This window comes from Macrobrachium rosenbergii, chromosome 52 (genome assembly GCF_040412425.1).
Source record: "Macrobrachium rosenbergii isolate ZJJX-2024 chromosome 52, ASM4041242v1, whole genome shotgun sequence".
Classification (NCBI taxonomy): Eukaryota; Metazoa; Arthropoda; class Malacostraca; order Decapoda; family Palaemonidae; genus Macrobrachium; species Macrobrachium rosenbergii.
Window position 1 is genome coordinate 11,401,544 of NC_089792.1, and position 72,089 is coordinate 11,473,632.

The 72,089-nt window shown below is 37.8% G+C and overlaps 2 protein-coding genes and 1 long non-coding RNA gene across 3 annotated transcripts in view; 2 read left to right on the top strand and 1 right to left on the bottom strand.

Moving 5' to 3' along the window:
* The first annotated feature begins 5,620 nt into the window (after positions 1-5,620).
* On the top strand, positions 5,621-41,234 carry LOC136833685 (long-chain specific acyl-CoA dehydrogenase, mitochondrial-like). Its single transcript, XM_067095875.1, is given in 10 exon segments — positions 5,621-5,836; positions 16,200-16,379; positions 22,954-23,091; positions 26,916-27,080; positions 34,737-34,762; positions 34,765-34,967; positions 35,352-35,453; positions 37,763-37,876; positions 38,822-38,949; positions 40,611-41,234. Coding segments are annotated over 10 exon segments (1,341 nt in total). The 5' UTR covers positions 5,621-5,738; the 3' UTR covers positions 40,798-41,234.
* An 11,281-nt stretch (positions 41,235-52,515) lies between these two features.
* On the bottom strand, positions 52,516-57,649 carry LOC136833887 (uncharacterized). The gene is made up of 3 exons (XR_010851614.1): positions 57,547-57,649; positions 56,404-56,797; positions 52,516-52,689 (listed from the first exon to the last, which is right to left on the bottom strand). It is a non-coding gene; the product is annotated as an uncharacterized lncRNA (long non-coding RNA).
* Positions 57,650-70,761: 13,112 nt separating this feature from the next.
* Positions 70,762-72,089, top strand: part of LOC136833686 (KAT8 regulatory NSL complex subunit 1-like) — a 281,243-nt gene continuing 279,915 nt past the window's right edge. Inside the window, 1 exon segment of the mRNA XM_067095876.1 lies at positions 70,762-70,898. The gene's annotated coding sequence lies outside the window, so the exon portion shown is untranslated.

Below are 72,089 nucleotides of genomic sequence, written 5' to 3' on the forward strand. Positions count from 1 at the left end.
AGAATTATCAATATCAATACGGATGCAATCGGATATCTAATGTCATCAGGCGTAACACGTACTAAAAATACTTCTATAACTGTCCATGGTACAGCACACACTAACATTTCGTCTTTATAAACAAGAGTATTACTGTGGATCCTTCTATTGTCACACTAACGTGTTTGGCAATTCTGACTGAAGGTGTGTCACGAAATTCGGAGTAAAGGTTTCTGTTCTTGCTCTTTTAAAACCTCTGACATGCTTCCGACTGGTACCACTCAGCATTTTTGTTAAGCTTCTATAGCATCTGGATGTGCAGTCGTGGCCAAGTCCCTTAGAAACTCACCATAAAATTTACGTGTCCATACTTCTTCTTCTTTTAACGTGCTTGATCCATTATCGGATTGTAACTCATTTACATGTTCTGGCATTTCCGCACCCGGAACGACTCAAGCTTTATCATTTTTTGTGGGTATCTTTTTATCGATCAAGTAGATTAAACACTCTACAGATGGCACTTCATCACTACAATTAGCTCTTCGTGCCTTGATAACACTTTTTTAACCTTCCTGCCGCTTAAAAATGTCATTCACAGTACAAAATACACCTGCTGCTAGATATCTGGATTACTTCCTATTCTGTAGGAAAGTTTTCTTCTTTTTTTTTTTTAGGATGGCAAAGATCAATATGCATGCTCGTAGTCCAATATTCCTGAGATTTTGTACCAACTGAGTTGTTGAATACGTGTCTATATCCATTCTTAGAACGAAATCCACTGTTTGAAAGCGCCGCAAACCGCAGGGTAAGGTAACTGATGTTCTGTAATCTTTATTAAAGGATTTAAAGTTAACTTGTAATCACCATGTAATGTATATTTCCAACAATTTTCATTGCTTGTATAAAATGGGCAGCCCACTCTGAATGCGTAACCTTTCCCAGGCATTGTCGTCAGCCACTCCTATTTCCTGCTCAACCTTTGGTCTAAGACCAAAAGTATCCCCGTAGGAGGGTAGTGCCGTCATTGCACCTCACTCGGTGCATTATAGGCTAGGCATTACTTAAGGCTCTTTGCAGCGTCCCTTTGCCCCCTAGCTACAACCCCTTTCATTTCCTCTCACTGTACCTCCGTTCACATCCTTCTAACTTACTTTCCACCCTCTCCTAACGATTATCTCATCGTGCAAACGCGAGGTTTTCCTCCTGTATGCGTTTCAAATCTTTCTGCTGTCAGTTTCCGCTTCAGCTCTGAATGACCTTATTAGGTCCCAGCGCTTAACCTGTAGCCTAAATTTTACATTCCGTTCAGAGAGCAAATGTGTTATGGACCCTTGCGCTCATAACGGTACCTCATCTTTCACTTCTTCAAAATCTAACAGGACATCGTTGGCAAGGTTTTTCACAGTTTCACCTTGTGTAGCCATGGAAATATTTTTTCCTATTTAAAGTTAAAATATTGCGACCATTCGAGGTCAAGCAATGCTCGTGTTATTTCTGACCCCAAAAATCTGTCGCTGCACCTAATTTCATTTTGTATGGGTTTTCCATTAACTGTAAGAGATATATGGTAGTCTCATCACTCGTATTCTAAGAAATGACTCGAGACAAATCGTTTTGAGTAGTGGCTTTGCGCATCTGGCTTCTCTGAATTGCGAGCTACAGTTATCATCCTGTCTAACGTGGCATAATCTTCCCTCTTTAATTGCCTTGGCTTACTTGCCTCACGTGAATTTTATCTTATCTACCGCGATATCTATACTATCAGGGAAGTTACATGTGAACGCCAAGTTTTTTATTTGGATGTGTACTGATTTTTGTGTCGCCTGAATCTTAACAAATCTTCCGCATTTTACATTCACCCTTGGTTGAAGATGTTCTTACAAGGTATCTGCTTGCCCTCGGAATCTGATTGGATGGAGGCGGTGGGGAGGGCGGTTTGCAAGACCTTTAAACTTACTGCACCTCTTTAACTGGGCATAACAACAATTCTTTTTCCTTTCGACGTTATTACATCTAACTGTTGGGATATAAATGTTAAACTTCTTATTCTACTCTTTTTACCACGGCTATCACACTTTCCTGCGTACAGTACAACTCAATGATAATACCTGTAAATAAATATGTTGATATCAGACCATTTCTCCTCTGGATCCTGAGGCTAACCCCTTAGCCTAATTTAACATAAAATTATATTTTATAACAACTTAATTTTCTGAGTGTCAACTTTACTCAGTCTAATGTACTGTTTAACAAGTGATCAAACTCCTTTTTCCGTTTAATGTTATTAAATGGTGCAATGCCTTTTAACAACCAGCACTTCCATGTGCACTGGAAACATTATTATTCTCAACCTTCATTGCTCTTTAATATTCTCTCTATTGTTTGTTAGGAGACTTTAGGGTCCGTAATGTTATATTATGAGCCTTTACTGTTATAATTTTCATGTATTAGAATTGATGTTTAGTGCTGTTTTCAAAAGTTCTGCAGAGAATGTAGACGTCATCCTTGTATCTTCCCTGAAATTAGCCTTCAGGTCTACCCTGCTGAGTCTAGCTTTCATCATACAGCTTACACCCTTAATGACTAATAATGATTTTTTATAAAGATCACAACTTCACGTCTCTCTTATCTTCTCTCATGAGCTTTACATTCTCCTCATTCATTTGTTTCTTTACTGCCTTTTTCAATATATATATATATATATATATATATATATATATATATATGTGTGAATGTCTTTTCCTGTAATACTACAGTGTAATACTTATATTCATATATATATATATATATATATATATATATATATATATATATATATATATATATATATATATATATATATATTACAGATAGTCTCAACCCTTCCATTTCCATACTGTATTTAGAGCATACTGTTACTATGTTTTTGGCTTAAAATTGTCCATAGGGAATTATTATTTTATATTCTACTGGTTTGAATTAATTAAGCTTATGCCAACACAGGCCCTTGATCTAAGACAAGTTAAGTGAGGTGTGCTACGTACTAAGCGGCCTTTTTTAGAACCTTGGACTCTCCCAACCAACAGAATCCAATCCCTCACTGTTTCCTTTGATTAGTTTGTTTTACTCCGAAACTATTATATTAAGGAACAAAATTTCCTTGTAATCTATCCTGTGGGTCACAGGTCATACTCGAGGGTTCCTCTCTAAGTCCCAAATAAGGTGAGCTCATTAGTTGTATGTGCCCTTTTCAGCGACGTTGGCAAAGCTACATTTCCATACTTTCTGGTTTCTCTATGATTTTTTTTTTAAAGGTCCACTTTCCATGCACACATCTCTTACGTAGGCTACTTGTGTTCGTTTACGGTACTCACTGAACCGTTTCTCATTTGAGTTCGTATATGTCTCCCTTTGCCCTTTTCTCTTTCGTCAGTTATCAGAACAGCTGACTCATTATACCCTGCGTTAAAAGCAAAGCTCCAGAGTTGTCCTAGGCTGCAGCCATCACTAATTCCAGTTCTTACTCCTATTCTGCTGATGGGGAACATTACCTCATCCACAAATATCAGGGACTCTAATTCTAATACTCTTATGTGTTTTATTTTTTTTATATGTATTCCATTCGCTTTATCTTCTTGCTAAACGAAGTAGTTTTGAACCACTTATTCGTCCACCAGAACGCATTAGGATTAATCCACTCCCTTTTCCCACACTTGAATCTGTTTATTCTTTTCTATTCAATTTTTCCTTTGTTGTTTCAATTCCCTCTTTTTGGAATAAATTATCTATATAGCTCCTTATATTCACTCTTATTTTTGCAAACTGCTTATCAGTACTCATGGTTATGGACATTGCTCTCCGGTCTTCAACCTCTAACTTATTGCCTTCTTATGCAGGGGCAGGATGTCCATTTCCTCCCATTCTCCCAGGTTGCATAAATCGTGCCACAGCAACAGCCGTCTTTATGAGCTTTAATCATTTGATTATTTATTCCTTGTCTGGAGTGTGTTTATTCTTCGGGTGTTTTTTCGCCTTCTCCTCCTGAATGCTCAATCGAAGGCTATCTCCCCTCTCCATCCGTTCACTATCGAAACAAAAAAGGTACTTTCCTCTGCTCCTTTTTTGCTTCATCTGTGGGACCGTTCAGAATGAATAATTCATTATAGAAATAGTTCGTATTTTCTAATTTTCGGTGTTTCCAGTTTTCTGTTACTTTATCATCCATCCCCTTAACTGGAACCACATTACTGGTTTTTTTGCCGTCTTTTTCCTCCTTTTTTAAAATCCCAGAGGGATTGTGCTTTTCACGCCCTTTTCGTATTATACAGTATTTTCATCTTTTCTCCATCTGCAAGATCTTTTTTCGTATGTACCTGCAATAATCTCTCTTTCTCTCTCCTCGTGTTAGTAGCCTATACATTTTAACTTCACATTAATTTTTCTTCGAACCCTCATGATTAACCTAACTTCTTTTGCTTCTTTGCTCGTCTTGTATTTTTTCTCTCCATTCACAAGGATTTTGCCTAATCTTGACTGCCATCCATTTTATTAAGTCCTTTTTATTTTTTTTTTTTTTTCTAAGTAATGCAAATAACTTTATACTGCTGTAATAAGTTCACGTATCTACTGTAGAAAGATGCACGGAAGAAGTTTATATCTCATGTTCCCATGGCAATAAAGCAGCTTACATTCCTGATTTTAACCTTTGACCACCAATTTATGTACGTCACTAATTACAGAAAACGTACCGTAAGTAACGCGTAGTATGTGCGGTAGACTATCATAGGTTTCTTTACATAACTGGTTATATGTACTGTAGTGAAACTTGTCACACACAAGGGGATTCAATTTAAAACCTGTTAAATTTCCGTTATACTACGATAAACAAGATACTTTTCCACCATAATTACCTTTTCCCTACCCTTCCAGACCAGTAAAACTACTCTGCTCCTTGAATAACAAATAGCCGCACCAGAAAATGCGAAAGCTTGTTAAAACCAAGGTCTAGAGATCTATACTCTCTAGACCTTGGTTAAAACTATCTTAAAACCCAGTACACGGTGCATCTCCTGGAAATATATTTTATATATATTTTTATATGAATAATGCTTGTGGAGTTAGCGCTTAGCGGCTGATTAACCACTGTTCCTTCTACTAAAATCTACCCAGTTTTTCAGTCAATTTATTAGTCTATTCAATTTTCAGCTGTTCAGGTAATTTGCTTGTGCAATTTGCCAGGGCTTCTTGTGTTCTGCCCTGTTTGGTATAAGCAAGCGCTTAATACTTCAGGTCTGTGAATAACCTTACGTACGTAACTATATTCATTATTCCTTGTTTACGCAAGGTTTATGCAATGTCATCTGTCTCGGCTTGGCTACAATTTCATTATCAATGACGTTAGTACGGGACTGCATGTGTTAAGTACGCAATACTTTTGGAGGACACCTCACCCTCTGCCCTTAAAAATAATTCATGATAGTGTTTCATAAAATTTCTAATAATTATATTTAATATACAATATATCAAAATATAAAGAATTGAACAGTAAATCAATATAGAGTATTATAAGTCTTTAATTAATTTTATGTACTTTTTTTATTTGTTGTAATGTGAATAAAGGGAAGTTTGAGCGAGATACTACTGAAATAAGGTTACTTAATCATCAGCTGTACCCTGCCCATTATTCCACCGCCGAGACTCAGAAGGTCACATATCCCAGTCGAAGCAATAGCTGCAGTACTAGTCGAGGAAGGGAAGAGAAAAGTACTGTCACGGTCAAAATGAACTCCCTTGTGAAGAATATTTCTCGTCTGAGCAATGTAGGCCGGCTCTACGCACAAAGGGCAGTTGGCGCTAGATCCGTTGGAACAACAGGAAGGTAATTTGTTCTGAGTTTTACGCAATTTCTTTTGCTTACGGGTTTGTGACCAGACCAGTAGCTGTTAGAACGAACTCTCGGGGTTTGTTAATTTGTTTGGCCTTATTCTGCCGGCTTTAGGGTTTTGATCTCTTGCCAGAATATTCTGGGTCATTTAGGTTGATGTTAACTAAACCCATTTCAGCATAGGTTAAACTAGGCTATCCCTTTGAAGGAGAGCTTCGTTTTACTGAATGACCTAGATGAAGGGATCATCGACAGGTAGTCGTTATCTTATATATCGCTCATATTGGTCTTCTTTTTTATGGTCTGAGGTATTATTGCCAATGAAAACAAGTCATCTACATTATATAATATGCATTCCCTCTATAATATTAGGAAAAGGTAAAACCACAGGCCACTACGAGGCCCACGCCCCTCTAGTTCGGTAATTACCAATTTACGTGCAAAAAGGGCACCGTATTTATTACCAGCCCCTTGGGGATGAGTGTATAAACATAAGAAGAGACGGTAAATATCAAAAACAAAAATAAAAGAGAAATAAACAAAAGGCTATAGATATTTTGGTCAGCTACAGGCTAGGATCAGGCCGCTTTAGTAGTCTGTACTTTGACCTGTGAGAGTGACCACAGTTTCTGATAATTCTGCAGAAAAGCTCCACAGAACGCTGTATTTAGTACCAGCCCCTCGGAGATGAACGTGAAAACAAACGAAAGAAGGTAAATTTTTCAAATCTCACCAGTACTGCATTAGCCTATACATGCCCTTTGCTATATTCAGTCAGAAAGTTCCAGCAAATGTAGAGCAGAGAGTCAGAGGTACTGTAGGCCAGGTACCTAGTAGGAATTTTTGTAGTAGGCATTTCAGAGGGAATATTACCTAACCAGACATACGCCTACCTTACCTGACCTTGGATGCCGTGTCCCAATGTAGCTGAGGACTTCCCCTGGACCCCCCAAGTAATATCTCTGTGCAGAGCTCTTCTGTAGAATTAACATTAGGAAATCTATCATCATCGTAATTCTCATTGTGAGTTAAAATTTATTTACATGATTTATTTGCATAATAAACAAGATGCATATTTTTATATTCTAAAACTCAGCCTGCAAGTCATCTAGGACACATTTCCTATTGACTGTAATAAGGCTGTGTCATTCATATTTTATATTATTAGAAAAAATTGATACCTCAATAAGCTATAAATGGCTCTTCCAAGAGAGTAGCTGAACATTTTGATGTTACATTATTATGATTGCCCACACATCCTCCTCTCTGATTATGAAGGAAATATGTTTGTGCTTAGGTCATGGAACATGTTATGTGATTTTACAATATTGTATATTTTTATTATCTGATTAGTCATTAATTATGCCGCAGAGCAGGTGACAAAACCAAACAAGAACAAAAGCACAGTCCTCAATCCCACAGACGGTATGACTATGTCTTAGCCAGGTGGTTGTTGATACTGCTGTAATTTTGCAGTGTCAGTGAATCATTGTTGACGAAGGACTTGTACAGGAGTTGAAATGTGAATTTGCTTTTAGGCAACGATATTGGAACACATCTTCGAGATCAGCGTTAGAGAACAAACAAAATCTAGTAAAAATCATGAGAAGGAAGTGTAAACATAGGAAAGTAAAGATAATTAGCTAAGAACTGTGTAAATAAAAAAAGGGGTAAAATTTTACAAGAACCTCTATTCTTAAATTGAGGTCAGCAGGAAACTTTTTTTACTATATATTTTTAATGCTGTTTTAATGAATTGATGTCTTTGAAAGAAATGAAGAGATTAGTCGACCCATAACACACCCCACAGTATTTCACATTAATGAAGCCTCTCAGAGCAGATATGAAATTCAGGGATGCTCCATAATCTAATGTAGGGTGGATTGTCCTTACGAGTTCTATGCAAATATTTTGGGAAATGAAAGAAAAAGTAATTTTTGACCAGAAATGTCATATAAACATATGCTTTTTAAGACTTCGATTGTCAGTGAGGGAAATTTTAAAGTAAATGTTATCACTAGCACTGTTTTCATGCAAGTGGAGGTTTGTGCAAATAAAAACACAGGAAAGCCATAATTGTGTAATTTCATAATTATTTTGTTTTGGATAACATCAAAGGCTATGGTGATGGTAATTACATTGTTGCTCCTTACTTTTGTAATGCACATGCCTTTTGGACAGGGTATGATAAATATGATAGAGAAGTAAAAAGTTTAGAAGGTCATTCATATCAGTTTTGATAATGATACAACTGCTTATCTGTAATATATAAAAAAACAGGAGCTTGGTATTGAACTACTATTTTCTTTCCTTCAAGCTTGGTTACATAGTTTTTAGTTTTGCATTTACTGTTGAAGTAATTCAGCTCAAAAGCAATGTCTTAATTGAAACTAAGTCTAAATTCATATCCTCAGAACTGTCAAGCATACATTACATTAAAACTTAAGTCTAAAGTCATATCATTAAAACTGTCACTGCTTGGTGGATGTTTCCCATTGTATTAAAGCTTTGGGAATAGTCATGGGTGCTGTTTACTCATTTTATTGGGCTGCCATTAATCAAAGTTTGTTTCTAGGGCACTGGAGGTCCCAATTACATACAGTAAACCCCCTGTATTCGTGGTCTCATGATTTGCGGACTCACCTATTTGCAGATTTCTCTGTGGAACATATATACACGTTATTCACTGAAAATTCACCCATTCACTGTATTTATCACCAAGAAATATTCACTAATTACTGTATATTGCAATACACTCCCTGAACACCTGAATTAGCCCTGGTTACCTACCAGCCCGAACTATATCCCCAACTCATTACCCACTAAGTGGGTAATTAACTGTCAGCGTTACCAATGCTTACAGGAAAATCTTGTCAAATGAGTTACCTAGTGTACCGTTGGCAACACTGCTGCAAGTCCCGGCTGTGTATGGCCGAGATCCTCAATTGCTTTTTGTTCGCCGTGCTGCTAGGACTTGTCCTACATCAGGCGAATTTTTGGTTCTAAGCCCGACCCCCATATTTTCGTTTATTGGATTGGATAACGACTTGGACTGGTTTTGATCGCCCCCTTCTCTCCTGGATTATTCTTTTCTCTGGATTTTTGGACCTTCTCTCCCGTTTTGACTTGGCCTGGCTTTGGATTTTGAAATGGATAAAATGGATAAGACACCACCCTTGGACAACACCTCAGCTTCCACATCTGCTTCTGCCGTGATGACGGAGATCGCTACCGCTGGAGAAACTGTAGCCCCATCGTTTGTGCACTGCCTGCAAGAAAAGGATGAGTACTCTTAAAAACGACAGACATTCGTTGTGTATAAATTGCAGGAAGGTACAATGTAACGTCATATTGCGATGTGACAAATGTAGGTCATGGTCGATAGCACAGATGGAAGATTATCTCAAGTATAGGGAAATCATTAGCTTCAAGAGTAAATGTAAGGATTCAGCGGTAGAGACTCAGGGTTTTGACAAGGAGGCTTTAGAGTCAGAATTATTTAGGAAATTGGAAGACAAATTGTCAGCCAGCATGTCTAGTTTGTTTTCAAGTTTCATGTCAAAACTAACAGAAATCAAAGATCAGGAAAAAGGTAATAGGGACACAGAACCTAATCGCTAATTTTCAGCTCCCCTGCCTGTTCCAGAACCAGCCCTAACGGTGCCGGGGTCATGGAGAACCGCAAACCTCAAAGGTAGGATCTACCCCCGGCGCAGAGCAGGCAGTGTCAGCAGCAGATTTCCCCTTTCACCCTGGTAATGTAAGTCCCAAGGTAAAATCAAATTTAGGAATGATGCAGACAGTTAGAGATAGGACGGTAGTAGAGAATCAGGAAGATAGGTTGAAGGTGCAGTCAGAGTCAGGTGCCATTAAGGTTGCGGCTCCCTTGTTGGATCCAACAGCGGTTCTTTTTCCCGCAGTAGGCTCTCTGCAACAAAAGGTTGCAAAATTGGTAGAGGATGACTCAGTTTTGGTTCCTAGCTCTTCTTGTTTGGATAGGTTGGAAAGTATCCCTTCCTCTTCTTCGAAGTTTCTGTTTCCCCCTGGGGACAAACCTTCGTCCCTTTCAGAGTCTAATTCGGTAGATCAATTGCTGAACATTGCAGAGTATAATGCTGATCTGTTGGGACTCTCTAAAGGCTACAGATCTTTGGTTAGAAATTGTTTTAATATTGGTTTTTCCAAGATTTTTGAGCATGTTTTGAAAAATCTCCCAGAATTCACTAATGATGCTTTACAAGATTATCAGGGGGGAACAGAATCGGTCTATTTTCTTTCCTTAAAATCTATGGCCTCTTCTGTATCTACAGACATCTCTTCCCCTATGGTTTCAAAATCTTCTATGGCTTTTTCGCAACCTTCCGTTTCGGGTCACTCTTTGGGGAGACTTTTGGTGTCTTCTCTCGCTCATCCGAGCTCTCTACCATTAACGGACTTGCCTTCGGGACAATCTTCCACAAATCATATGACTTCTCATCCTCCGGAGCTAGTTGCGGCGGCATCTGGCAGTGCGACTGTTCCCGTGTTCAATGTTTCGGCTTCGGTAGTCTCAACAATCACTCCGGTAGCTAGGTTTACTGGTAACCTATCATCCACAATTGCTTCGGGTTCGGTACCCCGCAGTTTCCTATGCGAAACTCCTGTGAGCTCCAGCCTGTCTGGTAAGTTCTCCACCTGTATGACGTCATCGTCAGGGACTCCGGTGGTCACCCCGAGTGTGGCTTCTCTCTTCCCTCCTTCTGTACCTTCCTTCTCTACCTCTCCAACAGGTTTCTCTGTTCCTCCGGTTAGGACGGTTTTTGTAGGTTCGGGTTCGGTTGCGGGTCAGCAGGGGATGTGCCCCCCTTGTTCTTCTTCCGCAAATAGTGGAGTGTCTGCTGCTGCGGTTCCTCATCCGCATGCGACTGTTATTCAGCCTAGTTCGGGGTTGGCGAGTGTTGTGGCTTCTCCGTTTTCTGAGGTGGGCGTGGTTCGCCCAGGTGTGTCTGGTTCTAGCATAGCTCCACCGTTGTTGGAGAGTGCGGGTTTTGCGCAACCCTTCTCGGCTGCCCACAACATGATTACGACTGATCCCTCAGGTGTTCGTCTCGCGCACTCAGGTATTTCGTGTTCCGGGTTAACTGATCCAGCGTTTTCTAGGGGTCAGCCTGTCTCTGTTCCTGTCTCGGCTCGGTCGGATCTTTCCGATAAGGATTTTTCTTGCGAGGAAGAGGATCCGGTACCGGAAGCCTGTTCTCCTTCAGCGAACGAGAACGAGTACAAGCGGATGGTGGACTTCATTCATGCGCTCTATCCACAGTCCAAGGCTCCGGAAGAACCCTTTCAACCTAATCAGGCGATGTTTGAGTCACTGTTCACGACAAAACCAGTGGTGGTGCATGCACCAAAGAATCTAGTTTGGTTTGGCCGTGTCGAGCAGGCATTGAGGGAGGCGGACGGTAGGTTAGCGGCGTTAATTGGGTCGGGTAGGCAGGATTACACCTTGCTTCCTTCTCGTAAGGGTTTTTATAAGGTTGCGGGTAACCCTTCTGCAGGTGTTAGGGTCCCTCTTAATGAATCAGTGGAAGCTCTTCTGTCTAGGGTCCCTTCTTCGAATCATTTGGTTTCTGTCACGGCGAGAGAGGCGGGTATTTTCGAAGACACTTTTCGTACTCAGTCGGAGGCACTATCCCATTCGATGTGGATGTTATCTGGTTTAATGGGGTTCCTTAAACAGGACAGTTATTCTCCCTCGGACCCAGCTTTGTTCGACAACCTCATCACTTCGGTGTCAATGGGACTGGCCTATCAGGCAAACATTTCGGCCGGATGCACAACCTTCTTCGATAAGAAAAGGAGGGATTTCTTTCTGAACCATCTACCTCTGCATTATCCGGACATTCACAAAAGGGCTCTGTTGAGAGCACCATTGGCGCTCAGCAACAGTCTTTTCAGGGAGGAAGATGTAGCGTCCATGGTAAATTTTGTTTCCTCTTCTTCAGCTGTCGAGTCACAGCAAGCAATGATTCAGGTGGCAGCACAGACTGCCAGATCACCGAGAGGTTCCAGGATGACATCACCAGCTAAGCGGACGCATTCCAAATCACCAACTAGGTCCCCTAAGACAGTCCGCTTCTCATCCAAGTCTTCAGCTTCTGCTTCAGTTCCGAAACCTTCTGTCCTTAAGAAGGGTTTTCGGAAGTAGGATACACTTCCCTCGTCTGCACCGGTAGGAGGTTGCCTAGCTCCATTCTGGGAAATCTGGAAGGAGTGTGGCACGGAGAGTCGGGTAGTGGAGGTGTTAAGGAAGGGGTACAGAGTCCCTTTTCGTTCTCTTCCTCCTCTATCCAGCTCACCGGTTCATCTTCCCAGTTATTCCCCGTCCTCCATCAGGGGAATAGCTTTAGCAGCAGATATCCGAGCCCTCTTGGAGAAGGGAGCATTAGAAACCCGCTCCTTCTTCCCCAGGCTTTTACAGTCGGATTTTTGTGGCTTCAAAGTCGGGAGGATTTTGGAGACCCATCATAGATCTCTCGAGTCTCAACCGGTTCATCATCTCCCTGAAGTTCCATATGGAAACTTCTCAGTCGGTGCTGCGGTCAGTCCGGAGAGGCGACTGGATGATTTCAGTGGACCTCAGGGGCGCTTATCTCCAGGTTCGGTCCATCCGGGAATCTCGGAAGTTCCTTCTCGATTCTGGAACATTTCGGGTCCAACTGGGGACCACAGCACCTTTTAGGATGAGGCGCTGCCTTTCGGACGATTGGTTAGTTCAGGCTTCGTCAGTAGGGAAGTTTTGCAGACGAGGACTTCTTACTAAACTTGTGTCAAAAGTTGGGAATACACATCAACTTGGGAAAGAGTTCTTTGATTCCAGCTCAGACAAAAATGTATTTAGGAATAACGATTCAGACGTGTCTTTTGAGGTTTCCCGATGGAGGACGAGTTTTGGCAATTCTGAGCCAACTAGAGACATTCAGATCGAACAGATCTCAACCGGTAAGCCTATGGAAGAGCTTGCTGGGCAGGATGGCCTCCTCTCACTCCTAATTCCAGGGTCATGTCTCCGGATCGTTCTCTTCAGGCATGTCTCAGGAATCGCTGGGACTTTTGGAAGAGAACGCGCGTTCATAGTCTGGGACGATTCTTGCCTGAAGGATCTTGGTGGTGGTCAGAAGAATATCATCTGACCATCGGCGTAAGATTGGACTCCCCCATTCCAGATTTCCATCTGTACACAGATGCCTCGGATCAGGGTTGGGGAGCAACCCTGGAGGAATGTCGGGCCAGGGGCCTTTGGACGGATCTGGATCGGAGGGAGTCCATCAACCACAGGGAACTAAGAGCAATAGAAGAGGCTCTTGGTTGCTTCACAGATCAGATAAGCAACAGGACGGTAGGGCTCTTTTGCGACAACGTAACTGCAGTGTCATACCTCAAGAAGGAGGGGGGGACAAAGTCGCAAGTTTTGAATCAAGACGCCCAGAGAATTCTCCGCTGGTGCGAGTGCCACAGGACTACAGTACTCTCGTTCCTCAATTCGTATCGGGAAAACTCAATGTTTTGGCAGACGCCCTAAGCCGATCACAAGAGGTTCTAGTGGGGGGAATGGACACTAGTGCAGGAGGAAGTTCAACTTCTATTGAAGAAATGGCCAGCATCCATAGACCTGTTTGCTACAAGACTAAACTTTTGCCTCCCAGTATACTTCTCCCCAGTAGAAGATCCCATGTCGTTCGGGACGGACGCCATGTTGCACTCTTGGAACGACATGCAAACATATGCATTCCTCCATTCGGAATGATTCAACAAGTGTTGAAGAAACTCAGGAGCTCCAACAACACCAAAATGACGTTGATTTGCCCTTTCTGGCCTCAAAGACCTTGGTTCCTGGACCTTCTCGATTTACTGACAGATGTTCCGGTTTTCCTTCCAGAGAGGAAAGATCTTCTCAGACAGCCGCACTTCCATCACTTCCACCGGAACCTCCGCGTGCTGAAGCTAGCTGTGTGGAGACTGTCCAGCGAGCAGCACGTCATGCCGGACTCTCTAAGGCAGTGGCTCGCCAACTGTCTTGCTGTCTGAGAAGATCAACCAGAAACCTATATCAGGCCAAGTGGGCGGTTTACCGCAGTTGGTGCCGGAATCAAGGTCATCGTATATCACTTCCAACGGTAGCAAAAGTAGCGGACTTTCTACTTTTTCTTAGGAAAGAAAAGAAATTATCGTACTCTACGATCGCCGGTTACAGATCAATGCTTAGTAGTACATTCCGTTTCCATCTTCCGGAATTGGCGACCAGTAGAATACTTCACGATCTCTTAAGGTCTTTTAAGATAGAACGTCCAGTTCTTCCTCTTCGGGCACCATCGTGGGATTTAGCGGCAGTATTAACTCTCCTTAGGTCGTCAGAATACAAGCCATTAGAAGCACTGTCATTAAGACAGTTAACAAAGGTTTTATTTCTAGTTGCACTGGCCACAGCTAGAAGAGTAGGAGAGATTCGGGCTGTTTCAAGAACTGTATCTTTCTCAGGGAAAGATATTTTTCTGTCATATTTGCCAGAATTCGTAGCAAAATCGGAATCGGAATCGAATCCTTTACCCAGAGCGTTTAGAGTAACGTCTTTAGAAGATTTCGTAGGAGGTGACGCTTCAGAAATGCTATTATGTCCGGTCAGGGCGCTGAAGGCTTATTTATTACGCACAGAAAAGATGTTGCCTCGCCCGAGAACGCTATTCGTTTCTCCCAGATGTCCTTCGCGCTCGATCTCGAAGAATGCTATTAGTTTTTTCTTAAGAGAGGTGATACAACAAGCGTCGGCAAATTCTTCAACTTTTTCGGAACCATCGAACTCCTCTGAGCGCCCAAGAGCTCATAGTATTAGAGGGGTGGCGACATCGTCGGCATTTCTCAAGAATTTTTCGGTGTCTGCAATTTTAGAAGCAGCAACTTGGAAATCAGTATCAGTTTTCACTTCTTTCTACCTTAAGGACATTCAATTTTCGTCAGAAAAGGGTTACTCGCTGGGTCCTTTTGTGGCGGCCAATTCAATTCTTTAGTAAAGGGTAAACTAAGAGTAAGGGCAAGGTTAGACAGCATAAGATAGGTGAGTAGAACTGTCAGTGAATCGGAATTCATTTACGGAACACAAGATTTTACAATTAAATGAGGTTAGGTATATCCAGGTGGTTCTCAGCTCGATTTATTCACCCATTCGGCACAGCATCGACGGTGACAGACGGCAATGATTTGGAAGCTCCGACTGCACACTCAACTTATCCTCCGTACATGAGAGGCTACAATAGCCACATGGGAGGCTCGTCGTTCCCCTCCATAATACATGAGAGGCTACCAATAGCCACATGGGAGGTTCGCCAGGCTCCGCTACATGCAAGGCTTTGATTAGCCACATGGGAGTTAGTTTCCCTTCTTCCGTGGGAGGTTTTCTTTGAATACCACATGGGAAGTAGCTCGACCCAGACAGTACCGTGACTCGAGACTGACGTTAAGGGTACTCTCTCCTTTCAGGCATCCCCACCTGCCGAGTAGACAACCAGGTGAGGTTTGCTTTTATATGCATAGTAGACGATAATGAGTTACCTGCTTTAATTGTTGGTAGGTCGGTCTGACTTAATTGAACCCTCCTCCACTAAATTTTGTTAATTGGGCTAATTCAGGTGTTCAGGGAGTGTATTGCAATATGAAGTTTTCGTAATAAAACTAATATTGTAACACTTACCTGAACACCTGAATGATTCCCACCCTCCTCCCCACTTCAATCTGATTAATGAATAACGCAATTGGGGATCTCAGCCATACACAGCTGGGACTTGCAGCAGCGTTGCCAACGGTATGCTAGGTAACTCATTTGACAAGATTTTCCTGTAAGCGTTGGTAACGCTGACAGTTAATTACCCACTTAGTGGGTAATGAGTTAGGGATATAGTTCGGGCTGGTAGGTAACCAGGGCTAATTCAGGTGTTCAGGTAAGTATTACAATATTAGTTTTATTATGAAAACTTCATTTTCACATAATTTTTATGACTAAATGCACTTTTTGTGTTAAAACTATTAAAATACTCAGGTATAAGCATTTTTAGAAATTTTTTTTGTATTTGAACTATCAAAATAGGCAGCCCTAAGTTTACTCTAAGGAATGTTCTGTTTCTTTTACTATGAAGTGTTGCCAGTATTGTGAGGAAATTTTTGCCTGGTTTTCTGTTACTAAAAAAAGAGAAAGGAATCTCACAAGGGTGACCAAATTTCCTTGCTGCTTCTTCAGTGATTTAAAATTGTCAGGGATTTAATGTAAACTTATGGAAAGTAGTTTGTTGTAAATAAATTGTTGAATTTTTTATTGGACTGTTTGTTTCAGATGCGATGGAGAACCCTCAGCTGATACAGAAGATACCATGGTCTCTTATCGACCAACAACAGCTCAGGCACCGACCATGATGGATATTGGCACTCGAGCAATTTTTAATGAAGACCACGATATACTCCGAACCTCCGTCCGAAAGTTCTTCAATGAAGAAGTTTTGTCGTACCATTCCCAGTAAGTACTGTTTACCCACGTTCTCATTCAGGATACTGTAGTTACTACAGTATTATCAAATTTTTTGATACCATTAAATCACATTTGAGACTCAAATGGTTTTTTCTTGGTTTTGATCTTGAATGAGAAGGAAAACTGTGGCTAGATAAAATGATGAAACCGAACAGTCAATTAAAGAAAATCAAAAGGGAAGAAATGACAGGAAAGACAGGAATGTGTTCACAGAGCCATAGGGGTACTGCAAAGAACCTTTAGTATGCTCTGTAATGTGTCACAAAAGGCACACTGTAAGATTGTTTGTTATCAAGTAATTAAGATTGTTATCAAGTAATTAAATGTAATTGCACAAAAAAGTGAAGGTTTTATATGCAAAGATGATTTCATGTCCAATTTAGCACAGATTAATAATAGTGTTCAATACCATAATTTAAAGGGATTTTCCTGTAAGTTTTACATTAACTCTTTCATGTAGCACTTGAAACTTTCATTTATATAGTAAAAATGGAGGTACTTACTTAACCCCTTCTCCCACTCCTTACCATGGATTCCTTCTTGTGCATACCAAGAAAAATAACTCAGTGGTTAAAGATGCAAGAAAATGTCCCTCTAAATCCTTTTCACAAGTTGAAAGTTCATGGTAGGTAGAGATGGACATATTGGATGTTACCAGTTTTATCATATTCTTAAAGACCTTTGGTTTAACAATATTGATTCCTAAAGACCTTAGGCTGAAGAATATTGTCCTTTTATGTTAACAAACAAGAAAGTTACTAAATTATAAGACATTTACATAAATTTAGTCTTATTTCCTGATTGGATTTTTTTTTCTAGAGAGCTCTTCAAGCACGCTGTAAACTAAGAACGTAAAATTTGTTCCAATATGACTGCTCCCTACACCATCATATATGTAGGAGATTCCCTGTGTGCTTCATGTGACTCGGCTGCCTGTAGACTCATTCTACTGAAAACCACTAGCTTCCTGTGCCCACATTTGCCCTAGTCTGAACTTACCCGTAAGTCCTCAATTGTTTCCCAGCCGACTATGTGATTAGACGCATTTTTTGTCCCTCTGTATCTTATAGACTCTCGTTTAACTCTGTGCGATTTTAGTGGATTATTCCTTGCCCTTTACTCTACTTACTTCCTCCCGGAACCCCTGAACCAAGCGGTTGTGGACAGAAGAGAAGAAGCTAGGGATACACTCTCCTCTCCACCTGTAAAGTCAGCCCCTAGAAGGCATCCCTACAGTACCTACTGTCAAAATAGACAAGTGAGGGCGAACAGACAGCCCTTACAACAGAAATTTCACCAGAGTTTGCTGTCCTTCAGAGGAAGAACAAAAGAAGGAGGCAGACAACCTTACCGTTCCTCCTTTCCCTTCCGGTCAGGCAGACGTTCTGAAGCAGGAAAATGAGGAGGTAGATGAGGCAGAGAGGCTTCCCCTTCCACAACGTCAGACCAAGGTTGGGGGCTGTGTAGGGAACAATTGGGTAGAGTGGCAGAATGAAGGAGCAGGGGATTGGACAGTTCAGTTCAAACTCTCAGGAAAGGATATATCCTCCCTTTTGGTCAAAAACCTCTCTTGACATCTATCCCACTCAAGTTCCTCTCCTACAAGAAAGACTCTGCCAAACGGAGAGCCCTTCAACAAGAGATGAAAAACATGGTAGACAAGGGGACTGTGGAAATAGTCAAAGACAACTTTTCAGGTTTCTATGGTTGTCTTTTCTTGGTACAGAAAGCATCGGGAGGTTGGAGACCGGTCATAGATCTTTCAGCCTTAAACACCTACCTGAACCTGACTCCATTCAAGATGGAAACTCCCCAATCTATCCTGGTGGCTATCAGAGGAGACTTCATGGTCTCACTAGACCTTGAAGATGCTTATCTCCACATCCTGATACATCCCTCCAGGAAATTCCTCATATTTGTCTCAGAAAACATCACTTACCAGTTCAGGGCTCTCTTTTCGGCCTAGTAACAGCTCCCCAAGTCTTTACTAGTCTTTTCAACTAATATTAGAAATGGGCCCACTAAAGAGGGATTCATCTACGAAGATACATAGACGATTAACTCATTCTAGCTCGAACAGCAAACGAAGCCGTCATGGACAGAGACTTAATTTTAAAGTTATGCAAAACTGGGAATTTTAGCCAGCCTCAAAAAATCAGATCTAATTCTGACACAGTGGTTACAATATCTGGGAATTACAGGCAAAACGGTTCCGAGACTTTACGTTCGAGGTTACGGCGCTTTTCAAATATATTCATCAGAAATTATTTCCCGGCTTCGACAGAGACGCGTCGTGCATCGCCGATCCGACGGAAGAAATATGGGCCCCAAAACGGCAGAATAATCATAATTTGAAGGTTTTTATAAAAACTCAATAAAAATGCAGTTTACATCGTTTTCAATGCACCCAGAGCATTAAAAGTAAGGTTTTCTTATGATTTTTGACGATTTTCGATGATTTTCCGGCTTACGATTTTCGTTACGACGGCGGCAAGAACGGAACCCCGTCTGGGGACCGCCTGTATAATCAATACAAAGAAAGTTATAGCCTACCCGTCACAAGAGAGAATAACCAAGTTCCCAGACGACATCTCCCAGCTCCTGTCCAAACCTTGACAATCAAAGAAAAAATGGCAAATCTTAATAGGACACCTTGTGTCCTTGGAGAAACTGGTCCCAAGGGGCAGAGCACACATTCATTCCTTGCAGTGGAAGTTGAAAGAGAACATCAAGGCTCAACCAAGTCCAGTGAAAGACCAAATAACAGTGACAGAGCAGAATATTATGACCTTCAGTGGTTGAGGGATCCACAGAACCGTCTTAAGAGAACTTGAACTGAGCCAACGAGCTCCAGAGATGCTTCTTTTCACAAAGCATCCTGAAAGGGTTGGGGTGCTCACCTAAATGGAAAGCCCATCTCAGGCAAGTGGTTTGGAAAGGAATGTCAGGAACACATCAATGTCTTGGAGATGAAAGCAGCCTGGTTAGCTCTACAATCGTTCCAGGAGTGTCTACAAGGCAAGACCACAGTGATAATGAGTGACAACACCCTAGTTGTCACACGCCTGAACAATCAAGGAGGATTGATTTCTCGTGTACTGAATCTTCTAGCAGTAAAGGTACATGAGTGGTCCGAACTCAAGGGACTAACACTGATGGCCAGATATATTCCAGGGAATAACAATATTGTTGCAGACACCTTAAGCAGACCGGACCAAATAGTGGGGACAGAATGGTCTTTGAATCAAGCAATAGCAAACAAACTCCTCAAATTGTGGGGATCCCACTCTGGATTTGTTCGCAGCTTCAAAGAACCACAAACTACCAATGTATCGCTCTCCAGTCCCAGATTAAAAAGCAGTCCTATAAGACACTTTTCAACACCACTGGGACAACATGGATGTCTGCGTGTTTCCCCCATTCAGCCAAATCAGTAATGTCATAAACAGGTTGTTCATCCCCCAGGACCTGAGGATGACATTGATAGCTCCAAAGTGGTCACATGCAGAGTGGTATGCAGATGATCTCCATCTGCTAGTAGACTTTCCAAGACAGCTTCCACTAATAGAAAATCTCCTGAGACAAGAACACAGTGGCCAAATACATTGAGCAGTAGCCTCCCTCCAACTTCATGGATGGAGGCTATCCAGCAACTGCTCGGAAAGAAGGGTTTTTCAAGAAAAGCTGCAATAGTAGTTGCCAGCTTAGTTAGACAGTCCTCACTCAACCTGTACCAGGGAAAGTGGAAAGTTTTCCTGGGTTGGTGGAATGAGAGGAAGAACCATCCCCTCAAAACACGATACTTTTTGAGAAATCTACCCCCTCCTAGTTGTGAGTCTCTTATATATATATATGAAGGTGTAGGAAGTATTGGTATCAGAACAAATAAATTAAAAAATTTGTATCTTTCCTTACTAACCTACACCTTCATATAGTTAAATCAACTCTTCTCATTTCACCCCTCTGAGCCGATCTCTCTCTCTCTCTCTCCTTCTGCGAAGGTATCACAGTCTTGTACTTGGGCTGGTTCACAATTGAGGACTTATGGGTAAGTTCAGACTAGGGCGAATGCGGGCACAGGAAGCTAGTGGTTTTCAGCTGAGTCACGAGCACATGGGGATTCTCCTATATATATGACGGTGTAGGTTCGTATGTTAGGAAAAATACAAATTATAGTTTAATTTGTTATTTCTACAGCTTGTCCTCCATTTTATTCATACTTAGTATTTAAAGGCAGAAATACCAGCACCTAATATTCTATGTTGACTTTCAAGTGAGCATTGGAGGAATGCAGACTCTCTCTCTCTCTCTCTCTCTCTCTCTCTCTCTCTCTCTCTCTCTCTCTCTCTCTCTCTCTCTCTCTCATGTGCAAATTGACTTTCAAGTGAGCATTGGAGGAATGCAGACTCTCTCTCTATCTCTCTCTCTCTCTCTCTCTCATGTACAAAGAGTTGTCATTCTTTTCTTTTAGCCAGTTAAATTCAGTTTTTTCACACTGCTCTCTGTGCAATTTTCCTTGTGTAAATTTTTTCATCAAACGTATGTTACACATTTACACTAAGATGCAAGTGCATTGGAACCGTGAGGGCTTGGCAGTGGCGTAACTTCTTCTATTTATGTTCATATTCTTTCTCTCCATTACATTACTTAATATCTTTTCATTAAATAATTGTGTTATCTTTAGATTACATTTATTTGTATATATATATATTACAAATAAGTGCTTTTTAGTATGCAGGGGCATTTTTATGAATAAGTTGATATCATTTTTGGGGAGTTAGGAACTTCTGTTAAACGTGTGTTTTAACTGGGACATCTTATCAATCTTAATGATTTACTTTTGAGTGCCTGTATAAGACAAGCATTCCTAGAAAGATTTGATAAGAATGTGGGGGCATATTATGATGTATTCAGTGCCTAGGAAATGCCAGAAAAGTAAACAAAAGATTAAACGTAAGTGTAATAAAAGCTCTTGCAAGACAGCAAGGTAAGTGCAGCTAAGCCCATAGTGCATGATACACCAAAAAGATTTCTGAGTCAACTGTTACAATAAAAAGATTCAGTTGGTGCAAAACAAAGAAATTTTTTTAATAGTAATTTTTTTTATTGTGGATCATAGATGTAAAAAGTTATTAATGCAGAAATACTTGCACAGTTTATAGATTAAGGAAAAACCACAGAACTTACCAAACTTGTCCAAGATTAAACTAAGGAAAATGTTGAACATTTACTCTTCAGTGTATCACAAAATCTCAAAAGTACAATTAAGGTACACAAAGAAACCAAATTTACTTGAAAATAAAATGAAGTAAAACATAACATTAAAACTTAGCTTAAATTATAGGAAAAAAGAATGATGTGGAATATGCTTAGAACCCTGAAATAACCTGGAATGAAACATCACAAAATTTTCATTCTATGAAGATTAAAAGGCTAATTTAATTACTGAATTTGTGATGACAGTGCCAGCAAAGCAAACACATTGCTTTTGGAATTGCCTAACAAATGTAAGATTAAACCTTTATCGATAAGCAGAAGATTGTATTTAGTATAAGTGCCAGTAAACCATTCTTAAATAAAATGTCTGGGGATGGTAGCAGTGCCTTTAACAGCATCATAGGACCATGAAAAATTATGTACAATATGTTACTGTATGTACATGATGGTCCAGATAGCACAAAGAGGATGCTTTCTTCTTTCTGACAGATGAAAGACCAGCATTATGGGAACATTACAATATATATAACTCTGTAGGGTATATTGAATGTGGTTAATGGGGTTGGTATTAAATCTGAAAAACTTGCAGCTATATTGATAACCACTAATTAGGTACTGTAGCTGTATGGTGGGAAGCAGTGGTGTGTATTTGTGTTACAGACGTGAGTGTCCCACTCAGTTGAAACATCAACTTTTTGTACCAGACTGTAATCTGGAAGTTGACCTTGTTCCTTACTGTTAGGGCAGCAGTAGTAGTCTAGGCTTACATAGGAAGATGATTTGCATGCTGTTGAACATAAACATTTTGAAACTATTGAGTACAGTATCATGAATAGGGTGGAACATTACTTCATAAGATGAAATTTTTAAAGAATTTAAAGTAAACATTTTCTTACATATTCCTAACTTTTTTTATGTATTTTCTTTATTTATTTTTTTTGGATATTAGGGGGGAGGTTGAATGTATTTTTTACTGTAAAATGCAAATCTTATTTCCCCTGATGTAGGAATAATTTAGTAGACGTATCCATATCTTTTCAGAATTACGTTAGCAGTTTTCATTAGGTGTTAACATTGATATCTCCAAGGAAGGTTTAGATGTCAAACAAAACCAGCTTCCATGGTAATAAATTCCATTTCTTAAAGCAGTGAAGTATTTAGCATTTGGTGGTGGAACAGCTTTTGGTTTAGTAGATTTTCTCACTAAATTTTGGAGAAAGGAAATATTTTATAGATTTTGCTCTAAGTGTAAGGAAATTTAGGTCTGTGTTGTATTTGTAAAAAAAAAAATTTTATTCACTAACGAAAGTCACAATGACACATTTTCCTTCATGTATATTTTCAGATGGGAAAAAGATGGCCAGATCAGTCGAGAGTGTTGGCTAAAAGCAGGTGAACAAGGCCTTCTTGGAACAGACACACCGGCCGAAGCAGGGGGCATCGGAGGAGACTTCAAGGATGCTGCGATTATTATGGAGGAACAGTAATTATCTTCTTATTTATTTGTCAGTTGAGGTTACGCTGTGAAATTCTGGTGTTCTTGTTTATCACGCAAGAGTCAGTGGAAATACAGATCAAGGTTCAGCTGTAATAGCAGGTTTTTCATACAAATTAGTGGCTTTGTGAGAGAAGTGGTAAAATGATTCTATCCATAACCATGTAAACAATTAGCCAGTCAATAGATACGACAGAAAGTTGTTTCCATCAAGAACCTTTGATTATTCACTCTCAAAGGGTGTTACTTTCCTGGCTGGAAAAGTGGAGGCTTGGGGTTGTCATGATGTAGATATCAGTGAAAGAGGTAGACTGCTTTCAACTATTTAGTTGCAATAAAGGTAAAAGTGCATAGAATCCCTTGGTGGCAAAAAAAAATTGTTTATAATTGCTTTCCTCCTCAAATATTTGAAACTTTATATATATATATATATATATATAAATATATATATATATATATTTATTTATAAATATATAAAAGAATTGTATATATATATATATATATTTGAAACTTTATATATATATTTATAATTAATTCAAAATAAAATGATAGACAAATAGTTTTCATTTTAGAAATGGTGGCAAAAAAGAATTGTTTATAATTGCTTTCCTCCTCAAATATTTGAAACTTTATATATATTTTTATAATTAATTCAAAATAAAATGATAGGCAAATAGTTTTCATTTTAGAAATCTTCCCATACTTTTTTTTTGGTATTTTTTTATCTGGGTTTTCTTCACATCAACTTAGCCTGAAACTAAAGGCACTTTTACTGAAATTTAAGTCATTGACTGAAGGCACTTTTTTACTGAAATTTAAGTCATTGACTGAGGTGTAGAAGTCAATATCGATGTTGGACAGGCAGTTCCACCATAGTAGCCTGCACCTTAAGAAAGAAGGAATTTTTGGCTGCTGTTGAACATATACAAGCTTGAACTACAACCCATCTGATTCAGCAACCTTGAAACCTACACCATACTTGACAGATGGACAGTCTTTACAGTTATGCTTGATCAGGCAATTTCTAGCAAAACTCAGAGACTCTTGTCACTGTATGATAATGATCATTGCTCCTCAGAGGCCCAAGTTGGATTGGCATCGTGACTTCTGTCAGGTGCTGGTGGACAACTCCAGACTCTTCCAACATGGAAGCTCTTGAAGCAGCTTCATTTCCACAGCTTCTGTGCAGACCCAGGCTCCTTGCATCATCACAGTGGAGGTTATTAAACAAGGTCTTAGAGGCAGAGGCTTTCTGGAAGCTACTGTCGTAGCCATTGCTTGGTCTTGTCGACCCTTGACCATGGGGCTCTTCCAGGCAAAGGAAGGCAGCTTTTTGCACTGGTATAATGAGAAGAATGTTAACCTATTCATTGCTTGTTTGTCAGTAATTGCAGACTTCCTCATTCACCTTTGACTTGAAAATCTTAGTTATTGTCACCAGGCAAGGGTTACAGGGCAGTTCTTTCCCAGGGCTGCTCTTATCTATGCATTGACAAAGAAAACATGTTTCCAAGATTCCATACCTTATTGGTTGAGACAGGTCACCCTGCAGGCTTATTCAGGCATCTTAGAAGAGGTTGCCCTTTTAAGACTGGCTGATTCCGGAGAAATACAGTATTGAGATTTAGGCCACCATGAACACAGGCACATACAGATATAAAACAGTATGTGTTGAAAATGTTAAATGCTATGTTTCCTCTTCTCATAGCCATCACCCATGCCAATTCATTACTCATGTGCAAGAGACATGGTATTCTTGGGTTTTGAGCTTTTCTGTCTAACTGAATGGTCATTTGATCTTTATGCAAGTGTTGTGATATGAAAACATCACTATGTACTTTACTCTCAGGGCTTTCAGTTTCTTGCAGTCCCCTACTATAATTCTTTGGACCCTTGTTTCCTGACCTGTTCTATCCCCAGGTGATCCATTGAGAGCTTTCACTGCTCAGCATCCCACCTAAATTGCTCACTGGGCTCAGTATGAGGGATGGGCTTGATAGGAACTGATTATGTTTTGTGTTGTAAAATATATATTTCTTTCAAACCCTTGAAACGTATGCTGAATTGTTCACCTCCTCCCTCTTTAAGTGTCACATGTAATCCACACATTAGAATGAGCTGGGCTGTTTAGTTAACCCATTCACTTACTGATGACTGATAAAAACATCATCCATATTTAAGTCCACTTATTGATGGCGTATGCAAACATAAAAAAAAAAAAAAAGATTCCACAAACCAGCAGACAAGATGAGGATCATTTTCAGCAAGTGTTCCTGATATTTTTATACATATGTAACATATATGATTACTTGTTTTGTATAGTTTAAGATTTTTGTTCTATAATTGCATTACCTTTTTTCTGCAAGGGATAGAGAGTATTTTTTATACATATGTAATCGGGCATGTTTATTTGTTTTGTATAGTTTTAGCTTTTTCAATAATTACATTACTTATCTTTTTTGTGTGCATGCGTGTGAGAGAGAGGGCGGGGAGAGAGATTTTTTATTCATATGTTGAAAGAGAGAACACTTGACTGAGTGCCACTTCTTTTACGGAAAATGTGACAGTACTTTGTCCTTCATTTTTTCATATTTTCCTTGGAGTACATGCAACTTTGCAATTGCAAAAGCCACTTAATTAACTTTATCGTATAGTTTTTTGACAATTTTTTTTTTTTGTGGGAAAGTGCAGTTTTCTCATATCTTAATTTCTACTCATTATTCTACCTACATAAAGTTATTTTGGGAGCTTTTTCATGCTATTGTATACAGGGAATCATCCAGCTGCAAATTGAAACAAAATTGAGCAGTCTACCTTGAAAATTATTGGAGCTACAAGTCTGAACAAAAAAAAAAAAAGGAAAATGCAACGCTACTTTTTCATTAATTTTTTCATGTTTCCTTTTTATAATTTACAATTTTTTTTTTCATTTCAATAACTAGGTAATTTATCTGGGTATACTATGGATTTACAGTACAACAACGATTTAAGGACAAATATTTTTATGTTTCCTTGTTAATTATTTTTTTTCATTTCAATAACTAGGGAAAGTGAAAATTTTTCAAGTATCCAGTAATTTCCATTCATTACTGTATTTCACCTACTTAATTTTTGTTTTTGGAGGATTTTTTATGCCATTGTATAGAGCAATCATTCAGCTAAAAATTGATACAAAATTAAGCAGTCTACCTTGAAAACTTTTGGCATTACTTGTCTCTGAACAAAAAAGATATACTGTAAACATTTTTTATGCGTATCGCGCCGGTGACGAGTACTTTTCTTACGGAAAGCATGACGCTGATTTGTAATTTATTTTTTCATATTTCCCTTGATATAATTACAACTTTTTGCATTACAATAACTAGATAATTTACCTGGCTTTGCTATGGATAAACAACGAAGAATTTATCACAAATATTTATTGTGGGGGGAAGGTACATGTATAAACATTTTTACACTTACCGCGAGTCGTAAGCAAAACGGTTAATAACAACTGATGGGTCATAAGTGCCTTTGAACAATCACTCTTAGCTATGTGTGTGGGGTCATTTGCACTATAATGAGTGAAGGGCTGTGTGACTGAATGGTTGATGTGAAAAATATATTGCATGTTATAAAAACTTGATTTTTATAATAAACTTTCCATTATATGAAAAATGCCATTATTTATAAAAATCACATAAAATAATTAAATAACTTGTCGTTACAGGTTCTTATGGGGCATTGCAGGGATAAGTACTTTGTAATCCTAAAGCTGAAAATATTAATTTATACATCCTTTATATGTTTTAACACTGTAATATTTATTCCAGGTCATACATTAACTGCTCTGGTCCAGGATTTGCGCTTCACTCACAAATCGTTATGCCTTACATAACCCATTATGGCACACAAGAACAGATCGAAAGACTAATTCCTGACATGGTGGCCGGTCGCAAGATTGGTGCCATTGCCATGACTGAACCAGGTGCAGGGAGGTGAGTCTCATAATATGAATTTAGGTTACTTTACCAGAAATTATTACTGCTGTAGTTCATGAGTTGAAACAGTGCTTTGGTTACAGTTCATTGTGGCCATACTAGGCACATTATATACTAATGGTTTTAGAAACTTAAAAAAACAAAAATAAATACAGTACAAGCTTATATAAAATGTTTGCATAAGTAAAAGTGATTGGGAAAAAAAGTAAGGCAGGTGTGCCTTCACATCAGTAATGCTGCCTGGAAGATTATAGCTGTGTCTGGGCAGTGTAAAGGGGTGAAATCTAGAGCAAATGAGGATTCTGATGCTTTTAAGGTGAGTAATATGTACTAAATAAGATGTACTAGTTATTGTGTGCCGACATTAAGAAAATATTAGAAGTCTTCTGTTGGAACAGAGCTTATGAATGATGGTGAGATGGTATCTTCTGGTATCAAAAAGGGCAGTACAAGGACATGGTGTTCCAATATGTATATGGGCTGTCAGGAAACAGTTTCGATAGGGAAAATTTCTAAAAGGATGAGGTTCAACATCATAACTTTACAGAGCACTTGAAACAATGTAATTGTTGAATTCAGCACTTGAACAAGCCTATAAAAGTTATAAAATGTCAACTAAATTTCATAATCACGGATAACATTTGGTAACTAAATTTCATAATCATGGCTAATCTTTGAAAACTAAATTTCATGATCATGGCTAATCTTTGAAAACTAAATTTCATAATCATGGTTAATCTTTGAAAATACAGTATAGAAAAGAAAAACTGTGCTGAGATGTGGAAGAAGGATCCCATAAATCTGTTGAAAAATAATGTTAAAACCCATTTAGATTTTCTCAACCTCAGGTAGAATCTTTTGTGTATTTTTTTTTTTTGGATTAAAAACCATATATACAGTAAAGTAGGCGTTGAAAAGCTTTCTCCCATTCGTAGGATCTGAATTTATTTAGGTGGTGACATTATTACTGTTGGGTATCCATATTTTTAGCCAGACTATAGCGTTAAAATTCTGGAAGTACGCTTGCCTAACTTTGATCATCTCAGCTTAATCCCTAGTTGAGGTTGCAAATATTTTATGAACCTCCTCCAGTTGTTCCTATCATGAACAGTTAATTTCATAATTGGGTTTGACAGATGTTTTATGGACGGATGTCCTTCCTGACCCCAACCCTTCCTATTTTTCCGCTCTTGGAACTGCCACTGAGTTGGGTACTAACTTTGATGTTTGTGATAATTTGCTGCTTGGAACTTGATGGGGTTTTGTGGCCTTTACGTCCAATTTCATTTTTGTCTTTTCACTGAGTAAATCATAATTGCCATGGTGAGATGGTTCTTAGTGATAGTTTGAGTATCTCTAGAAGCTTCATGATCAAATAATATTCCAGATATAGTAATATGAAATTTTGTTTAATAGATGTTTGTCCCTGTAGGGGTTAGTGCTATCAGTGCACCTCACATGGTACATTGTAGTCATTACTTAAGGTTCTTTGCAGCATCCCTTCAACCTCTAGCAGCTGCCTCTTTCATTCCTTTAACTGTACCTCTGTTCATATTGTCTTCCTTCCTTCTGACTTTCCACCCCTCTCCTAACAATTGATTCATAGTGCAACTGCAAGGTTTTCCTCCTGTTACACCTTTCAAACCTTCTTGCTGTCTATTTCTCTTTCAGCACTAAGTGACCTCTTAGGTCCCAGTGCTTGGCCATTGGCGTAAATTCTGTATTCCAATCCAATAGATGCTTGTTCCAACGGGAATACAAACCTATGCTTTCACAGATGGAGTACTTAGCGCAAAGTGTGCTGTGGCTGTTTTACTGACTTAAATAGAAAATAAAAGCCTATTGGTAAGCCTATTAGTCACCCATGACTTGAGATGGGTTAGCTGTTTGGTTTTGTTCTCAGCCGTCTCAGCTTGCAGTTTGTTGTTGACATTCATCTCTCACTTGCTAAAATTTGCTTTTGTGTGTGTTACATGTTTGTGCCCTTATTCTTATCACTGCAGGAGTTTGCCTTTCCATTGCCTTTTCCCTCCTCCAGTAGCCCCATGTGTTATCTCTGTGCAGTGTATAGTTTTTTGTGCTTAAGGGAGGCATATCAGTGCTTTTTCCTTTGTGAGGCCCAGTCATGTGGGTGACCTCTTTTGTGTGACTTAGTGTTGTGCAGCATTCAGTGTGTGTGTTTCATCACCCCTTCTCTGTTTCTAGTGGCTACAGTGGAGGTTATGAAACCCAATTTCTGTCGTGTGGGCAAGTAGTAAATCTATGTCCCTGATTGCAGTAGACCTGCATTGTTTGTGTTTCCTGTCGGGAGCATTGGTGCCCTAGAGGGGTTGTGTGCTGAATGTGTGGGGTGGCTCACCCCAGTGGTGTCTCAACAAGAAGAGATGCCCTAAGAAGGGCAACTCCTGTAGGGAACCAACTCTTAGCTCTTCATGCCCTCCAGTGTTGCTGCATTTGTCACCTGTGCCAAAAGATGGAGAAGTTACAACCACGTAAGGAGGTTTGATGTTCGAGAATCCAATATGGGTGACCCACATGAGTTTCCTGTGGGGTGATCACCCCCTAACCTTCCCCTTTACTTCTACAAGTGGAGGGGGAAGGAGATCAGTCAAGGCCCCTTGCTGATTCCTCCCCCCCAGCCAAGCCCCAGAGTGGAGAGAGATAGAGACTTTAACACCTGAGAGTTGGGGAGGGGAAGGAGAGAGAGCTTCCTCATTAGCAGGAGAACTGAGTGAGACGATTTGCACTAGATCTCACAGCCACCCAGAGTTTAACCCTTCCCCTCCCCCTTCTCTCTCTCCTTCGGTGGGTTGCTCCTCCACAGAAGGTACCAGCTTACAGGAACAACGTCATTAGAGGGATCCCTCCCTCCCTCCTCCAGGAGGAGAGAACAGACAAGACCAGTGGGAAGCTGGGGACACTGCGAAGTAAAACCAGTCACCGAGGAGGAAGTGTATATTGGAACAGAGTCTGGAAGTTGTAGGAGTCGGAGCCCACCCTCCTGGAGAAGAGACCCTGGGATCAGAGGAACTGCACTCAGGGGAAGACGTTTTCCTTTTCCCTTCTAACAATTTGTTCCTTAAAATTTTGTCCTTTTCCTGTTGTGGTTCGTAAGTATCAAGACCCATCAGTTATCGAGCATCTCCTAAGGAGTTCGACTGAATTTTTCTTGATTATGAAAATGCTTGTTTGTAGACACCATCACTAAATGAGCAGTGTTAAAGGAATTTCGAGAAGAATTTTCCCTAACGTGAACACCTTTGTGTAAGCCGTAAGGGATATAGAAACACTTTGTTAATGAGATGTCTTTGAAGAAATTGGGCTAAATTTTTCCTTGACATATTTAGATACCCTTATGTAAGAGGTATCACCCCCAACAGTTAATGAATACTATGAGGAAATCCAGCCAGAAGTTTCTTAGAGGTGTGTGAATAATTTTTGCAGTTTTTGGCACCAAAAATCGCTGATTTCCGCTTATCATTGCCCATAATTGGGTATTGGCGCCAATACATATCTAACAGAGGCACCGATAACCGAAAATTGCTGATTTTAAGTTATCTTCGTGCCATCAGAATGGAACCCCTCTGATAACTGGGAACTGCCTGTATTAAATTTATGCAGGGGAGGCTTTGTCAAGAATGAAATATAGGCTGCATGTTCATTAGCAGCTGTGCTGTTTTCCTCGGGTTGACTAATACTGTTCATCTTATTGGGTCTGCAAGGTTTAATCACTGGCGAATCCACATAACTGACCCACCTTGGATAAAGGGAGGTCTTCAGTGTTATTCCCCCTTCTCTCATTTTTTCCTGCTGGTACACAGCCAAAGTTGAGAGAGCAGCATTCCGAACATGACACTCCAGCATCTCCTCACTGTGGAACTGGGTGATGAGAAGTTTCTCTTCGCCCCTCCCCAACTTGGGACTTGTGAGAGGGGATAAACATCAGATGACTTTAAGGCTGAGTCAGGAGGTTCTGGATGTCAAGAGATTTGCCATGGGCTCCCCTCCATTCCCTGATGGACGTCAGGAGTTTTGCTGTTATCCCCCCCCTGTTACAGGATTTGAGAGAGAGGCATTGCTGCAACCCCTGGTATGCTGGAGCATTTTTTGTCAGGTGCCCTCTCCTCTCCAAGAGCAGAAATCAAGATTTTCGTCAAGACTTGAGGAGGCGGTGCTGATCGATAACCAGCAGTCATGCCCTGTCATCCTGCTGATAGTGTGGCAGGAGCAGACCAGACGGGACGGAATGCTGGAAGCTGAGAGACTTGTTGCAACCCCTTCTGCATAGCATCTGAGCAATGAGAAGGGTCAGCACCACCCCCACCTCCCACCTGCACCAACAAATGCAACCAGAGATCTCCCGAGCAAGTTCTCCCAGACAATTACCCAAGGGGATGCCCCAGTTGTTCTTGGTGTCCATTAGAGAGAACAATTACATGGTGTCAGTAGACCTGCAGGATGCATACCTGCACATGCCCATCCATGAGGCATCAGGAAGTACATGAAATTCATCTCCCAAGCAACAGTCTGCCAGTTCAGGGCTCTCTGCTTTGGACTGGCAAATGGCTCCCCAAGCCTTTACTCATGTCTTCCAACTGGTGGGTGTGGGCACATGCAAAGGGGCTAAGACTCCAAAGGTACCTAGATGACTGTCAGATCCTAGCATCCTCAGTTGCTGAGGCAGAGCTTCACAAGGACCAGGTCCTGTCTTTTTGCAAGGACCTGGGAATGACTGTGAATTTCACAGGCAGATCTTTTCTCAAAGCAGACCATCAAGTAACAGAGTATGAGTAAAAACACAGTAGTTGGGAGGGCGTTTCCATCAAACAAGCGTTGCCAACCGTCTGAGGATCTCGGAATTGCTGAACTTACCCAGCAACCAGCATAACAGTGGCAAGTCCTGATGTGGCATCTGGTCTCCCTGGAGAAGTTGGTCCCCAGAAGGGAGAGCAAACATCAGATCCCTCCATTAACAAATGAAGACGTCCTGGAGGAAACCAGACAAAGCCCCAATCGCAGCCAACGGAGAGGGTCAGAGAGGACCTGTGGTGGTGAAGACCCAATAAACTACCAGCTGGGGGTACCACTCAGCCAACCTCCAGCCGAGATGTTAACATTCTCAGACGTATTCTGAAGGGGATGGGGCACACATCTGAATTGCATGTGTGGTTTTGGGATGTATCAACCTGTTGGAGATGCAAGCAGTCTGGCTGGCACCCCAACACTGTCGGGGAACAACTGGCAGAAAACTTGGCAGCTACCATGAGCAACAACACCTTGGTGGTAGCCCACATAAACTTGCAAGGGGGCGCCATCTCCCTCAAGCTGAACTATCTGGGGAATGAAGATACACAAGTGGGAGTGGTTGGAGTCCCAGGGCCTGGACCTGCTGTCCAGGTACATACCAGGCAAGAAGGACATCATCTCTGACTAGGTAAGCAGTAGGCTACAAGTGGTCCCTAAATCAGAAAGTACCCCATATTGGGGTAGTGGTGCACTGTAGATTATTAAGGTTCATTGCAGCATCCCTTTGGCGCCCAGCTGCAACCCCTTTCCATCTTTTTACTGTACCTCCATTCTTATTGTCTTTCTTCCATCTTACTTCCCACCCTCTCCTAACAATTGTTTCATAGTGCAACTGCAAGGCTTTCCTTGTGTTACACCTTTAAAACCCTTCTACTGTCAGTTTTCCTTTCAGCGTTGAATGACCTCATAGGTCCCAGCGCTTGGCATTGGGCCAGAATTCTATATCCCATTCCATTCCTAAATCAGAAAGTAGCCAACACTTTGATTGAACTGTGGAAGGGTCCAACAGTTGATCTGCTGGCCACATTAAGAAACACTAAACTTCCCATGTGTTGCTCTTTGGTCCCTGACCAATGAGCAGCTTTGCAAGATGCCTTCCAACACCCATGGAGCAACATGGACTTCTAAGTCTTCCCTTCCTTCAGTCTGCAGAAGAAGGTGATTGGCAGGTTTTTCATGTCCAGGAACCGAGAATTGTGTTGATGGCACCACTGTGGCTGTAGGAGGAGTGGTATGCAGACCTGCTCCACCTTCTAGTAGATGTACCAAGGGAACTACCCAGGACCCTTGATTTTCTGGTTCAGGTGCACAATGGGAGGTAACATCAATCAGTAGGCTCCCTTTGGCTTCACAGTTGGAGACTATTCAGCAACTCCTGCGAAAGAAAAGCCTTCATCAGTCGGGGTGCATCAGGGAAAACTGACAGTCTTCTGCAGTTGGTACTGTGAGAGGAACTAAATCCACTCAAGGCCAGTGTGAGGGATATAGCAGACTTCCTGGTGCTCCTTTGTGAGGAGAAGGCTCCATTCCATCACATCAGTCAGATGCTGCAGAGCCCCCTTGGCCCACGTGTTTAGGCAAAGGGAAATAGATCTTTCAAACAACTGGGAACTGTCCGCTGTCATCAGGAACTATGCAAAGATGTGCCTTCATTCAAACCCCGAAAGAAAGTGCCTGATAGAGAGTTAAGACTTCTGAAGAGTGGGGATGTTTGTACATCAACACATGCTGTGGGGTGGTCCTCACCTCCTGGAGCTTGTCCCAGAATGCTGCAACATCCTCCCATCTGTTCAACTTCATTGGTGGAAAGGGCAGTGTCTGCCCAGACAGAGCTGTAGGCAGCACTTGAAGACCAGCCCTCCTCCCCTCCTGTCTTCTCACATTGGTGAAGAAGAGAGAACTCCAGAATACCCTTCTGTACATCAGAGTCATAGGGGCACATGCTGTGGGAGTGGTGCAGGCAAAAATTAAAGCCCATGACATTAGAGGCATAGGCCCTGCAGTGGCTTACAAGAAAAACCACTCAATCTTACAGGTCCTAAAGGCAGGAATGTGGAAGTGACAGTTGTCCACTTCTTTCTATCTGTGGGACTTGGACCCCACAGATCTTTGGACACCACCACCCTGGGCCCAGTAGCAGCAGCTCAGCAGTCAGTATAACAGCAGCAGACCCTCAAGGTAAGGTTCCACCAACGGGAGACTGGAGGCATCATCTGTTTTGGTGTGGTGAGTACAAGTAGAGCCTAGCTCTGGTTTTTGTTGATGACATGAGCATAGGAGGTAGATTTGGAGGCACTTGAGGTGGGGCACTGGCAGGGGCACACCCACCTGCCACTCTGGATAGATTGGCCTCCCACCTTTTGGTAAGGCTCCATCTGTGACAGCACATGTTTATATTCCTGTCGAAACAAATAAATACCAAATTTTAAAAAGGACTTTGTATTTTCTTAGGTTATGAACCTACACTTTTACAGGGAAGTTTTACCCTCCTCTGCTGCCCCTCATGGTTGAAATCTCTGTCATGGAGGTGTGCAGTACTGCAGACAAACTGATTCACAAAATGGAAGAGCTAACCCATCTGTGGTCATGGGTGACTCATAGGCTTACTCAATTGATTTTTATTTTCTATTTTTTCGTAGACAGCCGCAGCATACCTTGCACTAAGTACTCCATCTATGAAAGTGTAAGTTTGTATCATAGGAAAAATACTAATTCCTTTTTAATATTTGGTATTTTATGTTGATAAATTATATCAGACTGATATGATGGAGATAATCTATTTTTCTGAAAGTTTGCATACAAGTTTTCATTGAGTTATTACTTTATTTTGATATTCTCTTGTTTCAGTGACTTACAGGGTGTAAGAACAAATGCTCGAAGGATGGGGATGATTGGATTCTCAACGGTTCTAAGACCTTTATTACTAATGGTTACATGAGTGATGTTGTTATTGTTGTTGCTGTCACCAATCCAAGTGCAAAGACAGCAGCTCATGGGATATCCCTTTTCCTTGTGGAAGAAGGAATGCCTGGATTCAGAAAAGGGAGAAAACTCGAAAAAATGGGCATGAAAGCACAGGTTAGTTTTGTTTAGTGGTTGGATTGATTGTGCGTACATGTTTGCTTACAAATGGTAAGCAGTGTGTCAGATTTAGACTCAAATTTTAATATATCAGTCACATTATGCAAAAGTATTAATGGTAATTTATGTGTTTTATGTTTTAAGTGTAATAGTATTCATTGTAATATATATGAAACTTTTGATAGTTCTTTAAAGGGGACATAGTGAAAATTTAAGTTTAGGCTTTTAATCCTTTATACTTCTAACTTTGTGTTGAGATTGGATAGATTTGCAGTTTGTTCATTTCCTTACCTTGTTGTCTGTCCCTGTAGTCACATGGATATAAAAATAAATGGAGTGGGGTGTGGTAGTATGATGTAGATTAAAACTACATTTTTACAGGATACTGCTGAACTCTTCTTTGATGATGTACGACTTCCCTCCTCAGCTTTGCTAGGAAAGGAGAGCCATGGGTTCTACTATCTGATGAATGAATTGCCTCAGGTAGTGTAATAGAAGGTCTTAGTTTTGAACTTTATACACAATTCTTAACATCTGTGATGCGAGAGAATTCATACCAGTTAGAGTTAATGGGGGTTTGATGCACTGCTGATGCAAGTGTTTGAAGCAGCTTATATTGTGGAATTTTTCTGCACAGGTATTTCATTTATGTACTGCATGTATTATCATCATAGTGTTATCATATTACAGAATATAAACATTGCGATAATACACCATATGCATTTGGTATTGTTTGCATTCTCAGAATCTCAGCTGATTGAGTACTACAGACATCTTCATTGTCATTAGTTGCTAGATGGTACATAATATGGAGATGGAGTTTTCTTTTAAATTAACAATGGTGGGTTTAAAACATGCATATTACTTAATTTAAAGGAAGTAAATATAGAATTTTGCCAGTTTCTGGACATCACTTTCACCTATTCCAAGATGTTTTGCAATCTGCCTGTTATTCATTTCATTCAGCTGTGGCTATAGCCTATACTTTAATTTAGTGGTATTATTTCTTAAAACCTCCTTCTCCATTGCATAGAAGTTATCACTGAGAATCGGAAAATTTTGATTAAGTTGGCAGCTGTAACGCAACTCATAATAAACGTGTGATAGTTGTGGTAGAGACGTCGGCAATCAGTTGGTTCTTGATTCAGATGTTTATGTCTGTACGTGTACAGGTTTACAGTCCTTTATCCAGAATTCTCAAAAAAAAAAAATTTTTAGTGTATGACGGAGCATTATCATCAGGTATTAAGGTCACTGAAACTTATGCTGTTCATAGTCCCACTTAGTTTGAAAATTCTTGTTTACTGTATGTACTACTAATCTCATATCATGTGACTTTATGAAATCTAATTTTAGGGGATGGAACCATACATGAAGTAGATATACAATTTGTGTGTTTGAGAGAGAGAGAGAGAGAGAATTATTGACCCTGGTTGTTACACCAACAGATATCCATTTGCAAAAGTTGAATAATAGTTGTATTGAGAATACAGTAATGATAATTTTGTTAAAACCATTGATTCATTCACTGTATCGGTTATATTTCATGTGTTACTGTCATATTATTATGGTATTCTAAAATATGAATGCAGCAATCAATAAACATTTGCATTCTGGTTCTGTTTATGCCCTTAAAATCATCAACCGATTGCGTTTTACTGACTTTTTCACTGCCATCAGTTGCTGAATGAAACTTAATTCCAAGATACATTTCTTTTGTAAATTATGAAAGCTTGGGTTTTGAAAATGCAACTACTTTATTTATAAATGCAGTAAGTTAAATGAAGTAAAGATGTGATTTTGCCATTTTCAAAGCATTTTGCAGCCTGCTCATTATTTATTTATTTATTTATTTAGTGGTATACTTTCTTAACCCCTCTTCATTCAGTGTATGAAGAATGAATAAAAATTGTATTTATCATTATTTATGGAAATCACCATTGAAAGTAAGCAAATTTTCAACAAGTTGGCAACTGTAAGGCAACTCTTAGTAAACGTGTATTAGTTACAGTAACTAACACTGACAAACAGCTGTTTCTTGGCTCAGTAGTCTCTGTCAGTACTTGCTGTTGTTTATGCCAATGTTTCGCATCCAATAGTAAGTATTTAATTATAGGAAATAGTAATGAATTCTTACACAAGCCACAAGTTTGGCAAGCTTGGTTGAATGTATGATGGTTTGCATTTAACGTGCTTAACTTTTGCTTCTAGGCTTATTAATTAGTTAATAGGCAGTATCAGTGAAATCTACTGAAACAGGCAGGCACAGGAAGCCTAATCTAGTATAATTTACTGTAAAAGAAACTTGCATGTAAAGCACAGCCTCAGTTAACCTACCGAAACTACATCTCTCACTAGACATGATGTTGTGTGACAAAATCATGTTTTGGGACAAAATTTTAATGATTGCATGATACACAAGATTGGATGATACAAAGTAAATATGCAAATTACTGTTCTTTTTGATGCTCTGTTTTTTAGGCTTATAGAATGTTTTTGTTGGAAATAGAATGTGCTTGTATATTCACAGAGCAAGCTTCAGTTCTGAAATCTGAAAAAATCCTAAAACCAAAACAGCTGGCCTCAAAGGTTTCAGATAAGGGATTGTGAACCTGTAAAGGTATGAATGTAGCGGCAAATATTGTGTTTATTTTTCTTTAGAGTTTCTCTCTGTTCTGGGAAGTAGCTATAAATTGACAAATACCCTGTATTTGTTTTGTGGGCATGTAAGTATACCTTGAAGTATACGGTGCAAATATAGATTAAGTGTTTGTTCTTTTATAATCTTGCAGGAACGACTTCTCATTGGTGTTATGTCATGTGCCAACAGTGAATGGCAGTTTGAGGAAACTCGTGCTTATCTCCGTGCCAGGAAAGCTTTTGGAAAGACACTGTCAAATCTTCAAGTGAGTAACCTATGCCTTCATAGATTAAAATAAAGTAGAAAAATTATACACTAACAAGTTTTTTATGTTTTCCCATTTTTTGCAGTTTATGAAGTAATAAACATCTTACATATCTAGTAATTAATAATGGAATTCCAGTATAATGTTATGCTGTAAAATCACTGCATCTAACATAAATATTAGCTCTTGATACAAGGTAAAACAGATGATTAAGAATTAGGCATATAATCTTGAAATACTGTACTGTATAAGGATATTTAAGCAAAACAACAGAGGATATTCTTTAAAATCTAGAATGAAGTGTCTAGAGCAGTGGTTCCTAACCTTGGGGACACTCCCTCCCTAAGAACCATCAGCAATTTCCAGGGGTGGTGCGAGCCCTAGGGAAAATTAAAATTCTTTAATTATATTCGTTATTCTGAAAACAAGAGTGAGGAACTAACGTAAACTTAGAATTGCTGACTCGGCCTGTGGGTAAAAAGTTAGTGCAATTAAAAACCATTGTATCACATATTCAGAAGTTTATGAAAAAATGCAAAAGTATCACCTTATAATGTTAGTTTCCTATAGCCTACTACTCTAGTTAGGCTCGTTGGGCTTACCATGTTTTGTAATGATTTACCTCCCTATCCCTCAAAACCCCTTCTTTTTCTCTTTTTTTCTCACATTTTCCTCTAAATCTGTGAGGGAATTTTACTCATAGATGCAAGGGGGATGTGGAGGGAAGGACCAACTCTTAGAGAGGGCACTGGATAGTAAAAAGGTCAAGAACCACTGGTCTGGAGTTTGTGAAGATCATGAGCATGAGTTGATGATCTAAATAATGGAATTGTAGTGATACAGTTTCAAGTATGTTAAAGGTGAGAATGTTTAGTCATACTTAGAAAATATGCACCCTTTTGATTGAGAGTACATTTGATTATGGTTTCTTTTTTTTATTTATAGACTATTCAGCACAAGCTTGCTGAATTAAAGACTGAGATCTGTGTTGGACGTGCATTTACTGACCAGTGCATTGATTTGCATACAAGTGGAAAGCTTGATGGTGGAATGGCATCCATGAACAAATATTGGTAAGTAACTAACAATAGATCTAATATCTATTATCATACTGTCAAACAATATTTGCATTTGCTAAAGAGAGTTGATGTTAAATAGGTTAGTAAAATCTTTTAAATCTGTCAGTTTAAAAGAAGCATTCATTACAGCACTGTAATAGATTAATCCTGTAAAAAAAAAAGACCACGAACTCCCCTGTGCACTTATGAATTGGTTTCTCTTCTGGGTTTGCAAGAGCTCTGTTTGGTCAGAATTTTTTTTTTTAATTTGGCACAGTGCATTATTGCAACATCAGAGATAGAGTGCAGAATTTATGTGGTATTTTCATGAGATATTTTTTTAATGATGTTAAAAATTGGAGATTAAAAAACCGTAGCAATTTTTAACAAGATGTTAAAAATTGGAGCTTAAAAAACTGCAGCATTGCTACATCCCAGGAAGATTCTGTTCTTATGTATAAAGGTGAATGTAACATTTATATAATATACCATTATGTACTATTCCAGTTAAGGTTGATTGAGAAATTAAGAGGTACCTGAAGGATTGAGAGAAAAGCCTTGTGGTTTTAGACAAGGAAGAGAGTGCATGGATCAGATAGCAACAATGAATAGTCATGTAAGAAGTTAGAGAGAAGAGAAAAAGGTTTGTGGTATACGTGAACTTGAAAATGGTTATGGTAGAAATGATTTGTATGCAATGTGTAGGAAGTATGATGCAGAAAGTAATCTTTTGGGAGATATTAAAAGATTTGTATAAAGGTGACTTATGTCTTAAGTGGTAATCTGTTGGGAGATATTAAAAGATTTATATAAAGGTGACCTATGTATTAAGTGCAGGTTTTTACGATAACCAAATGCAGTTAGTTATTCTTTAAACTGAATAAAATTCCCAGTCTGTTGGATGTGTGTGAAATTCCCTGGTGACCATTTTTAAGTTTGATTATCTCCCTTTTGTAGGTAGGTAGAAGGGATTTATTCAGCTGTCTTTCAGCCCCAGCTGTTTTATGCTCTCTCTCACCTTTTCCAGTGTCTCCTTATGGTAGTGGTTTCTGACTTTTTATGCCCCACTTTCCATAAATTTCATTTGAATATAACTTGGCAGCTTGTGTAGTTGTGAACTTTTGTTTTTACATTATTGTTAAAATATTATTCATTGTAGAACACTTTTTGGCTCAAAAATATATGTATGTAAATGATAGAAATTAAAGCTAGCAGATATTCATACAAATTAGATTCTGACCTTTCACCATTGTCATCATTTTAAAAGTCTCTGCTGCAGTCTGGATATGCCCCACGCACTATGATTCTCACAGGGGGGATGCTCACCTTCATTTAAAGGGGGTTAAATAAGAGTAAATTAAATATGAATATTGTAAAGTGAGCAGTGATCTCTTGTGTTTGTTAACATAGTACAGCCAAAACAATGTGTGCTAACCTTGGGAATTTTAAATGACTGTGGTCTAGGACATATTAAATGGTGGTGACCCAAGAATAATTAAATTGGTGCTGAATTAGGTAATGAACTGAATTATAATAAGGTGGAATTATGAAATTCTACCTATACACCACTGTACTTGTGCAACCTGTATTTGTCTTATAGGAATTGAGGCTAGTACATTAAGTTTTGATTTTTAAAATTACTAGATTCATAATATGCTATGATCTGTATTTTCCAGGATGTCTGATCTTCAGAACCGCATTGGTTATCAGTGTGTTCAACTCCATGGAGGATGGGGCTATATGTGGGAGTATCCTATTTGTAAGGCTTACGTAGATGCTAAGGTCCAGACCATTTATGGTGGCTCCAATGAAATTATGAAGGAACTCATATCTCGCCAGATTGTCGCTGACAAAAGAGTTTAAATATTATTTTGCAACCTGTGTGAGCTGAGATTAGTTTTAATCCACCAGTTTGTGACAAATTTTAGTAAGTTTTTATAGAAACAGTAAATGTATTGTGAATCATTTAATTTTTTTTTTTAGTGGGGTCTGTCCATATTTTTGTGGGACATGTTCACTGCAACACATTAGTACAGTAAGTCACCTGTCAGATTATCTTGCTAAAATCTGTGAATGATTATAAATTCGATAACATTTGTGCAATAATTTTTTTACTCATAAATTTATAACTGTAACTGGGTGAGGGTGTATACTGAATGATATTCAAAAACAGTACAGTATTATTGTTTGTAATAATATTTTCATGTTTTTGTTTTACTTAACAGAACAATGCAATGCAATTAAGTTTTAAGTTGATTTGATTATTGTATATACATAATAAATATATATTTACTTAAATATATCCTGTATCTTTTCTATTTAGGGTCTTAAATAATTACTGTAGGTATACAGTATGTGGTAATAGTTTCAACTGTTACAGAAGAGGAGTTTTCCATCAAACGGTCTTTGCGGGGTTGTGAAATTGCTTAAACTATTTAATTATAAGTACAGTAAATCCTTAATCATCTGCATTATGCCCCTGATCACACTTTTCTTGGTGTGAACGTGCGTGTAACCGGAGTAAGTGGCACACAGGTGTTAAAGAATGTGCAAAACAAACCATTTGGATGGGAGTGTAAAAAATACTTATGCTCTGCCAGGGGAAATAGCCGAGCACTGTATGCATTCAGATTGGTTCAGTGAGAATGTTGGGTACCAGTTCGTTTATTATTGAGGAGAGTGGGGAGAAAGAGGTCATTTTTTGGGGGTGATAAATTTTTCACTCTGAATTGGTCTCAGAACCTTGGTTTACTCTCTCAGTTGTAGTTATTGTCCTGTGTTCTGCCTGCAGGATGATTCAGATTTTGCGCTCAAGAGAGAGAGGAGCATATTGTGGTACAATAATTAAGTTTTATTGTATGGTTGTGCTTCGAGATGCAATTCAGTCGAGATCTGAATAAATTTTTCCATAAGAAATAACTGACTCGACCATCAGTTATTACCCTAACCTTACCTTTTTATACAAAACATTACCCATAAATTACAATTAAATAAGTTCAGAGTTGAATAACGTACTGTATTAGATGCACTTCGTTTATTTTTAAATGTATACTATATAAAAAAACTGCCCTACATCCAATGTGGCTATATTACCGGTGGGAGACGGAGCACCGTAGGCCAGGCTAGGCCAGCTACTGTACTGGGTAGGCACAGAAATTGTTGCTAATAATAAAACATTGAAAAACAAGCCTAATTATTACAGTAAATTAATGAAATATTGAAAACAAGCTGAATTATGTCTGTTATCACAAGCTTACGGAAAATTGCTTACGATATGTTGGCAGTTCACTTTTCAGCCATTTGCCATGAGTGGATGTAAACAAACCATAGCTCCCCTGTCACGGTAACACAAACGTTGTTTACGTACAGTAGTATTTATGGTAAATTTCATAGAAGGTCCACTGAAATACTGTACATATATTGTTCTCACAAACTGTATTGCATTTCATGGGACCCATGCTTTTATCAAAACACCGTATAAAAAACCACAAAAACTAAGGAAATAAATCAAAACACTTGAAGCACTGCTGAGCAGGGTTTAAACGGCGCATGAGAACAACGTCAACTAGTACCAACTGACTGAAACACGAAACACCTTTACTAAAATCGTGGCTTATTGGGCGGGATTCCAGTTTTTTGTTCGAGCTCCGATGCAAAATTTACTTGACATTTCGTGTCGAAATTCAATTATGTCGAATTCTGATACAGTCGAGGACTGTGTTCTACCTCGTGTGTGTGTGTGTATATATATATACAGGCAGTCCCTGGTTTACGACGTGGGTTCCGTTCTTACACCGCGTCATAAACCGAAAAATCATCAAAAATCCAAAGAAAACCTTACTTTTAATGCCTTTGGTACATTGAAAACGATGTAAACTACATTTTTATTGAGTTTTTCATAAAAAAAAAACAAATTTTTATTATTCTGCTGTTTTGGAGCCATATTTCTCTCATTGGATCAGCGTCGTAACCCCGGAACGTGTCGTAAACTGTGAAATAATTTCTGATGAATATATTTGAAAAGCATTGTAACCTCGGAACGTCGTAAGCCAGACCCATCATAAACCGGGGACTGCCTGTATATACAGTATGTATATAAGTATTCACTTCTTATAAATTGTCTGTTGTACTGCATGCTTTCACTTCCGTAGGAACAAGTTGCTCGATAATTAATTATGTTGGAACTTCACTTACTGTGCTCAAATGTCAGCCATATTCCAAATTTTCAGAAGTTTTCCTTTCATATATTTTAGTTCAATGAAAATTATGTTTCCCTTTAAATACATTTATTTAGTCTTTAAACTGTATAACTTTTCCACCTTCAATGGGCAGTTGTGACCGAGTCTTTATCTTAAAAGGCACATTGTAAAATTCTTGGACTTAGAATTTCACTTACTATTGGCATTCAGAAATTTTATACAAGTTCACAAGTCACTTCAAGCTTTCACTGTCACCTCTCCACGCATCTCACACACTCCCTGCCCTGATGCCTTTTCTGACTGACTCTCCTCCCAGAGTCTTCTTATATATGGGGATTCATTTAATTATCTATACAATTCGTTCAACAGGTGTATCGAGTTAATATGATGTGCGAGAGGTCACCGGGCGACGTCAAGATCTCAATTAGCTCAGTGATGTATGTGATAAACACTTTGATTCAAATGGGTGATGAAAGGCCAAACTTGGCATCTGGAATCACTTAGTTCAATTATCGCCCCTTTTGTTTTGCTCTGTCTCTATTAATGATTTTCTGTAGATGTCGTGCTCAAATTTAGACTCAATTCCATTATATATATTATATATATATATATATATATATATATATAATAATATATATATATATATATATATATATATATATATATATATATATATATATATATATATATATATATATATATATATATAAAGGATACATTCAGGACAGCAAATCAGTCAGACATATCGAGAATTGAGGCAGTGAAACAGACTGGTACATAAAAACATCTTTATTTGTGCCGACGTTTCAAAACAACAAGTCTCATTTTCAAGGCTGCAATAAAAGAATAAATATTGAGAATACATATAAATTATACAAAAAATCTCTTTAAAACATTTGTACATAACCATAGTTTATGCGTTGCTGGGGGTACCAACCTATGTAGAAGGGAGAAGGAGGGCGACTGGAATATGGGTAAGTGAAAAGTAAGGAAGACGGTTACGACAGGTAGAGAGGGGTGGAGGAGTTTTGGGCATTCAACAATGGTACTGCCTGTTTGATAATTAACGATTCCAGAATAGAGAGTGCTAGCTCGGAAGAGGCCCTTGTAATGATTTTAAATTGATCGTATTCGATGTTATTACCACATTCCTTTGCATGCTGTCTGATATTTGAAAATTCTGGATTACTTAGTTTATTGCCCGTTCGATAGCTCACACCTTTGTGAGAATCGGCGCGAACCTTAAGAAGTCTTTGGGTGCAACCCAAGTAAGTTCCTCGAGAACACCAAGGACAATCATATTTATACACCACCCCAGACGTCGTAAGGTCGCTTAAACGGTCTTTAATATGAATAAAGAACCAATTTTCAAAGGATTCTTTGGAATTAGATTAATTTTTATGGCTCCATAGTGGCTAGAAATAATCTGAGAAAGCTTTTGGCTAAAAGTTTTATCATGTACAAATGGAACACTGGCATAGACTTGAAGTTTGGGAACAGTTGGAATTTTGTACTTAGGCATGAAGTTGTCCTCTAATATTTTCCACATATATGAAAAAATAAGTTTGATGGAAAATAATTGTTGGTGAAAAAACAGTGTAAAAATTGTATTTCCTTATTAAAAGCAAGCCAGTTCGAGGATAAATGGAAGGCTCTATATAAAAGAGTAGACAAAGCATTTAGTTTAAAATTAAAAACAGCTGCTATAAAAGTTGGTTCCTAAACCAGTAAAAGTGGGTTTCCTCCAGATATTCGTGTTAAAACAGTCTGATTCTCGTGAAACTGAGACATCTAAAAAGGATAACTTATTATCCTGTTCAACTTCAATACTAAATTTTATATTCGGATGGCTACTGTTAGCGAAATCGAGGAATGCTTCAGCATCAGACCGAGATCTAAACAAGGTAAAAGTATCATCTACATACCTTTTTTAGAATAAAGGGTAAATACTGAGAGGGCCTTCCATTTATCCTCGAACTGGCATGTTTTTAATAAGGAAATACAATTTTTACACTGTTTTTTCACAAACAATTATTTTCCATCAAACTTATTTTTTCCATATGTGCGGAAAATATTAGAGGACAACTTCATGCCAAAGTACAAAATTCCAACAGTTCCCAAACTTCAAGTCTATGCCAGTGTTCCATTTGTACATGATAAAACTTTTAGCCAAAAGCTTTCTCAAATTATTTCTAGCCACTATTGAGCCATAAGAATTAATCTAATTGCAAAGAACTTTGAAAATTGGTTCTTTATTCAATATTAAAGACTGTTTAATTATGACGTCTGGGGTGGTGTATAAATATGATTGTCCTTGGTGTTCTCGAGGAACTTACTTAAGTTGCACCAAAGACTTCTTAGTTCGCGCCGATTCTCACAAAGGTGTGAGCTATCGAACGGGCAATAAACTAAGTAATCCAGAATTTTCAAATATCAGACAGCATGCCAAGAAATGTGGTAATAACATCGAATACGATCAATTTAAAATCATTACAGGGCCTCTTCCGAGCTGCACTCTATTCTGGAATCGTTAATTATCAAACAGGCAGTACCACCGTTGAATGCCCAAAACTCCTCCACCCCTCTCTACCTGTCGTAACCGTCTTCCTTATTTTCACTTACCCATTCCAGTCGCCCTCCTTCTCCCTTCTATATAGGTTGGTACCCCAGCAACGCATAAACTATGGTTATGTACAAATGTTTTAAAAGATTTTGTATAATTTATATGTATTCTCAATGTTTATTCTTTTATTGCAGCCTTGAAAATGAGACTTGTTGTTTTGAAACGTCGATGTACCAGTCTGTTTCCACTGCCCTCTCAATTCTCTCTATCTCTATATCTATATATATATATATATATAATATATATATATATATATATATATATATATATATATATATATATATATATATATATATATATATATATATTAAAAAATTGCATTAAAATGAGTATTTCAACATGAAAATTACACAAACAAGTCAGAGACACATCATTGCTTGAGTAATTGGTGCACCATTGTGTGGACATTCCACACCAAAAGAAGTAATGTACATTTTGCATCCTATAAGTGATGAGAAATTTGAATGCAAAAGACTAGTAAACAGAGGAACATATCGATGGTAATCAATTCCGTCACCCCACCACATTACAGCTTCTGGGAAAATCGTTATACTGTACCATATATTAAATAATGTTAATATTTAAAGGCATAACTCAGAAAAACGGGGGAGGTAAGGCAATGTAATGATTCAATGAAATTAAGAACATCAAGTAACAAAAACGAAAATCGTCCCTGATGTTTGTAAACCTGAAGTTAGGACCAGGTATATAGTTTAAAATTAATCATGCCTTGTGCAAAACCTTCACTACAGCCTACATCATATGCAGGTTGTAAATTTGTACAGAGATTTTTAGTAATTTTTCTAAAGATTATGAAGTGATAGACTGACATAGAAACAGAAAGAAGAGATATTCGTGTCATAGATGTTAATTTTTCGACTTCAATTTTTTTTTTTTTTCAATTCGATTGTGATATCCTTTTTCAGAAATGTCGTGACTGAGTTTTGAAAGATGAGTGAATTGGCAGTATTATGGTATTAGAAAAAGTACATTTCGTTTATTTTGGGGTGAACCTGACTTACAGTTGAAGATAGTAAAGGAGATACAAGCTATATATAACAGTAGCTAAGTATCCATTTAATAAATTTGATCATGGAAATTGGATTTTCATCATGTGCTGAAAGAGAAAGTTTGATGGACATAAGCCTAGTAACAAAAGGCGGTACCAAATGAAGAGCGGAAACAGTATTCAGAGATAAACTTGGGTTAAACAATATAGTGGAAGCGTAGAATGAGTTCAGGGAGAGAAAAGGGGACTGAAGTTGATGACGGTAAAAAAGAGAAAGTTGTTTCAAAGTAACCGATCTTTTTAAATGGCACAGAGTAGTTACCGTGCTTTTCAGAAGTATCATTTTCAGGAAGTTGTGTTATCAAATGTCGGATTACATTGATAATATTGACTATTATACGTTAGTTCTGGGATTCGGTATTCGTCTTTATTTCTTTATTTGTACATCAACCTTTGGATAAACGTCTAAACTTGGATCGAATATACTTCTCGCTCTTCTTTCGTGTGTGTGTGTGTTCTCAGGTCCACCTATAACTTTCCCGAGTTAAAATTCTGGTATTACCTGCTATTTTAATTTTATTTCCATTGTAGCTGCTCGAAAGCTTTTTATTCGTGTTTTTGCTTAGTTGCTCTAGTCATTATCATCTCATACGACGCAGAAGGGGTCTTTGTGAAATTCTGTCATTCATGTTTGCAGTAACATTTGTTAATGATAGCTTTATGCTAACGAGTGATATGTGTGCTCATAGTCTGGTGTGTACGATTTGATTTCGTCTTAAAGGCAGCCTCCCGGTAGAATGCATATAACAAAGACTTCATGAGGATACAAAGATTGCTTCTCTTCAACTTCATACAGAAAGATCGCATGTACAAAAGTGCTCATTTTTGTTCCTGTTTTAAAGGCATGGACTGTTGAAATGAATACACACAACAAATGACAACAGTAAAATATAATAATAGAAATTCAAATGGATGATAATTTGCGTCAGAGGAAGATTAAACTTCAATCTTTAATAGAAATGCTGGAAAAATATTTATCTTGACCAAACATTAGTTTTCAAGGTGGTTGCGATTCACCTCCGTAATGGTTTAGTTCTTTCTTATCGTTTTCCAAAAAGAATGTAACATATGTATCAAAAGGTATAATGTCCAAGATTGCTGGAAATCAGCAGCACCATAATTTCTTATTACCAAGAAGTCTCATTTCTGATTGTGCCATTCAAAGCCAGATGGACCTTGTGTTAGTCGTGACTTATAGGTCCACGATGAGCCACACTCGATTATAGGCCAAGTGCTCTCGTGTAATAAGTGCGGATACACTTCATATCGTTGAGTCTCTTTTGCGGCAACCACATGTTAACCTTATTTGATATCTCTTCCGATTGGCTATTACCATGAGTAGTATTGGTTAATATTCATAATTCATGCGTATCTCATTACTGAATGCTTTTATGTACAGACAGCTCACATAAGTGATAAATCATAACACTTCCCTATAAGTCTTACAATAACGTTTTTTTTCCTGTATGCAAAGGGTCGACATGATCAGCCCCTCAGTTACTCTGTCACCACCACGGAACACAAAAATCACCTGAAATTCCATCAAAATCCGGCATATTTTCATTTTTAAATATTTTAATTCGTGTAACAGGAGGAAAACCTTACAGTTGCGCTATGAAACAATTGTTAGGAGACGGTAGAGAATGTGAACGGAGGCACAGTAAAAGGAATGAAAGTGGTTGCAGCTAAGGGCTTAAGGGACTGCAAAGAACCTTCAGTAATGCCTACAGTGCACCATGTGAGGCGCACTGATGGCACTACCTCCCTACGGGGATTGAGTTCTTAAGGGTACACTTACTCCATTGTAGCGTGATGTTCTTAGCTAACTAAGGCCAATAACCCCTGCTGTTGCCTACTGGTTATAAGCCAAGGTCATCCGCCAGGCGTCCAAAGTTAAGCCAAGGAGACAAAGCACTTAATCCCTTAATCCTATCCATCATCCCGCTGTCAGTTATTTTGGCGGTCATCCTGAGAAAGGCCATGATCTTTTATTGTGGATCTGGTCTTTTGCCTTAAGAAGTGTCAATCTACAAAGCAGCAGGTGCTTGCACCATGAGCTTGGGGCCACAACTCCAAGTATAGTACTACAATCACCCGGGCCATCTGAACTTATTACTCACTGCGAGTTAGAGATTGCCATTTCCTGAAGGTATTTATGTAACATACCCCTTGACTTAAATGGTTACAAAACGGATAAAGAAAAAGCACGCAGCAATATAGTATAAAGAAATATATATACAGTAATCGCTTGTTCAACAAAGCTTCCGCCTCATTCAACTTGACAGAACTAATTCAGAAAGCGCTGAAATGGAGTTTGCGTAACAGCTTCTCATATCTGGAATGCTTGTTTAATTTTTATATAATTTCCAAACTACAATTTAAAGATTTCCTTCTTGGTTTCGAAGTTCCCATATTTCCGCAACCGCTCGTTCTTGTAGTTATTCGGCAGTTATAAGGTAATCGTTGTGAGGTGGTAGATGGTCGTTTGAATATCCCAAAACAAGAGTGAACGGTCGGCTGAGGAAGTTTTTTTTTTTTTGTGGCGATGAATACAACCTTCTTTGTTTTTGCATCTTTATGTGTAAAGGAAATCTATTCAGTGGTCTGTATTAAGTTTATGTAAAAAAAATGAATGTTGCGAGTGAAGAGATGAATAGATCAGGCAGTCGTTAGAATCCTAGTAACAAGGTAAATATATGTTCATTTCCGATTTGTTGTGGACTTTTTATCTATTATTTAGTAGTAGTAGCAGTAGCTGTAGTATTCGTTGTAATAGCATTCTCGTCGTTTAGTTTATTGTATATGGTCGTTAGCGATAAATGTACAGTACAAGTTCACACTCAAAAGAATATTTCCTCTTTTCAAAAGTTGAAGTTCCGATACGAAGCTATATTTACGTTTTGCTTACACGACAATACACATTTGTGTCCTTTAACATTCGTAATTCATAATTGAAGCACGCGATGAGACGGTAAGCCTACTGTCTGCCACTCCCAAGCATTCATATTTAACTGCACCTGGAGTCTTCTCCCCCAGTGACATGCCTTCCTTCACTTGTACGTGTGCGTGCGCGCGCGTGCGTACATTCCATTGTTGTTGCAGACGGAAGTTTACAGAGGGGAAACTACACCGTTGTAGCCTATCTCTTGCGCTTGGCTTTACGGAAATCAGCTTGACGGGCGTTTGGTGAATTTTGTCATTTTTATTTTCCTTGTTCCATGTGCGTTAGTCGTTCGCTTTACAGTGTATGTGTGAGTGAATGCTTGTTTATAATTATATAAATAAGTATGCATGTGTGTATGGATAGAGAAGCCTAGAACTTGTATGAGACCATGTTCCCAAGATAGATATTAAACAAAAAAAAAAACGCAATACTGTGCAAATGACGTTTGAAGAACGGAAACCAATGCGTTGTTTCTCACTCTTGAGTCGTATACGCAAAAATGATGACAATTCCCGCCTTTATTAAATTTTTAATAAATTCTAATACTCACTGAGAGTTGTGAAGATAAGGTTTTCTGAGGAGTCGCTGCGAAATGAGAACGATAATACTTTGCCATATGGGAGTGAAGTTACACAGTTGCGTCAGGCATGATAAGAGAAGTCAGCTGTACGTACCATTTTTATCCAAATATATATTGTTTCCCATATGAGACCGTCCATTGCTGTGGCGTTCGAGATGGCTTGATACCAAACCACTCCAATTCAGTTAGCTATATCTCGTACAAGGGTTTCTTGCGCCCAGTTGGCCTTCTGTACCAGAAATTGGTGGATGGCGTTTTTTCAACTTAATGACGTGCATGTCTACCATTTTCTTCGTTTTGATTAACAATGCGATGCCATTAAATTAAGCGGGAAGAGTTTAAACAAATCTATAAATGTATAAAACCATCTTCTATGCATAGTGATAAATTGCTTGCTCAATAGAACATTTTCTCAGTTTCAAGGAGAAGTCCGTTTGACCCCCGGAAAACAACAAAGGCTTTTTTGGCCCCCTGCAATGTGGCCGGATTGCAAATCAAATGTTAAATATGCCATACCATACATATTGATCATCGTTGAATTATCATTTGCTTACCACTGAACGAAAAGTCTGTTTATCGAAACATCTTTTATTTGCCCCATGCAATATTTCTGGATTGCAATCAAATGTCCAAATATGGCCATTTTCCATGCATAGTGATCAACTTCTTGCAAATAGACAGCATTTTTCTTAGTGTGAAGGAAAAGTCTGTTTGACCCCAAGAAAATACCCAAGGCTAGAGCCTTTCCATTCGGGTATTTTTTGACCCCCTGCAACACGGCCGGATTGCAATCATATGTCCAAATATGGCCATTTTCCATGCATAGTGATCAATTGCTTGCAGATACACTATTTTTCTCAGTTTCAAGTAAAAGTCCATTTGACTCCCACAAAATACCCAAGGCTTTTTCGCCCCCTGCAATATTTCTGGATTGCAATCAAATGTCCAAGTATGGCTATTTTCCATGAACAGTGATCAATCGCTTGCAAATAGACAGCATTTTTCTTAGTCTGAAGGAAAAGTCCATTTGACCCCCAGCAAACACCCTTACTATTCGGGCCTTTTTTGCACCCCTACAATATGGCCTTGGTTTTAGCAACAAATGTCCAAATATGGCCATTTTCCATGCATAGTGATGAAAATGTTGACAAGAGACAGCATTTATTTTTCCTCTCTCACTCTCACACACACACACACATATATATATATATATAGATAATATATATAAATATATGTATATATATATATAATATATATATATATATATATATATATATATATATTATATATAATAATATATATAATATATATATATATATATATATATATATATATATATATATATGCTAATTGAATAACCTAACGAGAATTATGGCAGAGACCAAAAGAACTTACCAAAAGTGTTTGTACCTGAAAGTATGTTGAAATTACACAAAAGCGCACTGTGCCCTCGATTTCAATTCTAAAGCCCTGTCCTTCTCATGATATCGTAAAAGACTAAAAGAAACGAAGATTAGTATTTACCTCTGGTACATAAACGTCCAGGTAGAGGCAATCTTCATTCCCCAATACTTGTAGAGATCCGGTCATGTAGGACAGAATGTCTATCTGAGGACAAATCGGGCTGGGAGCCGATCCATTCCATTTACCCTGACCATGGCCCAGGAGGCATTGGACTCTGAAGAAAGAGGAAATATGAAAAATTTAATGAACAGAAAAACCATCAATGAACACCGTTACCTTTCAAACCTGAAGTTACCGGACCAGGTTTTATAAAGGGCCAGAGATATATTGTGAAATCGTCCCAGGCTATATTGGCTTTCCCTCTGATTTACAACTGCTATTATTATCACTATTATTCAGAAGATGAACCCTATTCATATGGAACAAGCCCACAGGGGCCACTGACCTGAAATTCAAGCTTCCAAAATATATGGTGTTCAATTAGGAAGAAGTAAGAGTAAAGGGACATACAGAAAGAAATCTCACTTATTAAAAAACAAAAAATAAATGAACTGCTATGAAAAGTTTGCTAACAAGCTCCTCTCTTTTGATAAGAAGAAGAAGAAGAAGAACAGGGAGGAAGTGACGAAACGAACAACAACAACAAAACCTACCAACCAAGCCTCCACAAAACCGAAGTCTCCGAATCGAAAAAACAAAAGGATGCCCTTGAATGCATAATAATGCGTCCCCTCAGCCGTGCTGGTTCTTGGTGCTTCGATGGAGCCCTGTTCGAGGTCTACTTTCCAAACATCTTCCGAGGCCGAAGCCTGTCCACTGAAGAGCAATGGGGAGCCCAGCGCCAGTAAAAACACAAATTTCATGTGCAGTCTCATCCTGTTGGAAAAATCAATCATAATAATAATAAGAGTCTAGCATTGACAAAGAAAATATCAATTAACTGTGGAAAACACAAAAGGAATTAGGTTTGAATTAGAAGAAATCGTCACACTTAGCCAACGGGAAATAAGTAAAATATTCAATGTATAGCATCCTCAGGAGAGCTATATAAACTAAGGTATATGTATACTTCATATATATATATATATATATATATATATATATATATATATATATATATATATATATATATATATATATATATATATATATATATTCTTTCTATATTTATCTCTCTCTCTCTCTCTCTATATATATATATACACCATACCTATATTAAAACATGGATGCCTAACTGTTGTACTTGATCAACCAGTCCAAAATCTTTAGCTCCTCTATAATAAATAACGACATAAAAACACACTACATAAAGCTGAATGCTTTCCTTTTCTGATTCTGTGAACGAAGATTTGTCTTTGTATTTGACTAACAATTAATACATACTGAAAAAGTAGCAGCAGAAGCAAATTTGATACCAGTCGTAGAACTAAAGGTTAAAATTTGTCGAGAATTTGAGACTTACTGTTTCTGTGCGTGCGCGCACGCACTTTTAACAAACAAACACAAACACCCGTAGCGGAATTTTTAAGGGATAATTTCTGGTGATGTCCGTGGTGATGACTGAATCAATATCATAACACTCTTGGAATTTATGGTACACAATGCCATTACTATTTCTCAAGTTGCGTTGCCGACCGTTTGTGGATTTAGGCAGGTGCAGGATATTTCATATTTTAGCCCAGTTCCCAACTCCTTTGATAAAATTTCTTATAACACTTTCCGTCTCATAGGTACAATTAAGAACAGACAAGGTTCCTCAACTTCTTAGAAGATACAGTATATCGCCACCTCTGGCAACCTACAATAACTCTATTACTGAAGACGACTGTCTGTCTAGCCATAGAGAGAGAGAGAGAGAGAGAGAGAGAGAGAGAGAGAGAGAGAGAGAGAGAGAGATGAGTAATGTTCATTTATCAAACTGTCACATTTATCCTTCAAGAAAAATGAAGACATAGTGACCAGTCTCACGGTCTAATAAACACCTAAATAAGCAGCCATCCCCCCCGCCTTCTTTTTTTCATCATAACTGTCCCCGAGACTGCAAGGTCTTCCTGAAGGTCATCCTCATTAGCAGTGGAACTTGACATAAACAAAAAAAATCAAATAAAAAGAATTCTGTATCGCTGAGAACACCTCACTTCACTCCAAGAAAGCAAATGTTAAGTTTTAAATACTGAAGTAGACTTGGAAAATACTAAAAGGACAGAGATAAGCGAGGTACATATTAGTTTTAAAAAATATTAAGTATATATTTAAAATCTGAATTTAACACCAGGCGTTAACAAAATTTAACAATGAAAGAAGAATTTAAATAGAAAGCTTTGAAATTTTGCAAAGTTATTGAATTGAAAGGAAGCATTAATCACAAATATAATTGCTACGTCCATTAAAATGAACATAGGTCCGTCGTTTACATAAAAAAATGTATATTACAGGGGGACATGCCCAGTTTTAAGTAACAGCGATCAAAGTTATAATCCAGCGCACTTTTTCTTAAGCCATACGACGTCAAATGAACACAAAATCCTGAGTCATACCTATTATCTTGAAAATGTAACAAATAAAGCTCTCTCTCTCTGTCTACCAAAAGGATAATTCTCATCAAAGCTTAGTGAACACGCGCCCCAACCTTTCTCTCAGCTACGATCAAAAGTCCTACATTTTAATGTCATAGATATTGTGTTGAACAGTGAACACTCAGCCGATATAACTTTGATCCTTTTAGATTTCAAAAGCAGGTTAGTTTCTGCCTATCCTCTAATGGTACGCTTTCCTGAGTGCTTTCCTAAATTGGCCTCTATTTACGGAAGGTATATCTTAGTTTAACCAGACCACTGAGCTGGTTAACAGCTCTCCACTTCCGTTCATCAGCCGCAATGCCGTTTTTGAAGGAAACCGGACTTCGGAAATTTTTGAGTGTGTGAGAGTAAAAATAAAACTGATAAAATTTGGGTAATGGCGATACGCTGAATTATTATTATTATATATTTGAAATAAAACGTTGTTTCAACTGCATTCAGCTTGTACAAAGTCTTCTCTATTTTACTTATTGTATTCTTCACATCGGCAGGTAGATGATATAGCAAATTCCAGGAGCACCTGGAAAGACAATGCTGTCATTATTTATAGATTAACTCTTACGTTCCTACGAACAAGAAACCTGTCATTTATAGACAGTATGAATAAAATACAAAGGTTCACAAATAAAGCGGGGAGGGAGAGGGGTGGGGGTCAAGGTTAGCCGAAAATTGGACGGGCTGAATAGTCATTGGTCCCTTGCAACGCTGGAATAAAAAGCTTTATAATTAGCTAGGGCAGTTATGCACGAATGTTTACGCACACTTGCAAGCAGATACATACACTACGTATGTATGTATGTATATATATACAAATGCATTTATACATATATATATATATATATATATATATAATATACATATACATATATATATTATATATATATATATATATATATATATATATATATATATATATATATATATATATTATATGTGTTTAATGCTTCCTTCAATTCAATAACTTTGCAAAATTTCAAAGCTTTCTATTTAAATTCTTTCAGTGTTAAATTATGTTAACGCCTGGGGTTAAATTCAGATTTTGAATATATATATGTATATATATTTGTAAACCACCATTGTTACTCCACCTATCTTCACAGTTCGAGTCTGCGTAAATATTCACCCAAACAACTGCCTGAGTACTCTAACGCCAGTGACCTTTCTCGCTAAGCATCGATTTCCTTTAAACGGAGGCAGTTACCTTGGACCGCCTTGCGAACAACTCTCTGACGGCGTCACCAAGTGCAGCAACTAACTACAATTCTTAGAATCATTCGCACAAAAGTACCGAGAAGAAAAAGTGATAATCTTTCTGCTACTTCCCTCCAAAGCCAACCATTTTGAAACGGGAGCCGCTTGAAATATAGGTCGGAAAACGTTAGGTGCTACCATTGAAATATCCACGTTGTTTACTTGAACGAAGAAACATTATTTCTGTCAGCAATTTCTTTGCAAAGAATGTGAAGGCAATTAATTATAATAAAGAGGTTTGAACTGAAAGGATATTCAACATCCTACCGGACTGATTCCTGACGCATTTTCGAAATTTTTAACCCTCTGTACGCTTCTTGGACATATTCTTACTTCACTTCTTTTTCGCAACATATTTTTTACTTGTTATTATAGAAAAATGGCCCTTTTCAATCCAGAATTCTATTTCATAAAAGATATTTCATAGGATATCTTACCCGAAAACGATACAAACATGGGTAAAATATAGTGCTCTGGCAAACAGTGTATACACATGTGTACACACAAGCTGATATACACATATGTACACACAAACTGATACATACATACATACATACATAATATATATATATATACAGTATATACATATACTGTGTATATATACATATATATATATACACACACACACATATATATATATATATAATATATATATATATATATATATATATATATATATATATATAGATAGATAGATAGATAGATAGATAGATAGATATAGATATACTGTATATGTCATAGGTGATAAAAGAGAACCAACCTTGCCTTCCTGGACTGGACTCTGCCTTCCCTCTCTTGGCGACTACTCCGCTCCGAGTGGTCAACGGTGCCCCTGAAAGAAGCCGCCTAGGAATTTCTGCGCCGTTGTTATTCAGAACATTACGTAAGACACACTTGCGTGCTATGTGCTCATGAGTCATTCCTTCCATATGAATAAGCAAAAAAAAAAAAAAAAAAAAGAAACACTCGCCCTATCTTTCTGCAGATCAATAGGAATGTTGATGTGCATTATGGTTACTCAGCCCAAGTTCCGAAAACTTAGTGCGACTTGACTGGCAATGGAGTTGAAATTATCTTGAGGGCAAACTTACTAACTGTCACGTTCATTTCCTTCAGTTGATGAACTGTCACTTTTGTACTGTTCGGCAAACATTCTGGTAAAAGAAAAAGAAATAAAGAGTAATTACGAAAACTTCAAAGAATAATACTTGTGTTGCAATCTTGGTTATCTCGATTTTTTTTATCGAAAGGAGGTAAAAAGCAAATAAGATAACGAAGGCCAGATAAAAAGAGGTCAATAACGTGCTTATCTTTGCTGTTTAACAAAGATATAGATGAAATTGCTTATATCAACTACCAATCGTAAAATTAAAAGTATTTTTAAAACATATACGCACCCAGAGTGTTTCTACTGAAATACCTCTTTTATGCGTTGTATACACAATATATAAATATATATTTAATACTGTATATATATATATAATATATATATATATATATTATATATATATATATATATATATATATATATATATATATATATATATATATATATATATATATATATATATAGCTTAATGATAAATAATATTGCCAAGACCAGGAAGAACATTCTTTATTGTACAAGCTTTCCCGGTATAAACCTCATCATCAGGCTGAAAAAACCGACAAGGATGAGAATCAATAAATTACAATAAAATGAATTGTCATAATAAATCTTCAGCAAAAATACTAACAGAAATATATAAAATGAACAAGTAAATACAAACTAAAAAGGGTGAGACGTAAAATAACGAAAAATTAAAAACACAAACATAAAAATATGAAAAATAAAACTAAAGTGAAATGTCAACAAACTACCACTCACAAAGTAAAATATTTAACGACCTAATTGAGTACCTACTATGAAATTACACGATAACTAGTTGAATACCAGAAGAGTTGTTGTTCAATTTCGGCTTCATCTTTTTAATTGTCAGCGACTCTGAAATTAAAAGGTCCAGTCTATTTGAACAAAAAGACAGTACCCGAAAATCCAGGTCAGTGAAAGGATGGTCCTGTGCTAAACTGTGTTCTCTAATGGCAGAAAAATTGGTTTGGAAAGGAAACCTAGTTCTAATAGAAAGACCTCTGTGTCCCAAAATTCTGTGTCTGAGCCAGCGGGAACTGGATCCCACGTATCGCAGACCACACTGCGAACAAGTGAACAAGTAAACGACACAGGAATTTAGGTCCGCAGGCAGAGTAGGCTTCTCTCTCAAAAGTGATCTTATTGTAAAAGGATTACAGAAAACAAACCGGAAACTGATTTGAGGAAACAATGCTTAAGTATTTCTTGTAATTTTTTTCCGGATTATATAACTGCTACTATGACCAAGGTAAGGCAATTTAATGTACTTTACATCTTTACTAGCAGTACTGTACACCGGTCTGGGACAAAACTTTTCATTTAAAAAAATTTTCAGAACTTTGTAAAATACAAAAATGGGATATGAGTTTTCAGAAAATAATTCTGGAGGAAAACCATATCTTGATGAAATAAATTAAATCACAACAAACATTGTAGGCTCTATTTATCAAAGTGCGTATTGAGTTCATCTTATACAACTTTGGCGAAAAACTGAGGTAATTCAATCCCAAGCCAGTAAAACTACTTTTCCTATAAACAGAGGTCTCAAATTTGCCACTATTTCTGTATACCTGTACATCTAAAAATGACAACTTATTATCCTGTTCCGTCTCACAAGTAAAAAGAAATGTTAGGGTGACGAGAATGAAAATATTCAAAAAACAAATCAACATGTGATAATTCCTTAAACACAAGGGAAAGTATCATCTACATGCCTACAGTAATACAAAGTTTTGAAAGCACTAGGGCATTCAGACATCCAAATCCTTTCACAATAACCCATGATGCAATCCGCATATACAAGTCAAGGAATTTCCCATAGCTACTCCATCTATTTGATTATATAATTTAACATCAAAAGTAAAAATGCCATCAGCAGTTGCTAAATGTAATAATTTTGCAAGTCTATTTTATTAAGTCCAAACACTGATAAATCGTTATCACAAATATTACCAAGAATAATGTCAGGTTGTTTCTTTTAGTGGGATATTGGTGAAAAAAGAGGTTACATCGAAACTAGCCATTACAACATCTTGGTTAAAATTGAAAGAGCATAATTCTTTAACAAATTTGGAAGAATTACAGATGTTAAATTCACTTAAAGTTAAAGGGTTTAAAACTGGAACTAAAAACTTAGACAGGTTATAACTAAAAGTACCAATTGAGGAAATAATAGGTCTTAAAGGGTTTCCTATTTTATGTACCTTAGGTAGACCGTACACATAACCAGGCTTAGACCCTGAAGCAAATAAAGAGCTATATGTAGCTTCCCCAATCAAATTATTTTCTGAAAACTCATATCCCATTTTTGTATTTTACAAAGTTCTGAAATATTTTTAAATGAAAAGTTTTGTCCCAGACAAGTGTACAGTACTGCTAGTAAAGATGTAAAGTCACATTAAATTGCCTTACCTTGGTCATAGTAGCTATATGGTCCGAAAAAGTTACAAGAAATACTTAAGCATTGTTCCCCTCAAATCAGTTTCCGGTTTTGTTTTCTGTAATCCTTTTACAATAAGATCACTTTTGAGAGAAGCCTACTCTGCCTGTGGACCTTAATTCCTGTGTCGTTTACTTGTTCACTTGTTCGCAGTGTGGTCTGCGATACGTGGGATCAGTTCCCGCTGGCTCAGACACAGAATTTTGGAACACAGAGGTCTTTCTATTAGAACTAGGTTTTCCCTTTCCAAACCACCCTTTTCTGCCATTAGAGAACACAGTTTAGCACCGGACCATCCTTTCACTGACCTGGATTTTCGGGTACTGTCTTTTTGTTCGAATAGACTGGACAAATAGACTGGACCTTTTAATTTCAGAGTCGCTGACTATTAAAAAGATGAAGCCGGAATTGAACAGCAACTCGTCTGGTATTCAACTAGTTATCGTGTAATTTCATAGTAGGTACTCAATTGGGTCGTTAAATATTTTACTTTGTGAGTGGTAGTTTGTTGATTATTTCACCTTAGTTTTATTTTCATATTTTTATGTTTGTGTTTAATTTTCGTTATTTTACGTCTCACCCTTTTAGTTTGTATTCACTTGTTCCTTTTATATATTTCGTTAGTATTTTTTGCTGAAGATTTATTATGACAATTCATTTTATTGTAATTTTATTGATTCTCATCCTTGTCAGTTTTTTCAGCCTGATGATGAGTTTATAAAAAGCTTGGCTACAATAAGAATGTTCTTCTCAAATTAGTTTCGGTTTGTTTCATTAATCTAAGATTTTCAAGTAATATCAATTACCGAGACTATATATATATATATATATATATATATACTGTATTTATATATATATATATATATATATATATATATACGTGGGATATATAATATAGTTCCCGCTATTATATATATATATATATTATATATATATATATACTGTATAATATATATAACTAGGTATATAAATTAGGTCTAGTGTAGACCCAAGTACTGGACATTAACAGGATATAATTAATCTTAGATGCCCTGTGTAACCCAGAGTGACATGGAAATGTGGCATCGTTTTTATGACATTCTTTCTTCAATAATAAACATCAATTTGTAACTGTGAGCTGCGTGCAAAAATCTTCCTGTTTACTATTATAATAGATTTGTAATACTTATACTTGATTAATGATTTGTATATATATTATTATGTATAACTGCTACGATATGTATTATATATATATATATATACATATATATATATATATATATATATATATATATATGTTTTTATATATATATATATATATATATAAATAATATAATATATATATATATATATATATATATATATATATATATATATATATATATATATATATATATATATATATATATATATATATATACTGTATATATATAATATGTGTGTGTGTTCTGCTACGATCCGGTATTTTTAAACCATATTTCTGTTCACTTTTTCTTTGCTTCTTGTTATCGATGTTTTTTTTACAGCTCTGAAATCTGCGCTATTCAGGCGTTTCTTTCCATTTCGGTTAGTAAGTATACCGTATTACCATCAGCTAAAATTATTCCGTAGAGGACTAATTTCCCTTAATATTTTTCCTCACGCTTGTGTATGACGTATATAAGTATAGATTGTTTTCATATCGGCCACTGTTTTTCTTTTTTTTGCTTTAAATTTTCATCATAAAACGCATATGGACAAAGCCAGTAGACTATAAACCCAAGAGGGCTCCAAAGAGAGAGATGGTATATAAATAAATATGAAGGAACCAGGCCTGTGCCGAGGTGGGGGTTGGGGGGGTCGAACGACCACCCCAAAATTTCTGGAAGTCCATATTTTCTGGGACTATCCTTTTCATTGAACTGTTCTTATAAAGTAATAAATAACAATCTTTCAACTTTCAACATTATAAGTAAAATTCTGTATACCAAAGTCAGTACTTTGAATAACATCTAATCGGGTAGAAGGGCATAGACCGCATGCCCAAGTTTTCTTCTTAATATAGCTAAAGATAACATTTTCAAGCATTTCATCTTGTATATACCTATATATGCAATGACATATACAGAAGAAAAGGTCCAGTTTTGGGAAAAACGACCCCCCCATAAAAAAAAACTCTGGGTACGGGCCTGGGAACAGAAAATAAAACCGTTACACCTGAATTCGGGAGACGTCAGCAGAAAGTAGTCATCTGAATTCTGGTGTATTAGTTTCATCTTTTCCATTCTCTCTTAGGAAATATGTCGTTGGCAATTCAAGAAATTCTGACCGAATTCACCACGCTGTAAAACTCGCAGGTGTCAAGTCCTGTACTTTGGACTAAGTTACTCTCTGTTGACATTATAATTATTCTGATGGAATTCTCTTGCACTAAAACTCAGCTGCCTAAAGGTCCTAATATTATAGCCAATATTTTATTAATCAAGATAAATTTCATATCAACTTTTATAATTGCACGAGTATGTGTCACTCAAAGTTTCAGTAATCAAACTTCATTTTGATCAGCTTCCTTTGTTTATGCGAAACGTAACACTCGTGAGTGTACGTATGATTCACTAAAGCTAAACTCCACATGTAATCAACTATGATTCAGCTGTCGATTGATGATTCAGACTACGGAATCCCACCGGCAAGTCTTGCGTTTATGCGCTCGAGTGTGATTCACATCTATTTAGGTAACCTTGCGTCGCGATGACTATGGTCATCGACGCTGCATGCGTAATTCACTTACCGTGACGTTTAATGCGTAGGCTTATACCAGTGTTTTTGTGTTCACCATCATTAATTAAAAGCGATTGTTTTTAGAGGTTCTTTAATAATGGGTTGTAATTTATTTGGGGATATGAATCTTTTTAGAAAATTTGTTTTACTCTTGTGATTAAAGATTTTTCTCGCGAAATTAGATTAAAAATCTGTACAAAATCCTGGTTGTTACAATGTACTGTATAGCATTCGACGCTCAGTGAGCGATGTGATCGGAATAACAAAATGCATCTTTTTTCTGCCATCTTGAAAATAGAAAAGCGTTCTCATCGATCTCTTTGAAAAAAAAAAAGAATAAAATTCATTAGATTCAATGTGACGCAAGTCCTAAGCTTATTTTTTTCATGCAGGCAAAATAAGATTTATGTTAACGGAAAAACTGCTCTCAGTGTTGTTGAAAGTTTTGACCAAAAGTTTCTTTTTATTCTTCTTCTTTTTCCGGCTCATAAAAGACTTGCACTACGCCACAGCAAGTCCCAGTCAAGTGCTGAGCTTTCACTTCAGTGAAGGAGCAACGGTCTGACGTCATAAGTATTGATGGAAGTTCTGGAACGGCGCCTTTTTCCCAGAAAACGTCGAAAATCTTTGAACCTTGCGCGTTGCACGGAAATCGCCGGAGCTCTGAAGCTTGTTCGGGGTGTCTCATCTTTGGGTTATTGGGAACTTGGTATTTGGAAGGTTTAACTTTATATTTGGAGGGTCTCAATATGATATTTAGGGGGTTCAAACGTGATAATTGGGATGTTCAAACTTTTAGTTTGTAAGGTTCACACGAGACACCTAGAAGGTTAAATAATAATATTTAAGATCGACAGTGATATTTACAAGGTTCAAACTTGTTATTTGGAGGGTTCAAACGAGATATTTAGAGGGTCCAATAGTGATATTTAGAAGGTTCAATCTTGTGTGGAGGGTTCAAACGATATATTTAGAGGTTCAAACTTGATGTTTAGAAGGTTCTAACTTGATATTTGGGCAGTTCAGGTTTGTTATTCGGTTTCAAAATAGATGTTTGAAGGGTTCAAACTTTATATTTGGAAGATTCAAACATGAGGCTTGACAGATTCAAACCTGAGAATTGGAAGGTTCAAACTTGAGACTCTGGTGGTTCAAACTTGACGTTTAAATGATTCAAACTTGTCGTTTAAAAGGTTCAAAATTGATGATTAAAAGGTTCAAACCTGATAATTGGAGGGTTCAAAATTGATATTTGGAGGATTCAAACTATATTTGGAGGGCTCAAACTTGATATTTAGAGGGTTCAAACTTCATAAAGAGGAATTTTAAACTTGATATTTAGAGGGTTCAAACTTGATATTTAGAGAGTTCAAACTTTACATTTAGAGGATTACCACTTGATATTTTGAAGGTTCAAATCTGTTATTTGGGAGGTTCAAACCACGCACGTTGGAGTATCGTTCTGCTGTTTTCAGAAACCACGCAAACAGATTGAAAGGGAGATAGAGAGCGTCGCGATGATGCTCTACCATTTACCGTGTTTACATCTTTAGTTTCTCTCTCTCTCTCTTTTTCGACAAGTAGGAAATGGTATGCTCCTATTGACCTAGGCCAGTGAAATGGATACCTGATTGTCAGTCCGGTGTTGCGGGCTGCAGCTGGTGAGAGAGAGAGAACAACGGATGCGAGTGATCAGTACTCCCTCAATATGTGTAAGGGCCTCGACGAGGTAATACTCACTGTGGCGGGGTAAATACAACTCATAAAATATCCGAAGGATATTCTCAATCATATATATACTGTATATATATATATATATATTATATATATATATATATATATATATATATATATATATATATATATATATATATATATATATATATATTTGTTTGACGTTGGCTTATAACCACAGTATCGCCTCAATTTTAATCCAGTCCAGCGTGATTTCATTAGCAACCTCAATCAGTCACGGGGATGACTTCCGTACTTTTCCCTCCGGTTAAAGAAGAGATAAATCTCTTAGCCAGTTTTCGTTGTCGAGGGCTTAATTTTGGCGGTAAGCGTCGCTATAACGATTCGTTCGTCCTGTCATGACATTGGGAGTGCGAGTCTGAGCCGGTGATGCGTGTGGCGGTTGATAACCGAGGATTGTGTGCGTGTGTGTGTGTGTTTGTGTGTGAGTTCCATCCTCGGTCTACTCTAAAGAGACCGTGGTGAGAGCGTCAGGCTCAGGCGGGCTTGTGCGTTAGTAAGTAACCTCGGCGTGCACAGTATCTTCTTGCTGCTAAGCAAGTACGCGCTGGTATACATCGCGGTTGGAGGTACCAGTGCGTTATTTTTAAACTGCGTGAAAAGGGGAGGGATGAATAACAAGATTGGCAGGCTGCTCTTTGGGAGAGTAATTTAACGAAAACGTGGCGAGTACTGTTTGCCACCCTGTTTTGAGGTCTAAGTAATAACCGCTGTGTGGATTTGACGCACGGTTTTGAGGCAGTATTTGTTTTTATTTATTCTAGTCATAAGTCCAACGTGCACCTCCTACGGTGTTGTGACTTAACGTTCTTTTCGGTTTTTATTTTTCTTCTTTGCCATAACAGCTGAAAGTCTTAAACACGAGGCTCTCGGTGATCGTATCGCAAACCACGAATGACCAAAATAAGATTTTTAGGTATGCTTTGAAACATTTGGTAAAGCTATAATTGCATTAACCATGAAGGAAAATATCTCACAGGACCAAAAATGTTTTAGTAAGAGAAAGAACTTAATATAAATCATGATTATCACACACACACACACACACAGAGAGAGAGAGAGAGTTAGTTTAGTTTGCATTTTCCCTCATTCTCCCACTTATTCACTTCACTCATTCTCGAGACACCGCAGAGTGCGTTGGTGTCGTTTTGTGGGAAGAGAGAGAGAGAGAGAGCAGTTCATCTTTTTTCAAGCGGGTGAATGATTTTCAGCGAAACCGGTACATTTGTTCGAGGCTGCCTGTTTGTACAGAAGCTAGACGCAGCCCAAATGGCCTACAATCACGCCAGTGAGTTAGGTACATGACTGTTACAATGCTAAGGACCCGGTACTTTCTCCTAATAACTGTCGTCATCCTCTTTGTCCATGAGTATTGAGTTATTAGAATGCCATTAGAATGAATTGTTATTAGTTAATTTATTATCTTATGATGTACTCTGTACTAGACCATTTTTCTATCCCACCAATTTGTTGTTTTACATTCCATTTCGTTCAAGCAGTCTCCATCAGCCTATTACTCTTGGTTCTGTTTATCTAAAATAATGTCATATTAACCTTTAATATGACTACTTTCTACTTGCAAGTCTTCTCTCACTCTCAACAAACGTGAATTTTTTTCTTTTTTCATTTCAACATTGAACTTTTTCAAGGAATAATTATTCCCAAAATCAGTCCTTCTCAGAACACATCTCTAAAAGATATCTCCAGTCTCACAACCCAGCTACTCCAAACTTTCCAACAACTACCTCTTTAAGCCACCCAACCCTACATTAGACTGTCCAGAAAACGGCCAGAAGGGTTTTTGCATTTACACACACACATCTGTCTATCTATCTATCTATCTATCTATCTATGTGTATATGTATATATATATATATATACGAGGGTAAGTCAAAAAGTTCCAGGAAAAATTCAATATACTCTTTATTTAAGGAAATTCAAACATCATTTTTCTACATATCTACCATCTAACTCTATACACCTTTTCAAGGCGCTGTTTCCCACCTCTGCAACCCTTCTTTGTAGAAATTTGGGGCCTTTCTATTAAACCATGTTGAAACTGCATGTTTAGTAGCATCCAAAGATTCAAACTGGACTCTTAAGTGTTCCTTGAGTTTTGGGGAACAGGAAAAAATCTGAAGGAGCAAGATCAGGACTATAAGGGCAGGATGTGGAAGAGTTTTAAATTTCCGGCAGGACTTCTCTTGCAACCCTTGATGAATGTGCTGGAGCGTTATCATGATGGAACAAAATTCTGCGGTGCAACTTTCTCGACGTTTTTAGCCAATGCACTTCTAGTTTTTGCAAAACACCTTTGTAGTAGTTCCCGGATTGTTTTTTTTTTTTTGTCCTTCAAGAAATCAATCAAAAAATCATCCTTTGGAGTCCCAAAACACTGTTTTTCTGGGCAGATCTACTTTGAACTTCACTGGTGCAGCTGAACCTCTTGGTAACCATTGCTTTGATTGAATTTACTTTCTGGGTCATATTGATGGATCCAAGTTTCATCTCCAGTAACAATCCGGTCAAAAACTCTGATTCATTTGATTCAATCTTCGTTAAAACTGCAAGAGAAAGTATTCTTTGATGCAGTTGGTCTTCAGCACCCAACGTTTGAAAGTTTACTCAAACCAAGATTTTCATTTAAAATTGAAAATGCGGAACCATGGGAGATCCCAGTTTTATTAGCTATCATATCGATAGTAATCCGACGATCTTCATCCACTAGATTCTGCACCAAAGCCACACTTCTTTCATTTTTGCAGTCGATGGTCTTCCCTCTCTTGGGTTGTCTTTGAGGTCCTCCCGACCATCCTTAAATCGCTTTATCCAGTCATAAACAACTGATTTAGATGGAGAAGAATCTCCATAAAATTGTTACAAAGCTTCAATAATTTTTCCTGGTTTCCAATCAAGCTTGGTCAGGAACTTGATGTTAGCTCATCTCAAAATTTTTATTTTCCATGGGTTCAAGAAGTTACTTTTCTGAAGCAGATGTTAACACCACGGTAGCAAGAGGATGACTGAGGTAACAAGTCTATATGGATCACTACATCACAGATAATTGTTTACCAAGTATTTGGTTGTTTCATTCCTGTGTAAATACATCATTCAACAATTTTTCCTGGAACTTTTGACTTACCCTCGTATATATATATATATATATATATATATATATATATATATATATATATATATATATATATATATATATATATATATATATATATATATATATATATATATATATATATATTCAGTATGCAGAAAGTACACATAATAAGGCAAGATGAAAACAGTAAAGGCTTTGTAGTATGAATCTCTCTCTTTCTCATTGTTGTGCTTTCTCATACTTTTCAAACAGTACCATTCTGTTCTGTGGAAGCCTGCTAACATGGTCGTGTCTCTTGGTTTACTCCGGAATGATGTGTTGCTCATTTCGGTGGCTTCTTGGGCCTAACTTGACCATTTACCGTCTGAAACAGGCGCCAAATTATTATTGTTATTATTTAGAATGAGTTTACATTGTAATGGAAGACGCTAGTAGCTAGGAGTTTATAAGGCAAATCTCTAGTGTACAGAACATCCATACGTGACAAAGAAATTAAAAGAAAGGAACACACACACACACACACACACACACACACACACACACACACATATATATATATATATATATATATATATATATATATATATATATATATATATATATATATATATATATATATATCTACTGTTCACTTTTAACCACATACGTATGTGATTGTGATACCACAATGCCCTCTTAACTTATCGATTTTTTTTTTTACTTTTTGGGTATGCTTGTCACTACAAAGCCTTAGTTCCAAATGCAAGAATATGAAGTAATTCTGATATCCGGAGCAGGTTTCGAACCAGCAATTACTGTAGATATTTTGACACTGGATACGGTTTCGAATCCTGCTACGGACATCAGAATTACTTCATGCGTTTGCATTGGGAGCTAAAAGACAAACGATTACACACACACACACACACACACACACACACATATATATATATATATATATATATATATATATATATATATATATATATATATATATATATATATATATATATATATATGCTTATAGATTTGGTATCTTTTTCAAATGAATGGATCTTTTTTATCGTTAAAGCGCCAATGTCTTTAAATGGAGAGCCAATATTACATCTGATCGACGATTTTTGACCTTGAGTCCCAGAGGCGAGTGGTTGACCGAAGGATTTCCCGGTTAACCGAAGATCATAAATTAACCCTAAACCCTTTCCTTCAAAGGCCGTTAAAGACGACACTTCATCGAGATACGTAGAGATTAATAAAGATCTGGGACTTAACCAAAGGGTTGATAATCTTGGTGGCCTCGGATTTATAAAGATCTCTGACTTAACGAAAGGGTGTCTCTAATTTCGGTGGGCTCGGTCTAGATTGCGTATGCAAACTCAGCGTGAGCCTTATTTAACACATTACAGAAGACCACAGTCTTTTGGTACTCAATATAGCCGTTTTAAGATTACGTTCTTTTACGGTGGATAACATTCTTCAAAGAAAGCGAGAACTGTAAACAAATAACTAACGCGAATGAATTACATAAGGATAATTCTGATTGATTTTACCGTGTCCAGTACTCAGCTTCTTTCTCTCTTTCTACGCCCTCCCGTGCCGTGTCGTCTCGTCCGTTGAAAACATGAACCCTCAAGTTTTCTACCGTCCTGGAACGAAACTTTCTCTCTCTCTCTCTCTCTCTCTCTCTCTCTCTCTCTCTCTCTCTCTCATCCAGAACAATTTGTAGTAACTGGTTTTAATTGCAATGCAAGATTTTAAACATTGCGTATTTTAGTTCTGTTCACATCATATCAGTTGTCTTTAAACGATCACATAATAGTAATGCCCTCAGGAATCGTTTACCGTGTCGTATCAGTCATGGTTACCGCAGTCGATCTTTCCCTTGAAGGAGGAGTAGGGTACGAACACAGCCTCTGAGTGAGAGAGAGAGAGAGAGAGAGAGAGAGAGAGAGAGAGAGAGAGAGAGAGATGTGTGCGATTGATTACGAAATGTACTTTAACCATAGGAATACAGTCATCTTTATTACTCACTATGCAGAGGTTACCTGAGGACTGATTTTGGCGCGTCCTGAGAAATATGACATTTCATCACTTTAAGAAGAGGAAAACGCTGTTCCTCTCCTGCAAGACTCGTGCAACAAAATGCAACGGGAGTTTATTATCGGTGTTCCATTTTTAAGGTCGTGACTCACATCATCTTAATTGATGGTCTCATATAATCATTATCAGTCTAGCATATGTATAGCACAAATCTGTTCATATTGAAGTTGCATTATTATAATTATATTCCTGTTGTTTAGTAACTTTTAATTCAAGTTATCTTATAGAAACAAAGAACAGTTTTTGGCAAGTTATCTCACGAGGGATTCGCAGTCATTTGCTAAACAACCATATGCCTAGAGACATCGATAACTGGTATCTTAAGACATTAATGGTTAGATATGACAAGTTAAACAAAAAGTGAGTTAAGCTGAGAACATTGTTCATCACTGATTCATTACTGAATAGATATATAGCATTGAAGTTTGTTAATTTAATTATTCATTTTGCTGTGGAACAACCGTTTATTTTTTTTAGGAAATCTCTGTATTATCGTCACTGTTACCCTTGCGGCTCTTTTCATGATTTTTAATTGGGTGCCACGGTCACGGTGCCACCGCTGTAATCGCACCGTTACAGAAGAAATATATTCAGTTCGAGAACCGGATATCCCTTGTAAAATTACGTAAGTACTGTGCCCTTCTTGCCCGGAGTCGAACGGGATTTATAAGCATATATTAAGAGATTCCGACTTACTCCCTAAGGTTTATTAAAGGTTCAGTACTTCATAATCACGTTTTTGGTCTTTTCCATCTCTTTTTCGTTATACGAAATTTAGGGCTATTCTTTGAAATGTAGAAAAATGACGAAATCTCCTCACGTGATCATGGCGTCATACCAACCTTTCCAAATACCAGCCGCACTGCAGAAGTCAATAATAGAGGGATATTAGAAACATGTTGTACGTTGCAACATTCTACACACAACTCAGATTGTTGCGAAGCTAATGTGAAGTCACAGCTCTTGATGATTTCGTATGAAAGTTGTTGAATCAATTAATTGATTTAAAATTGACGAAATTAATCCCTGGTCATTTGTCGCTATTTACAACATTTACTTTAAATCATTTTTACTATAATTACTTAGTTTATCGTAAAGTAACAGAGTGCACAAGAGGTAAAATGCCAGTTGTTGAAATATTTGGTTGACGGGAGTTTAAATGGTAAACCTGTCGACGGCAAAGGAAGCATCGTACTTTACATGCAAATGGCGCCATTGAGCCGAGGATATTTATTGAACTCTAATATTCGTTACGCGTCATCTCATTATTTGTTTCACATTAGCGATTTATATAGAATATCAAACAACTATTAGATCATTAACATAACTGAGAATCAGCATAGTGAAGGTTTTTGGCACTCAAAATGCGGTAAAGTTTGTAAGGCAGAGCCAACTCATAGCTCTTACGTTTACGGGATCCCCCGTTCCGCACGGAATTTTTATTTACATAATTTTGGAGGCAAGTTGGCTTTAGACTAGCAAAAAAGATTAATATTTATTTATTATAATAGTATTATACTTAATAGTTACAATTACAAAAGCTAATATGATTCTCCATGTAACGATATGATAAAATATATATCTTGCGGAGGGCGGGTGTTTTCCGGCGGTAATAGCCATCCCGCCCAATCAGACAATGCGGGTTACAGAGGGTCTGCGCATGACGTCACAACCCGCGCATCGGAGTCAACAGTAAGTCTATCGTCCTTCTGCTGTGTAATTTCCAAACAGCTTTTCCCTAAAAATGTGTTAAAAATTATAGGAGGGGAGCCTGGACATTTTATAAGAATTTTAAAGCAATTAGATATGATTTGTGGGTGTACGCGCTTATTTTTATAATTAATCACTGAGAAAAAAATCCTAGATAGAAGATGATTCAGTAACTCCACTGGTGTGTATTGTGAACTGGTGCGACTTGGACCTTCGCAGGAGTTTTTAGTGAAATTTGCGTGATTTAATAGTTACTTTGGAGCCCAAAGTATACCAGCCACTTGATCAGAGGTGTGTAACGATATGTGCTATGTGTGTGTACGGTAAAAGTTGGGGAAACATGCAAGTGGCCCCGAAAAATTGGGTAATAAGTGAGAAGGAGGGTGTAGGGGGTGTCATGGCGGCTCTTGTCACGTGGTAGACCGGCACAGCACATCCGGGCTCGTCCCGCATCAGTATGGCCCATGATGCCGAATCGTCTGGTCGTGTTCCCGCCTGTGTGTGATGTTTGCTGATCTAACTTGAATGAGTTAAATTCCAAGACCTTAATGTCATGATGAAATGATGCATATTCTATTAAAAACACAGTAAATATATTATGATCTAAGTTGGGAAAAGTTTTGTAAGAATATATATCGTTGCTTGTTGCCGAATTTTTTTTCTAAGCCCCCGGATTAAGGTTACTGCACCTTTATAGCTTAGGGTAAGACAATCGTAAACCTGCTTGATTATTCCTGATATATAAAGGGAAATGTTTGTTTCGAAAACGGAAACTCGAAAATATCTTGTGTAATCGTGTATAGTCTTAGAGGTTTTCCTTGGGATCTTTTGCTTACAGTATGTTTCCAGGCGCTTGTTGTAATATAGGGTTTATTTACATTTTCTTCATTAATCCTAAGAAAAATCCTCTCTTAATCCTCAGTTGTGACTAGATTAAGACGTTCTATGATTCGATTAGCTTTCAATATCATGTCATACCTCAGCTGGGTTTCAAGTAAATAGCCGATTTCTGTAAGCTAACCTTCGTTAATTGGTTATTAAGGTAATCCAAATTTAATGGAAGGTTAACGGACAGGAGGAGATTAGGGAAGGCCAAGGTGAAATGGAATTTGAGATACGGTCACGGCGAACGCGCCAAAGAACAAAGTAGTGTTGCCTGACGTACGTAGAAAACACCAGTCTGCGGGGAATATTGTAGTATGTGTAAATGTCAGCTTTATCATCCTTCTAATCCCAGTAAACCAGTGTTTGCAATGTCACACCTTCCTACGTTTATTTTATTAGAAGGAAACCGCGGGAAGTTTAACACTTCCCTTTGCATCATTTTACCGCGTATTCGAGAAAATTCACGTACTTCCGTGTGTAATTTAAATTAGTCAGTGGTGCGGTTTCGTTATTTGTAGATTTCAGTTCTAGCACAGGTCAATTAAAATTAAAAGCGTCCTTTGGTAACTTTAAGCAGTAGGAATACTTTGTGGTGAG